The sequence below is a fragment of the Castanea sativa genome, chromosome 1 (assembly GCF_040712315.1).
Source record: "Castanea sativa cultivar Marrone di Chiusa Pesio chromosome 1, ASM4071231v1".
Lineage (NCBI taxonomy): Eukaryota > Viridiplantae > Streptophyta > Magnoliopsida > Fagales > Fagaceae > Castanea > Castanea sativa.
Genome location: NC_134013.1, coordinates 86,073,836 through 86,145,924, shown reverse-complemented (window position 1 = coordinate 86,145,924; position 72,089 = coordinate 86,073,836). Strand labels below are relative to the sequence as shown.

General features: G+C 34.4%; 4 protein-coding genes and 1 pseudogene across 4 annotated transcripts; 2 read left to right on the top strand and 3 right to left on the bottom strand.

Annotated features, from left to right (window-relative positions):
• Nucleotides 1–16,661: 16,661 nt before the first annotated feature.
• On the bottom strand, nt 16,662–17,141 carry LOC142636206 (uncharacterized). Its single transcript, XM_075810341.1, has 2 exons — nt 16,980–17,141; nt 16,662–16,874 (listed from the first exon to the last, which is right to left on the bottom strand). The coding sequence occupies exons 1-2, from the start codon at nt 17,139–17,141 to the stop codon at nt 16,662–16,664; spliced, it is 375 nt and encodes a 124-aa protein (XP_075666456.1).
• Nucleotides 17,142–19,156: 2,015 nt separating this feature from the next.
• LOC142636198 (vacuolar iron transporter homolog 1-like) lies at nt 19,157–20,685 on the top strand (annotated as a pseudogene).
• A 7,171-nt stretch (nt 20,686–27,856) lies between these two features.
• Nucleotides 27,857–31,589, top strand: LOC142622508 (uncharacterized). The gene is made up of 2 exons (XM_075795989.1): nt 27,857–28,557; nt 31,177–31,589. The coding sequence occupies exon 1, from the start codon at nt 27,914–27,916 to the stop codon at nt 28,538–28,540; it is 627 nt and encodes a 208-aa protein (XP_075652104.1). The 5' UTR covers nt 27,857–27,913; the 3' UTR covers nt 28,541–28,557; nt 31,177–31,589.
• Nucleotides 31,590–37,947: 6,358 nt separating this feature from the next.
• LOC142621018 (ribulose bisphosphate carboxylase small subunit, chloroplastic-like) lies at nt 37,948–39,419 on the bottom strand. The gene is made up of 3 exons (XM_075794342.1): nt 39,061–39,419; nt 38,829–38,960; nt 37,948–38,415 (listed from the first exon to the last, which is right to left on the bottom strand). The coding sequence occupies exons 1-3, from the start codon at nt 39,205–39,207 to the stop codon at nt 38,182–38,184; spliced, it is 513 nt and encodes a 170-aa protein (XP_075650457.1). The 5' UTR covers nt 39,208–39,419; the 3' UTR covers nt 37,948–38,181.
• A 4,792-nt stretch (nt 39,420–44,211) lies between these two features.
• On the bottom strand, nt 44,212–53,656 carry LOC142617353 (VIN3-like protein 2). Its single transcript, XM_075790175.1, has 5 exons — nt 53,335–53,656; nt 53,120–53,210; nt 51,294–51,969; nt 46,016–46,335; nt 44,212–45,707 (listed from the first exon to the last, which is right to left on the bottom strand). The coding sequence occupies exons 2-5, from the start codon at nt 53,136–53,138 to the stop codon at nt 44,470–44,472; spliced, it is 2,253 nt and encodes a 750-aa protein (XP_075646290.1). The 5' UTR covers nt 53,139–53,210; nt 53,335–53,656; the 3' UTR covers nt 44,212–44,469.
• Nucleotides 53,657–72,089: the final 18,433 nt, after the last annotated feature.

Genomic DNA, 72,089 nt, shown 5'->3' with positions numbered 1-72,089 from the left:
TAGTTAGATAATGGGGAGGCAAAGGTGATATTCGAACCTTAGCTATGGAGCACCACAAAAAATACTATTACCACGGGGTCATCACTAGAACTCCCTATAGAAGATACTTAATACTAAAAACCTTCCTAAATTATGCATTAAACAAGTGGATTATGCAAGGTAGTTGACTCCTCATTTAGTAATGTAAATAAATTGTGTAATTTTTCAAAAAAAAAAATATATATATTGTAGGGGTATTGGGCCCAGTAATTTATAATGGACGGCCCAACAAGGTCTTTTGGGCTAGAAACCCAAATCCGAAAACATCAAAATGATCGTGGAGTGTTTAAAGTGTCCCATACCGTCCGAGGAGTAGATTTGTCCTCGGAATGTTAAGCCGAGGATACACAGTATACGTGGAGGACAGCAGAAAGAGCGGTGGAATGTCTAAAGTAAAGCTGCTACCACCGCCTATATATTAAAGACCCTGTAATTGATACGCTGACAATAGAGATGGAAGGATGGGACCTGAGCATAGAGCTTGGAACTTGGTCCCAAACCCCAGCGGGCTTTAGGGAAGAATGGATGGGACAAGTATCCAAAACAGGAGGGTCGCGGCCATAAAGTGGAAGATGAGGAAGAGAAGAGGAGGAGTATAAATAGGAGGGAAGGCATACGAAGAAAGGAGAGGCCTTTTGAGAAAGAAAAAGTGTATGATAAACATTATTTGTATCCACACTTGAGAAAGACTATTAGAAACTGTCCTCGGAAACAGTCCGAGGAGGAATTCTCAATATTACTCTTTGTAAACGATTCTTTGTTTTGTTCCATTGGGCCCAAAGCCCGTTCTTTTTGTGATTGTCTAAAGCCATCCTTAAAATCTAAATTATAAACCCATCCTCTACAAATTCATTGTGAAGAAGAACCTTTCTAGCCCATTTTCCTCCTAGTCGTGGTTTGGGAATTTGAATTGTGTCCTTACATATATATATATATATATATATATATATATATATATATATATAAACAACTCATAAATGTAATAAGTTGAGATATTCTTATTAAAAATTTGAGCCTTTGCTTGTAACTTATTGTTCGAGACTTTTTATTAAAATAAAAAAAAATCCTGCTATAACATATGTTGTGCTTTAATATGTTAATTAATGGTTAGAATCAAGTTTGAAGGGGTAATTGAGCCCGAAATTCATACCAATAGATCACCCATTGACCACTACCGTTATGTTTCCCTTTTTATATATAAAAGCAGTTACATCATCCAGCAATTGGATAATTGGATAATTTTATAATTAATATTATTATACTTTGTTCAAAACTAATATCTCTATTATCATAATAAAAGAAGAAGAAACTAATAAAAATTTTAATGAGCAATAAACTATTAAAGTCTAAATTCACTTGCTTGAATATCATGATGTCATATAAAAAAATAGTTTGAAATTAAGAGAGAGAGAGAGAGCCTATGGAGAAGTTCATTTTTTAAAGGTTCAATTTAATAATTGAGGTGAGATTTGTTTTAACTGGTGCATAATAAAACAATGTCAATGATGGGCAGTGTGAAAATGATGTTTTACAATTACAACTTATCACCTTAATAAGTTATGAAACATATGTATCTTGCATTGCTCATACTGAGGAAACTTATTTATTTAAAAGGGAGCATGTAGTATTGAAAACAAATCTTATGTCCTAAATGCTTCACCAATCACAACTTGTTATAAGTTTGATTTTTTTTTCCATTTTAAAATTTGGTTATTTCATAAGAAAATTCAAATGAATATATGGCAAATTATGATTGGTGAAGCATAAAATAAAACATAAAAAATGGAAAAGAGGAAAGATGATTTGTATTTAGCAACATCATTGGAAAATTTTAATAGTTCAACACACTGCGTTGTTGGCTCAAGACTGCCCTAGCAGTCTAGCACTCTTTATAACGAAAATGAAGCCACCCTCTAATGAAGGATAACATGAATCAATCATTAATCTATATCTATATATATCTAAAAGGTGAAGTCTAGCATTTATTGTTGCTACCCTTTTGTTGAGCCACATCAGCAGCCACATCAGCAGCCATATCATCTATTTATTTCTCACTTCTCTCCACTACTTCCAACCATAACTTTTCTTTTACCTTTTCATCTCTCCACTACTCTCAACCTTAATGTCACTCTTCATCTATCTCTTCCTCTTCCTTTTATTTTGACTCTTCTTATCCACATTCTATTATTATAAATATGGCATTCTCTATCACATTCGATACATATTTTCTCACATGAAAAATGTTATTACTCTCTCTCTCTCTCTCTCTCTCTCTCTCTCATGTTTTATTCTTGTGTGAATTTTTTATTTTTTGTATCTCTACTTTAGATTTATATTTATGTGTTCTTTAGTATTTTACTTTGGGTTACAATTTGGTTCTATGTGTTTTAAGTTATTATCTTTTTTTTTTTTCTTTCCTATAATTGTTAAATGTTATTTTATTGCATATAAATATGGTTTACAAGAAAATAATGTTATTCTATTATATATCATGGCTTGAATAATTTGGTGTTTGACTTATGACTATATTTTTTATTTAATGCTTCTTTTTCTCATTTTATTTTCTATTTCTCTCCCGAAAAATGTGATCTCTCTCTCTCTCTCTCTCTCTCTCTCTCTCTCTCTCTCTCTCTCTCTCTCTCTCTGTATATATATATATATATATATATATATATATATATATATATATATATATATATATTCTCTTTTGCAACTTTACTTTAGGTTGATGGATCATTGTATTTATTTTATACAATACTATTTTGGGTTAATACGATTTGGTAGTGTATTTGATTTTTTAAGTTTTGCGTCACAACTCACAAGTCTTCTCTCTCCCTCTTTTAGCTTTTGTTTGATTTTTTTTTTTTTGACATAATACTTTATAAGTTATTTTGGAAGTGGGATTTTGAATTTATATCAAAATACAATGTTGAGTACATATTTGAATGTCTATCAACCATTAAAATTAAACCCCCTAAAAAAAACTATTAAAATTAAACTACCCAAGATGAATATGTATAGACAATATATTTTTTTAATTGATTTATTATTTAGTTATAACATCAAAATTAAAGTAAATGAATATGTAAAGTTAAAACTACCTAAGATGAATTTGTAAAGCCAATATATTTATATATTTAATATTTTCAACAAATTAAAAGTAAAAAAAAAAAAAAGAATAATGATGTTGCCAATGATGTGACAGATGAAAAGGCTTATCAGGAACATAATAACAAAAATGCGATATGAAAATCCAGTTAAAGGCAATTAAAACTTAATAAATAAAAATGTATGTAGTTAAAAAAAAAAATAGATCATGTTCTCTTTATGTTATACAAATTATTTTCTTTCATTTCGATAGGTGAAGTGTTCAATTTTAGACATAAAGTCTACTTGTTTTCTACATATTATTTTAAATATTAAATTTATAATATGGTAATATCTAAGAAATATGTAGTTCCAATTTCATGTATCTATATTAATATACGAAACTCAATCAATAGTTCGAAGCTACTTCTACGATAAGAAAAATTACAAATGTAATAAGAGAATGAAAATTTTGAATAATATATTTGAAACTCAAACAATTTAGTTGTACAGGAAAAACAAATTAGGAAAATATAACGCACGATAACATAATTTATCAAAATATGGATCGCCTAAAAAATGAATAATGTCAATCGAATAAATCCAAATAATAAAATGATGATATATTTTTCGAGATAAATAAATGAAAAATTAATTAAGGAATTATTTAAGTTTTTGGGAGAACAAATTATTTTCCACAAAATTCAAAGAACAAATTATATATTATACCATAATTAAAATATAATTATCTATTCTCACACATCGTGTGAGTCTGCAACTAGTATCGTATATAAAAACAAAGACCACGTGGGAGAAAGCACGAGGTTCTGCCACATGACACTTTATGAGAGTATATTTACATTTAGCCTTCTACATTAACTTCTTCCCATCGTATTCCAAACAATGGGCTCATGTTTTATATTAGCCAAACAACTAATATGTCTTTATTACTTTAAAATCTTTAGATAGATTCAATTGATAACTTTTCAATTTTATCTTTTCTACATACAAACTAAGTTCAATGTAGAATCGCAAGAGTCTAATTCAATGGATTGAATTATATGATTATTTGTTTTTACACATTTGTCCAGTCAAGCATAAATAGCAATCACCTCGAGAGTTTTCCTTCAAGAACTAAGTTCAGTGTAAATTTGCAAGAGTTAGATTCAATGGATTAGGTAATATGATTATTTGTATCTACACATTTGTCCAATCAAGCATAAATAGAAACCTCCTTAAGAGTTGTCATTCAAGATAAACTTTGATGGAGTGATTTTTAAAGAACAAAGCGAAAATAGGGGTTTTGATTCGAGATGATAATGAGTCGCTCGTTATAGCATTGAATTGCAAAGAGAGAGCAATTTGAATTCACAGGAGGCAAAACAAGCAGGGGTTGTCCAAGCTATTAATTTTGCAATTGAGACAAGTGTAAGAGATATCATCTCAGAGTGAGATTTGGCATATGTTATTGACAAGCTTCGATTTAAGGAAGAAGAGAATTCATGGCTAGGAACTATGGTAGAGTTAGCCTTATTAAGAATAAGCATTAATCATAATCATAAAGATAATTTCATATACTGCTTATTGTTGAAAATTAAAAACTGAAAACACTGTAGCAAAATAATTTTTAAATGTGTAAATAGTGTCATGGGACTAAATTTTAATAAAAATTTTACTGAAAAAAGAGACTTATAAATCCTGTAAATAATGCACAGAATCTTGATAGACGCAAACGTACAGCACAGTAGGTCAAAACGCTATCCAAACTAATTCATAGAATTTTTTTTATAAAATGTTTTAAAATAAATTTATATTGTAACCCGTGCATCACTCAGGACATAGTGCCATCAATTGGCTCCCCTAGACTCTAGTAGCCCCCCTAATCTGCTTCAATCGAATTGTGTGATTGGAATTTTCGCATGAAAAGAGGATCAATCTCCAAGAGACAACAATATCCATTACTCCCAGCATAATCTATACATGTTCAATCAAGATTTCAATTAAAAATGGAGCATGACTTATAAAGCCTGTTATGGTTAAGCTCTTGTCATGTAGTGCACAAAGATCAAAACACTGCATTAGGACACAATTTCTTTTCATTCCAAGATATAATACAATACCTATGGTTCTCCTCAACCCATTTTTTTGATGCCATATGGCAGTTTTCTAGCCAATAACATGTGAACATTTCTATTTCCTGTGCAAGTCAAGCACTTTAGAAGTTGAGTCATAGGGATGTTATTGTTTTCCCGGCTACCAAGAACAATAAAATGTTGTCACTTAATTTTTCCCACCAAATATCTTGTTCTTAAAAGCAAGACTATGATGTTTTACTGTTTTTCACGAGCTCCACAAACTATTTTCAGTTTTTTTTTATTATTTAATTTTCATCAGTTAAGTCTATAGATTTAGAGTATCGTAGTTGTAGACTCGATTAGTAAAGAAAGACATGGGAAGAAAAAACACATTAGACTTAGCACCATAAACAAGGCATTGTTTAGGGGGGAGTAATGGAATCTTTTATAAGGAATACTACACCTTTTCCATTAATAAACTACTCCATGACATAGGGGGAGAAAGAAGGCAATGGTCATGCTTGCTTTCGGAGCTTTACCAAATGAGCGAAAGCTAAAATAGGAAGCTGTGCTCTCAATTACTCCTCTATTCATTCACGAGCTAGTTCTTCTAAGTTTGGACTATATATATATTTCTTTTGCACATGTTTTGAGACACACGAGAGATCACAGGCCAAAGAATTTGACACCAATTATTATAGTACATGAAATTTAGTCTTAAAATATAATATATAGAATGAGACAAAGGCACATATTCTCCTATTTCTATTTGACCCCAGTATCTTAATCGATCACTTTCATCAATGTGTACCTGTCAATCTGTCATTACAATAAAAATAACAAAAATTCAAGCTCAAATTGCAACAAAGTGAGGCTCACATAATATGTAAAAAAATGCTACAAAATAACTTGTAAATTTGTAATTGTGTAAACCAACACGCATCCAAAATATATGAGAATTATATACTCAAATGTGTGAGAAAACTTGGGGGTGTTGAGTTTAGTAGCCGGTCCAAAAAGTTGTCGGCATTTGGAAATGGGAGGGTTGAACTGCTTTTCCGGTTACCGGTGTACGCATGCTAGAAATTCAATGAGTTAGGACAAAGTAGTTGGGAAGTTAATCGAAACTAAACGCTTTTGTATAAAAACATTAAACAGTTTATAGTATGTCTGATTCTTTTATTGCCATGATAGGATAAGAGTGAGAAAAAAGTACGATAAATATTGAGGAGTTGGGAGACATGTGACTGGTGATGCTTTATATGCCCTTTATAAAGATTGGTTGTGTGACTTCTCAATATAAGGTTTTGAATTTTTTAAGAAAATGTTTGATCGAAAGAGTTCCAATCCCATGACTATCTGAACAGCCCTTTAGTAGTTAGTACCTAGCCAAAAGCATATAAGAAAACCCAAAAATATCTTATCTAGGGGAAACATGTCTCTAATTTCAATGTAGGACAAAATTTAGGTCCAGTACTTTAAGTGCTGTTCCTTAAGTTTTCTCTCTTAAGATTCAGCCATGTAACTGCTTAACTAAAAAATATACTTTTATCCCATGAGAAAAAATCTATATAGCTGAATCTTAAGAAGGGAACCTAAGGAACAACACTTAAATACTGTACCTAAATCTTGCCCTTAGTTGTAGTGATATAAAAACTATGAATCACACATAATAGGAGTATAAAGTACTTATCATTTGGATAAATTCTGCTATGCGGCGCGTCTTGAGTTCGAGTCATCCCTCTCCAACTAGTTATGTATTGATGCTTCTTATACTTCATCAAAATGAGGTTTTAGCCCAAAAGCATTTAGTATGGTTATACAATTATACCCAAGTAGAGAAGCCACACTAATCACCTCTTTTTAACCATTTTTTGTTTATCAAAAAAGAAATGATGAAATAGATCATATTTGTCAAGAAGTGCAAAGTCAAATGGATACAATTTCCATGTGTATATACCATGAAACTATAAAGGTTGTACCTGTAAACCAACTCCTTAGAAAATTGAAAAAAAAAAAATTTGAAAAGAATAAGTAAAAAGAAAAAAAATAATATTGGGCTTTGGACCCAAAAACTAAACTCTACAAAGAAGACCTGCACATTAAGCCGAACTAAATGCCTTGCAAAATCAAACTGGGCTAAATTACCAATGACTCTTTGAGCTAAACAACCAGTGTGCATTCAGGCTAGCTAAAAGATCCACAACCCTTTTAGATCCTTAGGCTTGATAAGTCTTGACAGAATACCATGCGAGTTGGACCCTACAAGAGCCCTTTTTTACAAAATGAGTAACTCACAAGTGGAGAAATTTCAAACCCATGGTCCTTTCTAAGTCCAAACAAAGACACTCCTATGCTTTTGGCAAGTTCAATGGGCTAAGTAATGGGTGAACAACAAGACAAATCCCAGCCCTTTTTATTTGAAACAAAAATGTCTAGCTCAAGATCTTCTTTCTAAAGGAGAGTCAAGACTCACGACAAGTATGTAGCTCATGAACCAAGGCATTTAGAACTAGGAAGAGTGGGTTAAACTTAAAATCCTTTTGGATCCGAAGACGAGAGGATAGCTAGGGATGCCGGAAGTTTCCAGCTATATGCTTCAATTCTCTGTGACCATATTTGGATGGCCAAGAATAAAAGCCAAATTTGAAATTTTATAGAAGAAGGTTTGGTCATTCTGGATACCCCATAAAGCTACAATCTTTCAATGGAGAGAACTATTTAACTCTCTTCCAACCGTCCATTTTGTGCTCTTCCTTTAAATCCCATATGCTCATTTTGTATGCAAACTGTGCATGTGCTCTGGATTTACACTCGTCGCGGTGCCGAATAGTGTTTGGATTGCGTGGAGGAGCAATGTCCAGAAATGAGATAGAGAGAATTGGTGGATTTTTCAGTTATTTTAATTTACCTGGTAAATTTGATCGCCATGTTTTTTTAGGGTTTTTCTGTTATTGCTTATAGTATTTGGTATAGTGTAATGCAATTGGTGGCGGTGATTGTCTCCAACCTCCTTCAGATGTGGTGGTGTCTAGTTTGATTTGTTGGAGGATTTTTAATTGTAGAGAAGTAGGAAGATGAGAAAACGCTATAGGTTAACTTAATGACAAGTTTTTTGTAACTGAATTGACACTCCCATACACAAAGGGCTAGGGCTTGGGATTAACTATAGGGCTAATCATGGGTAGAACAGCAGACAAAGTTGATACTAAAGCTTTATAGAGAAAACCCTTAGTTCAGGCCGTTCATGTTCTCAGCTATCGTTGGTCCCTTTCAAATAGATTTTTTTAGCTTATATGATCCCAGTTCAGCTCCTCCTTCTGTTTTGGATTTAATTTTTTTTTTTTTTTTTTACTGTTTTGGATGTAATTAAGGAGTATGTTCATAATATTTTGTATTCTGTTTTTGTTAATAAAAGTTTTTTATTCTCAGCAAAAAAAAAACCTTGTTTCTCTTGTTTCTTTCTTAGAATCACATTTCTCTGACACCGACTAACTCTCATACTCTCCAACCTCTTCAACTCTCACAAACTAGGTGACCTAAGAAAAGGAAGCTAGTTCTCGTGCACATACAGAGGAAAAGGAAAAGGGAAAAAAAACTCAACCCACTCATTATTTTTATCTTTCTTTCTTCATCGTTCAATGGCGGTTTTAAGAATTTTTTTCAAGGTGGTTATTAAAAGTCGTAAATTAAACAAAATTTAATAAAATAAAACTTGAATATATTGACTTCACAACAAAAAAAAGGCAAATACATAAATGTTAGGATTAAATCTATGCAATACTCCACTAATTTCTTTTTAGGAAAATTATGGTTAAAAGGTTGAAAAAAGCCTCTTTGTAAATATATTATTTTTATTTCATCATCATTATGAAAATATGAGACATTTTCTTATAGCCTAAGATGTAAAAGAAAATTATTCAAGTAAATACGAATTTGCCTACAAGATGAATCTTGTAATATAAGTGATTTCTTTATAATAAATTTGTCCATAGTGTTAGCAAAAGAATAAAAGATAAACTATAAATTCAATCAACATATTCAACTTAGGCATTCAAACATTATATTGTTCAATATTGTATCAAAGCATTATTTTAGTGTATATGTATATGTACAAAATGTATCACATAAATCTAACAAACTCAACTAAATATTAAAGCAAGAATTAATAAACTAGCTATTTGAAAATGTGCGTTTGAAAAAAATAGTGATTTTAAAATATGTCTTTAGAAAACATAATTTAAAAAATCAAAATTAAACATTTAATTTGGGCTTTTAGGCTAATTTATTTCTTTGGACAATTTTTGTTGAGTACTATGTCTACAACATTTTAGCAATACTTTCACAACAAAATTTAAATGACAAGTTGTTGTTGATTCTAATTTAATCCTACTACTAAAATTACTTTTTTATCCACCTATAACAATAATGTGAAAAAGTTATGAAAATATTGTGAACATAGCATTTTTTACAATTTTTTTGATTTGACCTTCAATGGACCAAAATTTTGGAGAGGTTAAATTTTTATTTAGGGTGTTCAAGGTTTTTTAAGGGTAGTTAAGTTTGTTTTCTAGGGTAGTCATCAACCCATATTTGTTTAAAATTTAAATTTTTGAAAGGTATATATAAATAATACTAATAAATAAAAGATCAAGTTGGTGCCACCCCTGTCACCGTTAATAACCAATTTGACTGACTCTCATGCACGCACAAAGAAAAAAGAAAAAGTAAAATAAAATAAAATAAAATAAACACTCTAGGGATAAAGAGTTTGATTACAAAATTAACAGCATATTATAAGTTGTAACAATCTCTAGAAATAAAAAATAAAAAACTCAATGGCAGACTAAATGTTGTTTTTTCCTCTCTTTTTTTATTGCAAAGTTGACGTTTGTACTTATTTATCATCAAATACATAAAGTATCACTTAAGTTGGGATATCGATTATGAAGTTGACTCAGTTTGCAATTCATCAAAGATAATGTTGCAGCTCTTGACCAATTTTATTTTTATATTTCAAATAAATATTGTGGGGCTCAAAAACTCATAGTGACAAAAATTCTTGATCAACACAACTAATTTCTAAGAAAAGGTTAAAAATCCACAATGGAAAAATTAGACGAGTAATTGAAGGACAAAGATGGTTGAATAAGACACTTTGATTGAGAAAATCTACTTCTCAGGTACAATGTATGAAATAAAAGTTAATACAGATTCTTGCTCTCTCCTTCTCTCTCTCTCTCTTGCTCTTCTTTCTCAATTTTTCTAGACCCCCTCATTCGTGGGCTAACTTGTCCTTTTATCCCCCCCCCCCCCCTCTCTCCTTCCTCCTTTCCAGCTATGCATTTCTTGGCTAGATGATAGAAGATACTTCTCCCATTAGACACCTTTCCTACCATTCCTTGATCATGAAAGATGACTTTTAGGGTGTCTTTACTGTTTAGGTTAGTCAATCATCAATTAATGGGGCTAACATTGGGTAGGAACACCTAATTAGTGCGAAAGTAACTATTACTTTAGATTCTGTGCCATCTTCTTTGTGTTTCTCTTGAAAAAAGGGGTCAAGATTGCTCCCTCGATGAATCTATTAGATCTCTTCTCAGTTGGGTGTTCCTTGGATTACCTCGATAGCCGGTCCAGATCATCCTACAACTTCATGGGCTTGGGCTTTTCAACGTTGAGACTTGGGCCAATTTCTTATTTTAGGAGTGTCTCTATGGCATTCCTTCTTTGGTCTGAAATTCACGAGGAGGTTATATTCCTCCCCCCACAAATATATTTTTGTAATAGGTTGACAAAAAATTTTCAATGTATTGCTGAAGAAGTGGTAGAATTCTTTGTAAATTTAAAGAATGTGTTTATTCTCAATCTTTGTTGCATTAACATTTTTATTTGAGACTCCAAAGACAAACCCAAAAACGAGGAGTAAAAGAAGCAAACAAAGTACATCGCTCCTAATCTTCTTGAAGTGAAGAAGTCTATGGAGTAAGATCCATTGGCTTTGATTTTTTGTGTGTTTATTTTAGGCGAAAATGCACTTTTGGTCCCAACATTTTGGGTCAATTCCCATTTTGGTCCCAAAATTGATTTCTTTGCTAATGTCATCCCTAAAAAACGAAAATTGTTTTTAAAATGGTCATTTCCGTCAGGCTAGAAACGGAATAATCCTACGTGTTTAACGGACCTCCACCTGTCAAGTCCACTCATTAAAATAATAATATGATAATCCTACGTGGACACCTCAGTCAGCCAAAACTCACATGCCACTCACGTGCGTGACACCTCAGCTGTCCACCTCGTCTTCCCTCGTCCCAGACCCCTCATGTGACCCCACGTGACCCTACTCCTCAACTGCCTCAGTCATCTACACGAAGATCCCAAAAATCCCCAAATTGCAGAGAAAACCCTAAAATTCTTACGTTGTATTCCTCATCCCGATCCCTAAAATCTCTAAATCAAACCCAGTTTTGAGTTGAACGAAACCCCTAAACAACGAAATCCCTAAAAAAATCCCCAAATCGCACACTGAAAATTGAAGAAAACAAGGGAGTTAGTCGTGGGTTGAAGCTTCAATCCAAATCTGCAGCATTTTCAAGATTTTAGCAGCGGGTTGAAGCTCAAAAAGGTAACTTTAGCTCGAAAATGTCCACTTTATCTCTTTCTCTGTGTATGTATCTCTGTCACTCTCTCTCTCTCTCTCTCTCTCTCTCTCTCTCTCTCTCTCTTTTGCACACACCGTATATGTCTCTCTCTAACTTTTTTCACACACTGTCAATATGCGTAGGGACCACTATTTCAGTTTATGCCTTTATTTCGATAGTGTTGTCTGTTTGGTGGGTGTTGTCTGTTTGGTGGGTGATTTGTGTTTGGCCTTTAAGGGAGCAAGTTGGTCCATGTGTTCCCTGTTAGCATTTAGATATAGTTTTATATTGCTTTGTGTTTGAGAAATAGTGTTGTTTGTTTAGGATTGTTATTGTGTCAGTGTATGTTTGACTGTTTGGTTTGGTTTTCTAAGTAATGGATTAAATAATGTTGACTATATATCTCATGCATGCAGAATGAACGAGTTCTTTACTTTGCATGTGCACCATGGTGGCCATTTTGATGAAAATCCTCTGAAGTATGTGGGGGGTGAGGTAGGAGTAGTAGATAACTGTGATCCTGATAAGTGGTCTAAGGTAGAAATTGAGGCCATCTGTAGAGATTTTGGGTATACACATGTGAGTAGGCTGTGGTACACAAGGCCTGGGGATAATGGGGTGTTCGAGCTGATTAAGAATGATAATGATGCAATGTTAATGACTGATTTGGTGAGGGGTCATGGAGAGATTCATGTATATGTAGAGCATCCAGTACATGACCCTATACTTATTAATGGTGGTAATGGTTTGCCTCTGGATGTTGTTGTACAGGCTGATTATGATGACCCTTTGTTTGTTAGTGATTCTGAGAATTTCAGCTCTAGTGAACCTGATCATCCTTTTGATGGTTATTATGATGGTTCTAATTCTGAGGATGATGATGACTGGGATGATGGTGGCAGTGCTAGTGGTAGGGATGGTGGCAGTGCTGATGGTAGGGCTGGTGGCAGTGCTAGTGGTAGGGATGGTGGCAGTGATGGTGAAGTGAAAACACTTGGGTGCAAAAGACCAGGGAAGGAACCAATTGTTGAGGAACCACAACAGGATGGGGCTGTCACCACTGATAGCAATGACAGTTCTGGGGACAGTGATGTAGAAGGGGCAAGATCAATGGACCCCAACCAAAGATATGTGGGTGAAGATAGTGCAAGCAGTGATAGTGATACAATGATGCACATGTCTGATCAGATGGGGGATGGGGAGATGAACTCAGACTACACAACTGAGGAGTTGTTGAGCCTAAGTGAGTCATCATCTGATGGTGAGTTTCATGGTGATGGTGATGATGGCAGTGACAGTAAGGGTGGTGCTACTGTCAATGAAAGAGTTGTGAAGAATGTCAGAAGGAGGAAGAAGTTCCCTGTGTTTAGATCAGTTTCCAATCCTGAACACTTGGTATTTGAGAAGTACATGTTATTTACCTCATCTAAGCAGTTCAAGGATGCTATGACTGAGTATGCTGTAAAAGGTGGATGGGGGGTGAAGTTTGTGAAGAATGATGCTGTTAGGGTTAGAGTTAAATGCCAACCTCCCTGTAAGTTTTCAGCTTACCTTGCAAAGCTACCAAGGGAGATGAGCTGGCAGCTAAGGACTCTGAACTTGGAGCACACATGCACTAGGAGCTACAAAAACCCAAGGTGTTCTGCCAAGTTCCTTGCAAAGAAGTTGATGAAGAAGGTGAAGAGGCAACCTGATATTAAGCTAAGGGACATTCAAGAGGTTGTGCATGAGAAGTATGTTGTGAATATCAGTGCAGGAAAAGCTAGTAGGGCTAGGGAAAAGGCTTAGGAGTTTGTTGATGGGTCTTTTATAGAGCAGTACAATAAACTGTGGGATTATTGTGCAGAACTAAAGAGATCCAGCCCTGGCAGTACAGTTGTAATGAAGACACACACATTCAATGAAGGTGACTTGGCTGCTGAGATGGACTTACAGGCTGGTCTACCTTATTTTGAGAGACTGTACATCCGTCGTCCGGTGTAAAGCAAGGGTTCAGGGTAGGTTGTAGGCCAATAATTAGGTTGGATGCTTGTCACCTAAAAACCAAGATAGGGGGCCAGCTGATGGTTGCAATTGCCAGAGACCCTAATGAAGAATATTTCCCTCTAGCAGTTGCTAAGGTGGTGGAAGCCGAAACCAAGGACTCATGGATTTGGTTTATAAATTTGCCTTGTGAGACATTGGTGATGAGAAGAGGTGGACATTCATATCCGACCAAAGCAAAAGGTATCTCCAAAACATGCTCATTTTTTTAACTTAAGTACATTCAACAAGTAGTGAAATATGTATACATGCTAACCACTCGTTGATTTTCTTGGAGGGGTTGGTGCAGCATTTTGCGTATAATTGGCCACAATATGAGCATAGAATTTGTTGTAGACATTTGTACAACAATCGAGGAAGAAGCATCCCGGCACATGCGATTAGGGAGCCGTTTTGGAAAACGGCTAAAGCCACATATGCACATGAATTTGAAAGGGTAATGAATGAGATGAAGGAGGTTGATGAGGTGCATATAATTGGTTGAAGGGACATACCACAACAAGGTATGGGCTAGACACATGTTCGAAGCTGATGCATTGAGTCATCAACAACATGTGTGAGAGTTTCAATAGTAGGATACTCAAATTCAGGGGGAAACCCATCATTAGCATGGTATGCTTATTATTTGGATTATTATTTGGATTTTGGTTACCTGTATACACTGTTGCATGCACTAAATTGTGGGTTTTTCCTGTTTGCAACTTGAGGACATAAGGTTATACCTAATGAGTAGATTCCAGCAAAACAGGCACAGTATTCTGAGGGTGGAATCTGAGCTTTGCCCTAAAGTATGTAAAAGACTACATAGGGAGAAGGTGGGTAGTGGTAGGTGGTTAGCTTGTTGGGCTTCTGACACCAAATTTGAGGTGAAGAATGGACTGCAGAGCTTCATTGTGGACCTGGCTAAGGGGGTGTGCAGTTGTAGGAGATGGGATATCACTGGTATCCCATGTTGCCATGCAATTTCATGCATATTCTTCAACAGAGAGCAAGCTAGGAAGTACACTAATAACTGCTACCAAGTCAACACATACAAAGCATGTTATGAGCACTCCATTGATCCACTCAATGGTGCCAATATGTGGACCCCAACTGATCTCCCTCCTATGCAACCTCCCATAAAGAGAAGGCCACCAGGTAGGCCCAAGAAGAAGAGAGCCTTAGAACCCAATGAACCAAGGAGGGGTCACAACAAGTGCAAGGGTATTGCCAAGAGGTGCAAGTCCTGTGGAAAGATAGGTCACAACAAAAGAAGCTGCAAAGGTGAGGTTGGAGGAAATTCTTCACTGCCTGGTGCCCAAAACCAGAGGAGAAATATACCAAACCAGGTAAAAGTAATGTTTTGAAATTCTGCATGTTTTGAAATGTCACGTAATGTTCTAACTTAGTTGTATTTGCTGCTGCTGCTTGTAGACAAATTACAATGGCCAAGCTGGTGAACCAAATGCCACAAATATGCCATCAAACCAGCAACAAAGAAGCAACCAGCAGCCACCAATTAGCAACCAGGAAGCCAGTAGCCAGCATCCACCAAGCAGCAACCAGGAAGCCAGCAAGATCCACCAAGCAACTGGAAGCTAGCAAGATCCACCAAGCAGCAACCCTGCAAGTACCAATCCAAGGAAGAGAAGGAGGGGGTCTATCACAAGTGAAACTCTAACTGCATCAAGAAATGCATCAAGGTATAGGGAGGCACTGAGGTTTGCTGAGAGCCAGGCATCTGTGCATGGTCCAAGGGTAGGGGTGCAGGAACACTTTTTGGGTTTACATTTTTGAGCTTTTGTAATTGGCAAGACATGGCCTATTTTTTGGTTTAAATTAACTACCTGGATTATGGCAGACATTTGTAATTGGGTATAGGCAGTGTTAGTAGTTACTGTAACTAGTGTTGGTAGTTAGTCTTTGATGTGGCTGAACTTAGACCACTCATGTACTGCATTTTTGGATATTTATGAATGACCTTATTGATGCAGACCTGAACTTTGATGTATTGTTTTGGAGCTTCTTTTGTTTTGTGTTGGAATTGCAATTTGGTAGTGCAGATTTTGAATTGCACTTAATTGGGTTGTTTTGGAGTGCAGATTTTGAATTGCACTTAATTGGGTTGTTTTGTGTATCAATTAAGGCAATTTGGTATGGTAGTTAGTCTTTGTGTTGGTAGTGCAGCTTTAAAACTACAGATTTGGTATTGCAGATTTGGTAGTGCAGATTTTGAATTGCACTTAATTGGGTTGTTTTGGAGTGCAAATTTTGAATTGCACTTAATTGGGTTGTTATGTGTATCAATTAGGGCAATTTGGTATGGTAGTTAGTCTTTGTGTTGGTAGTGCAGATTTGGTACTGCAAATTTGGTAGTGCAGATTTGCTTCTTTTGTTTTGTGTTGGAATTGCAATTTGGTGACTTGTAATTAACCTGTTGATGACTTGTATTGCAATTTGGTGCTGCAAACTTGGTGACTTGTAATTAACCTGTTGATGACTTGTATTGCATATTTACTGCAGGTTAATGCAAATTTGGTAACCTGTTGTGTATTGCAAATTTGGTGAAATTGTTGTACATTGCAGCAAAACAAAATTTAGATTACCAATATTGCAGATTTGGGAAATTAACAATCTAATTGCAATCAATTAAGGTAATTAACAAAGGATAACACTGAACTATGTCATTGCATTGCATATTTCATTCTGACATCATTTGGATACAAAGGATAACACCACATTGTCCTAACCCTGCCAAAACATTGTCCAAAACATTCTACCCCCATACCCCACCCATCTAATTCACCAAAGCTAGAATCACACAAAGGCATATCCCACACAGTATCAGTGACAATATCAAACAGACTGTCAAAAACTTCTCCCTCTTCTTGCAGGTTGAAACCTCCACTTGGAGCCTGAGAATTTTCTGCCTCATTTCTGGGATTAGCACCTTCCCACGCTCACAAATCTCATCATCAATCCATTGGAAGAACTTGCATTTCTTACCAACCTGAAATTAAACCCAAATTCCAAACAAAATTCCAAACAACAAAACCAAATTAACAAACCCAAATTAACAAAATGAACAGACAACAAAATTAACAAACCAACTTACCCAGTAATTGGGACACCCATAGAACCTTCTCCCTGGATTGTTCTCTGTCCAAGACACCACTAGCACGGGCTTCTGAGGGGAGGGGCAATAGCACATGCGTGGTGCTCTCCTCCTCAAGCTTCCCTCCGATGATGCAGAGGCAGATGCACAGCTAGCTTCCATTCTCCTTCCTCGGACTGGAGTGTGAAAAAAGTTAGAGAGAGAGAGTGACAAAGATACATACACAGAGAAAGAGATAAAGTGGACATTTTCGAGCTAAAGTTACATTTTCGAGCTTCAACCCGCCGCTAAAATCTTGAAACTGCTGCAGATTTGGATTAAAGCTTCAACCCACGACTAACTCCCTTGTTTTTTTCAATTTTCAGTGTGCGATTTGGGGATTTTTTTAGGGATTTCATTGTTTAGGGGTTTCGTTCAACTCAAAACTGGGTTTGATTTAGAGATTTTAGGGATCGGGATGAGGAATACAACGTAAGAATTTTAGGGTTTTATCTGCAATTTGGGGATTTTTGGGATCTTCGTGTAGATGACTGAGGCAGTTGAGGAGTAGGGTCACGTGGGGTCACATGAGGGGTCTGGGACGAGGGAAGACGAGGTGGACAGCTGAGGTGGCACGCACGTGAGTGGCATGTGAGTTTTGGCTGACTGAGGTGTCCACGTAGGATTATCATATTATTATTTTAATGAGTGGGCTTGACAGGTGGAGGTCCGTTAAACACGTAGGATTATTCCGTTTCTAGCCTGACGGAAAGGACCATTTTAAAAACGATTTTCGTTTTTTAGGGATGACATTAGCAAAGAAATCAATTTTGGGACCAAAATGGGAATTGACCCAAAATGTTGGGACCAAAAGTGCATTTTCGCCTTTATTTTATTTTGGAATACATAGATCTGAATGGTAGTGAATTTATGTTTCTTTTATTTTCGTATAAATTTTTTTGATGAAGATCGATGAATTTGTGTTTCTTTTATTTTCGTATATCATAGATCTATATAGTAGCAGAAGATTGATTAAAATATATGATCTTTAGATAACCACAATACGCCGTGCAATCTTCATGACTAGCCTAGCTACTAGGATGCCCAAAATGCAATATAAGTTAAGTGTCATAGTTGTTATACAAATATTAACAACAACAACAACAACACTATTATTATTATTAATAATCAACACTATTTCAAGAATAAAATAATAACAATAATAATAATAATCTAACAAAAATATTGACACAATTATTTACTTTTTTTTATTATTATTCAATGTTTCTATGCGTAAGCACGGGTAATAAACTAGTTAAAAAAATAATAGTGAAGATAGAGACTATGAATGTGTTTGGATCCAGCGTCCAGCGTCCACGTCCACGTCCAGCCTTCAGTTTTTTTTTTTTTTTTTTTCTTCCTTCCCAGCCGCAGTTGTTGACCAAGTCTTCCGTGAACAGTGCATTCGTGCACTGTTCACGGACCCACAAATTTTACTTTTTAGCCACTTTTTCATTAAAAATGGGTCCTGCGGTACTATTCACACATTTTAAAATTATTTTGCTACAGTGTTTTCAGTTTTCAGTTTTCAGCAATAAGTTCTATCCAAACAGACCCTATATGTTGGAACCTAATGCATTCACAACTGCAGCTCAACGCAATGGCAGACTCAAATGCTATTTTTTCCTTTTTTATTACAAGGTTGACTTTTGTATTTATTTATTATTAAATACATATAGACATAAGTTATCGATTATTAATCTATGAGCTAGTACCCACAAAATGTCATCGTTAGTGTGTATATATATAATCGAACCTTAATAATTGTGAATGTTCAGTTTAGAAAATTGTTAGCATAAGTTGTTGTCACCATTACTTGGTCAATCTCTAGAAATGATCCTCTCTCTCTACTTAGGCTGATTATGTCATTTTTTTCTTTATTATAGTTAAGTACTTGCTTTACTTGGTCCCCTTACAATTAATCAAATTCTTTAATTCAATTGGGATTTAAAGATTAGGAAAAAACCATTTGCAATATATCCTCAAATCTCAAAGTTTGAATAATTCAAACTTAAATCTTGATGTTTGAATAATTCGTGTATTGACTATTTGCTTAACTAGCAAGCAAGTAAAAATCATTGAATATATAAAGCAATCCATGGTTAGAGATTTATTCATTCTCTATGACAACAAAGAAAATGGGTTACGAAGTTGTTCCAACTGAAGCACCCAGTGCTAACATGCCATCTGATAAATCATTGATATTCAACGAAAAGAAAAAGAAAAGATGTAGGTTTTTCTTCAAGAAGTCGCTCTGGGTTTGTTGCTCAAACGTGGAGCTCGTCAGAGGGGATGCTCATCAAGAGAAAGAGAGTGAGAAAGAGAAGAAAGTTGGTTTTAAGCATAAGAGTAAGATGAATGTATTCATGTGCTGCTCAAACATGGAGGTTGAGACCAAGAAGGAGAAAGAGCAAGTCAATAATCCAATGAAATCTTGTATGATGATGTGTTTTAGCAGTTTTGTGGTGGTGGGCTCAAAGAGCACTGATCTTGGCCATCAAACTCCCAAAAAATGATGGCAAGGATGGTGTTTTGACTTTTGAGAGTGTCACCGTTTTACTCAAACAAATATTCGATTGATTTTTGTATTTAGTGAAGCAGTGGTACTTTCAATTGCACACTTTGAGTAGTTGACATTAGAGGAGTATATGTGTTGCAGGTATTAGGTTTTGTAATAAAGTTATGAATAATCGGGGGTGTGATCTGCATGGATCATTGAAATTTCAAATCATGCTTTGGAACATGGGATTTTAGTATTCTTGTAGAGTAAGATTATATTTGGTGTATTAGTTTTTTACTTTTAGCAAAATTCTATGTTGGGAGATACATAGGTTTTTGTTGTAATGAATTGGATCGTGTGTGTGTGTGTGTGTGTATATATATTTTAATTCTAAAACCTATGTTAAGTCTGGTTGCTCAGGCTGTTGTTTGGTACTTGTGATTGTGGTATGGTACCATTAGATCTAAACATAAGAATACTTTATCTGTTTGCCATATCTACATGGTATCTATGGAATTATTTTAATAGGTTGGTCTAGTGATTTTAATTGGAGCTGTCATAAAAGAAAAGACTATGATCTTTAATGGAGTTGCAAGGTTAGTTGCAGGAGCTTGTAGTATGGCTGTAGGAGAGTTTGTTTCAGTTCACTCTCAATATTACATAGAAAAGGCACGAATGAAGAACGAGTGTAGCATTGAGAACATGGGAGTGAAGGAGCTAGACGCTGAGAAGGAGAAATTGCCAAACTCTTGGTATGGAGCGTCAGTAGACTTAGCACTTTCATGTTCAGTGGGAGCTTGGGTACCGCTAATAGGGTCAATATTTGTAAAGGATTATGCAGTGTGGGTAGGGTTGATAATAGCGGTTGTAAGCTTTGCCTGTTAATGTTTGGAGGGTTAGGTTTTTTTCTTGGGAAGGCACCAATTGTGAAGTTATTGATGGGGATCTGGATGGCTATAGGAGTAACTTATGGCTTAATCAAACTTGTTGGTTTTGCTGGATTCTAATCTTATGCTAGTTTTTCAAGTCTTATTATCTTAGTTTCTTTTTACTTTCCAGATATGTTTGATCTTGTAGCATCCATGTCTTGGAGAACTACATACACAAAAAAACAAATAAGCCTCATATTTCTATCGGTCAAAGGAAATTAAGCTTATATAATGCAAAATGGTGATGAAAGAACAATTGTAGTCTCATTCCTTGATTATCCTTTAACTTAAAAGGACAAAATTTCTCTAGTTTAAAAAGAAATTCTTTAAACTTTTCTTAGAGCATCCACATCAGTTGGTAGATAATCATGTAAAATGCAAAAAAATTTTAATTTTACACATTTTGAGCTACATCAGTGGAGCTAAAACTGGGTAAAATAGTGTAAAACCATCCCGAGCTACAGTACCATGTATATTTACACAGTTACTGTAGCTCGTTTATACAATATTTTATCATTTCTCCTTCGCTCCTTTTTTTCTCTCTTTGATCCGTTTTCAACAGACTCATTCTCTCATCTTTTTCTCAACACAGAATATACAGAGATATACTTTGCTCAAAAAAAAAAAAAAACACAGACATACACAAACAAACGCGGATCGGTGCTTGACTGGTCGGAGCTCGTGGGTCTTGCCATGGATCGGAGCTCGCGGACGCTGGATCGGAGCTGGTGGATCGGCGATCAGAGCTCGCGGACGCTGGATCGGAGCTGGCAGATTGGCGATCGGAGCTGGCGGATCAGTGATCGAAGCTCGCGGATCAGTGATCGAAGCTCGCGGATCAGTGATCGAAGCTCGCGGATCAGTGATCGAAGCTCGCGGATTGCGATCGGAGCTCGCGGATCGGCGATCGGAGCTCGCGGATCGGCGATCGGAGCTCGCAGATCGCGATCGGAGCTCGTAGATCGGCGATCGGAGCTCACCGATCGCGATCGGAGCTCACCGATCGCGATCGGAGCTCGCGGATGGTGATTTGAGCTCGTCGATCGGACTCGCGGATGGTGATCTGAGCTGGTGATCGGAGAGGGAGTTGATGGAGAGGAAGAGGGAGAGTCTGAGAGATGGGTTTAGAGAGAGAAAGCAAAAGTGAGAAATGAGCTGGGAGAGAGAGAGAGAGAGCGGTAATTTAAGAGGCAGTTGGGGGAAATAATAAAATATTAAAGAAAATTAATTATTTAATTAAAAAGGGTTGTAGGATAGATGAACTGATGTGGAGGTTTTATAAAATTAGATGTGTAAAATAGAAAAAGTGGGTTTTTAGTGTAAAGTGAATGTGTAAAATGAATGAGCTGGTGTGGATGCTCTTATATCTTTTTATTGAATGTGAATTTTGAAAAATTCACAGTTAAATTGCATTTTCTTATTATATTCTCAATACTTGCAAAATTTCAAGAAAATAAAAATCAATAGCTATGTCATTAATCAAATATTAAAATTTTAAGTTTTTGTAGTCTTATGCATAAAAAGTACATTTGTGAATCGAATAATAATTCACATCCAATTTGAACAATATTTAACATACATGTTAAGAACATAAAGAATATACAATCTAACAGCTAAATTTTCAAAATATATAATCATATATATCTATCATTACAATAAAAATAAATAAACAAAATTCAAGCTCAAATTGCAACAAAGAGATGCTCACATAATATGCGGGAAAAAATGCTATAAAATAACTTGTAATTGTGTACAACAACACGCATCCAAAGTACGACAATTCAATTATATACTTAGATGGGTATAATTAACTAATAATTTTTTATAATAAGTTGACTCAACAATTTTAAACAGATAAAATACTTTTAATAAAATAGTGATGAAGTAATATAGTCCACCATCAATTATAAGGGCCGTATAATTTCTCGTCCGAAATGTAGAATTTGGTAAACCAGCCAGAAAGATTAGGAATGGCAACGGGTCGGGTTCGGGTCGGGTTTTTGCATACCCGGACCCGACCCGCGGGCCAAGACCCGAAACCCGGACCCGGCCCGAATAATAATCGGGTTTTTTTCTCGGGGCCCAGACCCGCCCCGCCGGGCCCCGCGGGCCCCGTTTAACTTATTGGGCCCAAATTTAGCCCAACCAAAAAAAAAAATTGAAGCCCATTAAATTTTTTTTCCTAAATTCAAGCCCATTCAAGTCATTTAACATGGCCCAAATGCCAAAATTTGCCCTGTTATATGGTAGCCAAATCATTTACCTCCATTTATATCATTATATGGCACCCAAAATCATCTTATATGGCAATAAATTACTTAAAAAGCTACAAAATAAATCTCACAAATCTAAGAAATTACAAAATGTCTTATCCTCCACAAATCAACAAATTAAAAAGACTAAGAAATTGCAAATGGTTTAGAATAATTACAAACCAACAAATTAATCTAACAAGTCTAAGAAATTAAAACGGCTACTAAATTATTACAAAATGTTTAATCGTCCACAACTGTGACACAACTCCCTTCCTCTTCATTAGGCTCCTTATCATCAAGAATTGTTTGAAAATCACAATCACCAGACATAGTTGAAGAACCTACAACAACAAGGAATTAAAAAATGGAATAAACTTCATCAATTTGTAACAAGCAAATATAAAGCTCATACTCAAGGTGTACTTAAGGTGTACTTATAGACTCTAAACAATATAAAGCTCTTCACCCCTAGAGTATACCATTTTCTAGTGCAAACATGTTCCACCATAATTACCAGAGCCTTACAACTGTAGAAAGGAATACACAACAATTGGGATTTTTTTTCTTAAAGACATTTGAAACAAGGATTAATCATGGTACCAAAAATCAGAGCAATTACTGGGAAAAAAACTAGTTGAGTGGCAAAGGAAAAATGTAAGACCATGAAGATGCCCAAACGAACTGGATGTTTTTTCAACCATTGCAGGTTTAACCCATCTACACTGTAACATAATGATGTGTAACCAGAGTTTACGCAAACAAATTTGTAACCAAGATATATTTCTAGATGATTATTCAAAATAAATTATTAAAAAACCAAAAAAATTACGTATTAGCTAAAAGTACTCTTTCGAGCAATAAATAAGTACAAATTAATTTTTGCTACAAGCTTTTAGATCGGATTAGATATTTAAACTACAAGATTTATTTTTGGTTTTTTTTTTTCGAAACGAGTTACGAGATGATCACTTTCAAAACCATAAAAAAAAAAAAAAAAAAAAGCATCACGGAGAGAATCGATTAAAATTCTAATCCAACTCGAACTAATTATAAACTAAATAGAAAGCATATATAAAATCGAGTACCCGAAAGGGAATTGAAGTAATAGAATCGTCACCGGTCTCTCGAAGTTCAACAAATTGTAGTGGCTTTCCTCATCGTTGACGGAATCGAGTAGCCTTGACCTTGGCCTAGCACCGAAATGTCGGCACGAGAGACCAGAGAAAGAGAGTGGAAGCGTAGAAGCCAGCGAGGAAGAAGGAGGAGCATAAGAGAATGACAGACGGTAACCCTAGCTTGTTCGCCTTCAGGCTTAGGCTCGGAGCTCGGGGGCGTGTGCGAGGCGAGTGGTGTGTGCTGGCGAGGCGAGGCGAGGCGAGAGCTGCGGCTGGCTGTGAGTGTGAGAGAGGCGAGAGGGCAGGGGCTGGTGTGAGTGTGAGAGGCGGCTGGTGTTGTGAGTGTGAGAGAGTAGAGAGTAGAGAACTAGGGTTTCTTACCAAATCAGAAAATATATATATAAGGGGTATTTTAGTAATTTCATATACCGGGTATTTAACCGGGTATTTATCCGGGTCGGGTCTGGATTTTTTTGATAAAACCCGGACCCGACCCGGACCCGCTTCGGGTTTTTTTTTTAAAATCCATACCCGACCCTATTCTTTATCGGACCGGGTAAAACCCGGCCCATTAGGGTCGGGCTAGACCGGATATCCGCGGGTCGGATTTAAATTGCCATCCCTAAGAAAGATTTGTCTGCATTTGGAAATGGGAGGGTTGAAGTTGAACTGCTTTTCCGGTTACCGGTATACGCGTGCAAGAAATTCAATGAATCAGGACAAAGTCGTTGGGAAGTTAGTCAAAACGAAACACTTTTGTATATAACATTAAACAATTTGTAGTATCTGATTGATTCTTTAATGCCATGATAGGATAGGAGTGAAAAAAATGTATGATAAATGTTTTGAGGACATATGACTGGCGGTGCTTTATATGCCCTTTATAAAGATTGATTGTGTGACTTCTCAATTTAAGGTTTTGGATTTTTTTTCAGAAAATGTTTGATCAAAAGAGTTCAAATCCCATGACTATTTGAACAGCCCTTTAGTAGTTAGTACCTTGCCAAAACCATATAAGAAAACACAAAAATATCTTATCTGAGAAAAATATATCTAATTTAAGAATATAACAATTATGAATCACACATATTAGAAGTACCTATCATTTGAATAAGCTCTACTTCGTGGAGCATCTTGGGTTCGAGTCACCCTCTCCAATTAACCACGTGTCAGTGTTCCTTATACTTCATCAAAATGAGGTTTTAACTTAGGAGCGTTTATGAGCTATTCTATAGTTCAGATAGAAAAGTCACTCTAGTTATCCCTTCTAACTATTTTTTATTTACCATAAAAAAAAAATTTAAAATCATTTGAATAAGTAAAAAGAAAAAATCATATTGGGGTTTGGAGTTTGGATCCAAAAACTCCAGAGATGACTTGCTCAATAAGCCGAATTAAAGCCTCGTTTGGGAGGAGAGAATAGAATGGAATGGAAAGGAATGAAAAGAATAATTTTATAATATTCTTCCCTTTCCTTGTTTGGGAGTTTTAATGGAGGGAATGGAAAGTCCATTCCCTTGTTTAGGAGTTTAAGTGGGAGGGAATAGAATAGGTAAGAGGGAACACTCATTCCTCTATATTCTCTTAAAACCTCAAATTTTCATTCCCCCGAAATTGGAAGGATTAGGAGAGAATGGAATTAGATTTAATAATTTTTTTACTAAAACTCCCAAAATACTCCTAATATTCAACTCTTTATTTTAAAATAAGGGTCTAATAGTAATATTGTCATAAAATGATTCCATTCCATTCTCTCCATATTACTCCGAAACAAGATTACTTACATTTCATTCATTTTCATTCATTTCCATTCCTTTATTTTAAAACATCCGATCAAGGTTACTTAATTCCATTCAATTCCATTATTTTTCATTCATTTCCCTTACTTAAATCCACTTCATTTCATTCTATTCCCTTATGATCATTCAATTCCATTCCATTCCATTCCCTTATGAACTCCCAAATGAAGCCTAAATGTCTTGCAAAATCAATTGGGCGAAATGACCAATAATTCTTTGAGCTTAAACAACCTGGTGCATTCAGGCTAAAAGGCCCACAACCCTTTTAGATCCTTGGGCTTGATAACTCTTGATGTAATATCATGTGGGTTTAGACTCACAAGTAGAGAAAGTTCAAACGCATGGTCCTTTCTAAGTCCAAACAAAACCCAACCCTTTTTATTTAAAGCAAAAATGTCTAGCTCAAGATCTTCTTTCTAAAGAAGAGTCAAGACTCAAGACAACAATGCACTTTGGTCAAGTATGGAGCTCATGAATCAAGGCACCTAGACAAGCCCAAGTACTAGGCAGAGTATCAAACTCCTAACCAGGAGGCTTTCATTCCAAAATTTGTGAGAAGAATTAATGGTATGTTTCATTTAACTGTGCAAAATTTCTTTTGTAAATATATAAACTTGTTTTTTGATATTTGGAAGAATGGTTAACTCTTTGTATAGTTTATTGTCACTGTTATATAAATCTAATGCTCTTGGATCTAACATTTTATGGTTCTGCATACTTATCTTTGGGACTGAATGATATTTAAAAAAAAAAAAAAAGCTAAAACACCATTGTGGGGTAAAATAAATAAAATGCGTATTTAGGCCTTGGACCTGGTTTGTTGGTGTAAGTCTGTCCAAGCAGAATCTTTGAGGCCCACAGGCCAGTTCACACTATGAAAGATGAAGGAGTTGTCCAAGGAAGCGTACCTCCTCGGACGAGCACCTTCTCGGACGGGCCCAGTAAAGTCATGGGATGTACCAAGGGATTTAGAGACAAGATTTCGAAAGATCTATTGGGTAGAGACGTGATCCACGTAGTGGTTAGAATGAAGAACATGTGAGAAATATCAGAAGAGAAAAAAGCTGCTACCACCGCATTAAAGGCCCTGCACCTACCTCCCTGGCCGCATTAATGGAGGAATGACCTCTGAACAGTAATATTCAGTCTTCCAGCTATTATTTGAAGACTTCAAAAATGTGGTTGATGGGACAAGTATCTATTTGGAAAATCTGTGTTACACGTGGAAGAAGATGGATATAAGAAGACGAGAGAGGTATGAAGAGGGGTGACCTTTTTTTGAAACGAAAATTGTAATTTTTTGCTTAAAGAAAGAAAGGCAATACAAGTGGTCATCGGCTTACGTTCGAGAAGAGTTTTTTGTCATATTTATCTATTATTTGCATAGATCGCAACATTCTAGCCTATTTATTAACTCTCCAATATCCCTAACCTAGGTTTCAAACCCATACTCTACAAATTTCATTGTATAAGACTCTTTGAGCCTGAGTCCATCTAGGGATTGGACCGGGTACAAATTGTGCACTTACAACCATATAGAAAATGCTCAAAAGATAATGGAGCTTTTATTTTTGTAGTAAATAAATATTAAGAATATTTTGATCATACATATTTATTTATTTTTTACTTTATACACAAGTTTACGACTAGTTTAAATTAGTATAATATTATTTAAAATTAAGGTAAACTAAATTGTGCACAACAAAACCAAATGAGTATAATTGTTTTGCTTATAGGGTTTAAATTGAAGCAAGCAAAAGATATTTTGTTTGTGTCAATGAAAAACATTTTTTAAAAATATTTTTTTCTCGAGTTTTTTAATATTTGGTAGTACCATAAAATATGAGTTAAAGGAAAACTAAAATTTAGTAAACCAGAAAACCCAAATAAAAATTTAGTATTTCTTTTTTTTAAGAGTTTTCTGAATTTATTTTTTGAGAAACAATCTCATTTTCTTGTTGCCCTCTCATGTTTTGAATCATACAAGAAATATTACTAATTTTTTGCACATACCAAACACCAAAATATTTTTCAGCTCATTTTAAAAGTCGTTATCAAATACAGAAAAAAAAAAAAAAATTATTATCCAAAACCTTGTCCAAAACAAATGGAGTAGTAATTAAATTAGAGTATCAAGTCTTTTTAAGTAAACTTAAGGGAGCGACGTCGTTTTGGTACTCTTTGCCTTACTATGACGCTTCTTAAACAAAGCGCAACTTTGAAATCCATAAAGCCCCAAAACAACACAAAACCCATGGACTCAATCACTCTCACAACTCCACCACACACAGACCACCATGGGCGACCGCGACAGAGCTCGCGATCGCGATCGCGATCGAGAACGCGACCGAGACCGAGACCGAGATCGAGACCGAGACCGAGACCGAGACCGAGAACGAGACAGAGACAGAGAGCGAGACAGAGAGAGGCGGAGAGACAAGGAGGACCGCGACCGTGACCGCGACAGAGACCGAGACCGAGACCGAGTTAGCCGCAGCAAGAGGTCCCGTACACCGGACCGCACGCGAACCTCGCGCCACACGCGGTCCCACACTCGCTCGCCGGACCGAAAGCGCCGCCGTCAGCGCAGCGAGTCCACCGACGAGAGGGACCGTCAAAAGGCCGCCGTGTCGGAATTCGTCGACGGAATCGCGAAAGAGCACCAAAAGCTCAAGGACAAAGACAAGGACAACGGCAATGGCAAGAAAGACGAAGATCAGGTTATGGCGGAAGGTGTGGACGAAGACGAGCTTGAGATGATGAAGAAATTAGGGATTCCTGTTGGCTTCGACTCCACGAAGGGAAAACCTGTCCCCGGAGCTGACGTCAGCGCCGTTAGAGCTGTGACGAAGCGAATGCCAAGGCAGTATATGAACCGCCGCGGTGGCTTCAATCGCCCCTTGCCCGCCGAACGCAACCGCTGATTCCGATTCCAGATTAGGTTAGCATTGTGCTTTCGATACTCTTTGAATTATGTTTGAATTTGATTGATTGATTTAGTGCTCTATGAATTTGCTTCAATTGTCGAATTAAACAGTGATTTATGGTTTCAAATACACTGTGAATACTGAACTAAACATTAACCTATGCGCGATTTTAGTCCCTGAAGTCTAATTAGTCACTTATGGCCGAACTAAGAGCTGTCACGGGCGCGAATTTAGTCCTTGAAGTTTAATTAGTCACTTGTGATTGAACTAAAAGCTGACTTTTGCGCGATTTTAGTCTTTGAAGTTAATTTGTGCTTATGGCTGAACTAAAAGCAGACGCGTCATCACTCTGTTAGTCTTTTAAGTTTGATTGTTAGGGACTAAAAGCGATCGTCTTAAGTTTAGGGTTAAAGCCAGTCACTTTAAACTTTAGGGAATAGTTAAGGATGAAAATCAGTAACTTGTATGTTAGAGACCAAAAGCAATCACTTTAAACTTCAGGGATTAGTCAAGAACTAAAAATAAGTAACTTCAAGGACTGAAATCGCATGTAGGATAAAGATTAGGAATCGATAGTTTATTTTGCTGTTTTTAAACTAAATGCATATTGTAAGTATGGACATTATATGTAAATGATATTGCTCCTTACTTTTGTTACTGATGATGTGTAGCATTTCAATTGTTTACATAATGCTATATTGTGCTTCATTAATTTTAATCTGTCTTTTCTTGTACTTGTTCTAGTTGGTGTTGGTGTCATGAGAGATACCTTAAGGTTGTGTTTGGAGACTTAGATTTAGATTTGGATTTAGATTTTGAATTAATAGATTTGAAATGCCTTGATTTCAAATTCAAGCATTTTAAAGGTTTAAAATCCTTGGTGGATTTGTCAAAATCCAAATCCTTGACCTTTTCTAAACTGTCTAAACAATATATTTGGATTTTAATCATCCAAATCCAAATGCCCAAATCATGTCATCCAAATGCATCATAGATGATTTTCTTGTGAACTTCATTTAGTAACATTGTTACATAATTTGATTCTTTACTGTAGCCATGATGGGGTAGACAATGGAGGCATGTTCAGCTGCAGATTTAAGTATGGGGTGCTATTTCTGAATGTCTGTTTGATGTGTGTGATTGGACTTTTGAAACTCTGCATTGTTTGTTTTTGCTTTATTCTTACATTTTTCAGCAATAAAGCTTTTTTATTTTTTTAAGATTGGAATAATTATGGTACCCTGAGCCTGAGGGTATAGGCTCTTTCAATGCTATTTTTTGGGTTTAGGGCTAGGGATGCTTGGGTTGTGTTTTCATAAGCTTTTATCTACAATGAAAGGAATAACCATGTTTTTGTGCTTGAGGAGCACAGGTATAACTGTATAAGTTTCCTTATGGGGTATTAAAGCTCTTTTGTGTTTGGGTCATCCGAGGTTAATAGAGCAAACGTGTTATTGAACTTAGGGTCAAAGAGATAAATAAGTCATTGTAGTTATTGAACACATTCAATATTCATCTAATGCATTTTTGGCAAATGTTTTGGCTCATTATATGTTGTTGTTTTTGGGTGTTTCAGAATTCAAACCAATACCAAGCTACCAGTTGTTTGACATTGCAAATCCATGTCCCCCAATTATTTTGGTTTATACATGTGGGTGATTTTTTTTTTTTTCTTCTTACCTATCAAAAGAAAGCATGTGGCTGATTTCCGGTGTTTTGAGATAAATAGTAGCCTACAAGCTGCCATTGCCTTGGCAATTGATGTAGGACAAATTGGGGAATTTGTTTACCTATGCTTGTGTTGGGTTTAAGGTTAGGAGAATTTGTGGATCTAGGGTTTAGAATTATGGGATTGTGAAAGGAATTAAAAGATGGTTTGATGAGTTATTTGATGGCTATTTAGTAGAAGAACTCAAGAAAGTATTTGGGGTTTTGAGGGTTTTATAGGTAAAAGAAAGGGCTTGATTTGAGATTGCAAGAAAGAGGGGAAATAGAGGATTGTAGGTTGTTTTGGGTAGTATGAATAGTACCATAAAAATTAATTTTAAATGAGTTATGAAGTAGTTTTAAATTGGAGAGATATTCGACACAAAATTAAAATAATTTTGAAATCTAATTTAGGATGCTTGGTAGTTTGCACAAAATTAGAGTGGATTAGCTTAATCCTTTATTGAGCTTCAGATGTTACTGGATAAGATTAAAGACTAATGGCTAAATTGATTTTCTTCACAAATCAATGAAATATAATCGTTAATGATAGCTGTAGGATGAAAGGAATTTAGCTCTTTGTTTAAATGTTGAATTGAACGAAGTGGGAAAGGAATTTGTGTAGGTAAAATTGGATTGTAATATTAAATGAAATGATGGTAACAAAGTAATTTCAGCTTATGAGATTTTGGATGATAACTGATGCATGAGTTTTATTTGTTGTCCTTGTGATTTGGCAACAAAGCAATGTTGCCATCTGTTTTAAAATTGGTGTGGGTATGTATGTCGGTATGTGTTTCTCAAAGTTTTTAGGTTGATTTTTGTTGTTCAGTGAAGTTATTAATTCTAGAATTGTGAAAAGCTGAGAATTATTTATGCAATATATTGGTCTTAAATTGCAATGATCAATTTTGTTCTCTTTCCAGATGGGTGGTCTTCTTCCGGCAAGAATTGATCAGATGCAGACTTGGATGCTTGAAACCCTTTAGTAGGTCGCAAATGAATGAGGCCATGTAAGACTTTCATTATTGTATTGAGCATCTGATGACTGCTATCTTGAGACTCAGATTTTTTTATTAGTGTATTGTATCTGATTTTTCTAGATATTTTTATCAGTTTTCGAATTTTGGGATTTATATTTAGTATCTGGTATTACTTGTATGGTCCGTCTGAGATGTGATGTGTTGTATCCAAGGAGATCACTCAAGCATGTAATAATTTGTATGCTTCAATCCTTTTAACTCCTTGGCCACTTGTCATAGCTTCTGAGAGTACATTGTACATTGTTTGAAGGACCATGTGTGTTATCTTGACAGGACATGCATTTAACGCTTTCTTTTAATCTTCTATTATTACAGCAAAGGCAACACTGCCACAAAGGGATAACACTGCACATCTATAGAATATCATGGGTATATGTCTCTGTTTTGCTCCACTTGGTATTTCTATAACTTCGGTTTAGTATGTATTTTATGTATATTTCTTTTTCTTCTCTCTCTCTCTCTCTCTCTCTCTCTCTCTCTCAATGCTTGATAGAAGAGGAGGTTTCTTGGATGGTTGTCTCTTTTAGTTAATCTTATTTTATGCTGTATCCCTTCCTCCTCCTCTTCCTTTGGCTAATTCATTTTACACATTTTTAAGAAGAGAGGTTGGGTAGATGTGTCTGCAATGAATACTAGAGATTGTTATTCTCTAAGATGCAACCCATCTAGTGGCACCAAGTTCAGATAATAGTCGTATTTTTTTTAAACAGTTATTTAGCACACTATTTATCCACATCCATTTAGATTATGCCGCTTGGACAAGGTATAGTGCAAGCTTTGAAGTGGTCCAATTGTATTGGGAGAAAGAAGCTATAGGTTCCCCGAGCTTTAAACTCAACAAGAAGCTTCAATTGAATAGGGAGAAGGTTTAAAGAAGTGTAACCAAAATCACTTTGGATTATGCAGGGTCGTGATTAAATAAATAGAAGAAAGATTAGCAAAATTGAAGAAGCATGATCCTACAAAGGATAATCTGCAGTTAGGCTTGTTTGAATACTGAATTGGAATAATGGTTATTACGGGATGAGATGGTTTGGAGACAAAATCTAGAGAAATGTGGTTGCATGAAGGAGATTGAAACTCTAGTTTTTTTTTTTTCACCTATCCGCCATCTTTTGTATTAGAGAATAGTATTAGAGACCATTTTATAGATAAATTTGAAAAGCTTTTCTCCTCAACTTTTCCATCCTTCCCGAGGGGGTTAGATAATAGATTACATTATCCAGCAATGTATTACGGAGCATGAAAATGACGCCTTTCAAGGATACCCCATATATGTGGAAGTTAAGCTGGTGGTATGGAGTATAAACCCATGGAATGCCTCTGGGCCTGATGGCATGTCAGGTCTATATTATGCACATTATCAGGAAGCTGTTGGCAACCAATTAGTTGATGCTGTCCAATCCTTTCTTTAGAACTGGCTATCTCAAGAGATAAAATTCATCATTTTATCTTTTTGGGTAAAACTTAGATACAGTACTTTAGATGCAGTTATTTAGGTATTCCTTTTAAAATTTAGCCACGTGTCTATTTAAATAATTCAACTAATGGCGTTAACATCTCTTTGCTTTTCTATTTTTACTCTTTTTTCCCCTTGGTTACATTAGAAAACCCACGAGAAAAACCCCAGAACCCAACCTCTCTAGCTCAGCAAAACTGAACCGCCACAAGGCAGCCCTCCACGGATTTGCTTCATGTGGTTGAGGAACCACTGGACACTGATACAAAATGAACCCACTGCCTCACATCAACACATGAGCACCATTAGTGTTTCTCTCTCCGAACTGGGTCTGATAAAGCACTGAGATTTGGAATTCCAAGTGAGCTTTTGTAGAAAAGAATGACGTATATTTTAGGGCGACCACTGTAGCACCAAAGAAACTCAATTTTTTGAGGAGTTTTTATTTATTTATTTTATTTACATATATATATATTAACACACAAAAATAAAATAAAAACTAGTAGCAGGGAGTAAAAATCTTGAAGAAGACAACAATACCAGTGCCTGATCTGTTTGGCTATTTTGTTTTATCTAATATGTATAGCGTTGGTTGGTTTTCAAACAATCCGAATTTGAATTGATGGCCATGGGAAACATTATTTACTAAATATTCCCTTGGGTTGGGAGTGGCGAGTCTGGAACTGTGGATTATGGTGGCCGTTTATTTTGTTAAGGTTTGTGTTCAAGAAGTTCCTCCACCGGATGCCAATGTCAACAACAACGCTAGGTTAGGTGGCTAGTTTTTTCTTGGGTAATCTTGTCAACGAATCTAGTGGATTTTATTCTGTTGTCAACGTTAAACAGGGGTGTAACGTTTTGTTTGCTAAGTTGGATAAGTTGGACACATGGCTAAATTTTAAAAGGGGTACCTAAAGAACTGCATATAAGGTACTGTACCTAAGTTTTGCCCTATCTTTTTAATCCCCAAAGCTTCCAATTTATGAAGCACAAGTGCGTTTTTGGATTCGGGTGCGGGTGCGAGTGCGGAATTCGGCAATTTTTGAAAAATAGGGTGTTGGTATGGCGGAGTGCGGTGATTAAAAATTATTAAAAATATCTTTATATAGTGAATTTAATATTTTTTATATATAAAAATTCAAATAAAGGGTAGAGTTTATTATTAAAAAACAATTATTTATGATTAGTTTTTAATAAAATGAATATTTTTTGTAATTGTAAACAAAAAACCACCTTTCAAGAAGGTTCCTTTACTCCTTTTCCAATTCCAAAGCCCACCCACGTGAAACAATTAACTTTTCCACCTACTTAATTTATATTCTTTTGTTATATACCTTTATTCTTCTTCCTCACATGTTCTAACCATTTATTTGTATCTTCTCATCTTCTTCTTCCATCTTTTTTTTTTCTCTCTCTCTCACAAGGCCATATGAAGCAGAAGAATGGCGGCTAGCGGCCCATTTCGGCCTATTTTGGCTAGATTCAGACCGATTCGGCCATTTTGGCTCCTATTTTTGCCAGAATTGGACTAAATCGGCCAGTTCAAGCCGAATCAGGAAAAAAAAAGGCAAATCGGTGTGTCGGACGTCAAATGCCGGATGCCGCATCGGGATGGGTCCAGTGCGGGTGCGATGACCCTAGAGCCGCACCCGTGCTTTCTTGCTTCCAATGCTCATTTTTCCTCTAAATTTAGACCTATTAATTTACGTAATGTTAAGTAATAAGCTTATTGCAAAAAAATAAAAAATAAAAATTGACTACAAGAATTGGACCCTTACTTGCCAAATTGATTTCCCCCATCTATTGGCTTTTGTCTCTAATTGATGGATTGCTGAAAAGGATTATTATTTTTCAAGAGCTATAACATGGTTTAGTTTATTTATTTATTAGAGACATTCAGCTATTTACATAGTTTTAGGCACAAAAAAAAGAAAAGATAAATGTATGGCCGAATTGGAATTAAGCTAGACATGTCCTGTCCATAACCAAATTAACAGAATGTTTTAGGTTTAGAGATGTGTTCATCCAAGTAAAAGATTAAGGCAAAGAATCTCTCTTTACCTTTTCATAATAATATGTTCTAAGGTTTTATACAGAATACTTGCTCAAGAGCAGAGTAGAGGTGCTGTGTAGGGGAGAAAAGCAGTCAGGTGTGTTCCCTTAATAGCCCATCTTGTGTATGTAGATGAGCTTGTGTTGTTCTATCAAACCAACAGACCAAAAGTTGAAGCTATGAGTTGTGTAGACAAGCATTGTAGGTTGTCTGGAGTCGGGACAGCAAGTTAATATTGTTCATTGATCCAGGAGAAAGCAGCTTAGGAGTTTGCTTGATATGAGAGAAATAAGTAAACATTCAAGGTACCTACGCTCACCCATGATTTTATCCAATAGGAAAGTTGAGGATTTTAGGTACTTGAAAGATGAGTGGAGAAAAAAATTGTGTGGATATTGGAGTAAATGATTGTTTTGGGCAGGTAGAGTGCTATGATTAAGTTGTTGGTCCAAGATATTGCAACCTATGTAATCTCCACATTCAAGCTCCCGGATCAGTTGTGATAAACTTGACTGTATGGCTAGTCGTTTACGGTGGAAACATAAGCTGGGGGAAGGTAAATACTTGTCATTGAGGGCATGTGATTTGTTGCGTTAACCAACAATTCAGGGGTTCTCAATTTTAGGAGTTTGGATATCAACAAGGCAATGTTACAAAATTGGGGTGAATGATTGCTACAAACAGAGAGATCCTATGTGTTAGTGTTAAGGAGAAAATATGGTGAAAATAACATTTGGTTACATGGTACTAAGGTTGAGGTCCTTGTGGAGGGGTTTGTCGATGGAGAAAGGTAGATTTTGGGTATGGGTATCGAAATGGGTGCCATACTAACTTGGTGGGCATGATATTTTGGGTTTTTGTCAGTTGGTCTTGCTGGTGAGGCGAGGAGCCTTGAGAATAGCTCGCTTAGCCTTTCATGGGCTTCTAAACCTCACACATATGACCACTCTAGTGGCTTTATGTCACAATTAACAGAATCATTAAGGCAAATATACACTGTTAATGCTTAAGATTTAGTACACGAGATGATGTGTCAATTTTTTTATATCTTAATATATCTAATAGAGTGATGATGTGTCAATTTTTAGTTTGATCACATTATCTAAGGGACTAAAAGCAATCACTTTAACCTTTCAGATCTACAATTGCACATAGAGTTTAACTTTTTTTTTTTTTTTTTAAACACTCATGGACTTAAGTTTAGGGGTCAATAGTGTTTTTTTTTTTTTTTTTTGCCTAAATGTTAACAAAAATACTTTAATATGTATGTATGAAACAAGAGCTTTAGGCATAGCACAATTTTTTTTTTTTTTGTAATTATCTAAAACATTTTTGTTTTAAGGTGGCCAATTTAGTAAAAAAATAATTGGTTATTGAGGTGGAATTATATGATTTTTTTTAGTCTTAATTCAATATTATACAGTAATACATATCACTTTTTGTACTGAATGGGATAGGATGGTTGGTGAAGTTGCATACATATTTAATTCATATAAATTGCCGTATCTTATAATAAAAGTATATTACTAAAAAAACAACTACTTAACAATTAAAAGTCCACTAAAAACAATTAAATTATATGCTATTAGCTCACAAAAGAACAGGAAATAGTTGTAAAAATGTATTTGGGGTAATATTTCGTCAAGAAACTCGATGTTCATTGGTAAAAAAAAATAAAAATAAAAAAGTATTCACAATATGAATAATGCTTACACTGGATCAAGGCTTTCATGTTAACTTATCTATGCATCCTCATTTTGTGTCGGCATTGCATTTGGCCAGCTTATTTTCTAAAGTGACTTTAGCGTATAATAAAGTTCACATACTCTAAATATGTCAGACTTAAGAGCATCAACAATGGATAGGCCAAATCCCAAATGTAGGCCTATTTTACAATTTAGGCCCAAAATGCCCACTCTATTAGATGTTGTAAAAAAAAAAAAAAACAATTGTGCTACAATACCATCTTAAATGTAAGATGGTACTATATCTGAAGGGGATTAAAAAAAAATTCAATACTCTCTCTCCTCTTTTTAACTCGAAAATTTCTCTCTCCTCTTATTTTTTCTCTTCTTTTCTCTCTCTTCCTTCTCTTTTTCTCATCTGCTCTCTTCAAACCCAAGACCTCGTGGGTTTTGACAACGGTGGAATCAGATGACTCCGATGGGTTTGAATCGGAGCTCCGATGGCTCCGATAGTGATTTCGATGAGGCATTGGTGATAGGTTTCTTTGAAGGTATGGGTTTTGACAACGGTGGAAATCGTGGGTTTTGACGACGATGGGTTGGGTTTGGATCGGTGTGAGGGTTCCGATGGGTTTGAAACTCTTGGATTGTGATATGTTTTTGTTTGGTGTGAAGATGAAAGAAAATAAGAGAAAATTATAGGTTTTGTTGTTGTTCTAGTTTGCCTTTTTGATGGATGAGAGCGTAGTTCAACTTAGCTTTGTGTGTTTTCTGTATGAATTTTTTTTTAGGTAATGTTTGTCTGATTAGAAAATTGGGATGAAAAAGAAAGTTTTGACGAACTGTGTATTCTGTTTTGTGTGGTCAATCATGGGTTTATGTGTGTGTGGCTCTGTGTTGAAACCAGTGCTAGAGGTTGAGGGAGAAAGAGAGGAAAAGGAATAGAAAAAGAGAAATAGTAAAAAATAAAATGAATAAAATAAAATATTTAAATAAAATGAGAAAAAAATAAAATTTTGAAATGTTGAATATATTTTAAAATGATATAATATAATTAATAAAGTAACTTTTTAAGATAATAAAATAGGATAGAATTGAAAAAATCATGATAGATGCTCTAAACTTTCAGTTTATTTGTTAAACCCACTTTTTGTCTCACATTACCGACGGAAAATAAGCAATAAATCCTTTAGCAATATTGGTTGTGTATGAGCAAAAGTCATGGTAATTCTTGATACCCACCACATGTTGAGAAACAAGGGGCGTGCCAGTGCCAGTGCCAGTGCCAGTGCCAAGTCAAATCTGATGGAATTTCAAAACCCCTAGCCCCCACCAAAAAGAAGCCTAAAAACCATGGGCTAGTGATGTCCCACATTACTAGCCCCACATTACAATATATAGAAGTAGATTATTAAAAATAAGCTAGAATCTATGAGCTAATTACATCACACAGATCATATAAAAGATATTATTTTTTAACAAAAAAAAGTGAAAAAATAACTCATGAGTATCTTCTCCAAAGATGCTTTGCTAGTACATATTAGAAGGTACCTACCATCTTAGATACAGAGGAATCCTCTTCAAAAACACCCAAATTTCTTATTGGTACCGCATAAAGGGATTTTAAAAAACAAACATTGGGTTTGAAAATCTTTGAAGAGGAAGGTTAAAAAAAACCCAAAGCAAGCACCTTAAGCACCGGTGGTGGGTTTCTGAATGACAAAGGCCATGCACTGAACTTGTTTCTTGTTGTCAAAAGCCAAGCAGCGAATATAAGCATTTGGGTAAGTCTTTTTGCACTCCTGCATTTCATTGAGGACTTGAGAGGCATCACTGCACCCAAACATGGGTAGCTTCCACAGTGTCCAATACCTCCCATCATAGTATCCTGGCATTCGGCTATTTTCTCTACGAACACTCCCCACCTTACATAGAAATTAAACAAAAACATTAAATTATACAGACTGACATGATAATGAATGTGATTGGCGTAACTTTAACTCATCAACAACATAACAAATAATAAATAAGAGTTTGAATTAGTCTCTTGTTTTGTGATCATTGACACATTAGTTTGTAAAGACTAAACAATAAAATTTGTAGTGTCTTGATATCACTTGGGAGTAATGAATTCTCTGAAAAGATGAGCATAGATTCATGTGTGCCGGTTATTTTGGCTTATTGATTTGGAATATGAGTGGTGTACATAAACAAATGATTTACATGCCTTTTTTTTTTTAATTTAATACAAACAAATTGATGAATAAAGATTCCATTTGTTGAAACATGGTATAATGGAAACATAATTAACTATAAATGTTAATTAATCTCATCTAACCTCATCAAACTCAAGGCAAGGAATCCATCCCATTTTTATCATGTAATCAACCTCCTTTGCAATTGAATCCTCAGTGAGGGGAGGGAGGTAGGAGAGTGTCTCAAACTTTTTGTTGTTAATGGGATTCCATGTCTGTTAAAAATTATCAATTAAACAGAACAAGTTAGAAGGAGAAAAACTAGTAATAATATCAATGATCAGTGAGTTTTTAGTTTTATATCAACAATATTACCTTCATGCAGTAAGTTTTAGAACCATTGGAGATAGTTTTCTGGCTCCATCCAATAGATTCTCTCACTGCAGGCAGCTTTGTGGAGTTTGATTTCAAGCCAACAAAGCCTGATACAGCAACCGGATATGTAAAGATCCCAGCAGACATCTTCAGACGGTGGTGGTAGTACTAACAAAGAAGACTGAATAAAAAGAAAGCAGAACAGGTAGCACAGAGTGTGGTATTAGTATTACAAGTGTTTGTGTTTGAAGGTGGTATAATTGGTTGTGATGAAGTAAAGGACAAAGAGTCGGCATGGCTGTTTATGAATTGTGATGTATGGTTTTGTTAGGGGGAGAGTGGTATTAACAAAAAAGGCTACAATGTGGTGTAATGTTTTATTTTGGTGCTTTAACCTGTAGTGTATCACCAACTACACCTTTTTTTTTATGTATTAAGGTAATTAATTACTGCTTATCTACGTATGGCACGCGAATCAAGGTATGTTACTTAGACCCACCATGAGCTGCTGGTCCGGATCAAGTCTGGGGTAAAATTGCCACTATCCCCGATCAACTCAAATCTAGAATCGCACCACGGTGAGTCGTTGGGTCTTCGACCCACCATGTCTTAATGGGTCTAGTGGTTAAATCAGTCGAAGCACTTGGGCTAAATAGAGTTATTACTTCTAGTATTTTTTTGATGGATCTTGCCAAATTTGGTTGAGATCTCCTTAGAATTTCAATTTATGGGTGACACGCGTGAAGAACGGTAGAGATCAGCAATCTCGTCAGATTTTGTAGGAAGAGATCTATTATCGACCGCCAAGTTAAGCAGATTCACCGTGAAGAGAAGAAAAATCATCCTCGTCTATCATATAGCAAAAGAGGAAAAATTTAGCATTGTCTATCAAGCGAGTATTGTCCATATGATGAACAACTACAACATACATTAAATAAGTTCTCCATAAATGACATAAATAACAATTAACACGCTAGACGGGCAAAAGCGTAACCGACGGATCAATAAGCAAAAGACCATTGAAATTTATAACAACTCCAAAGTCATTACTGATGAGTGTTAATTTATCGAGTTTGTCTATCTCTCAACAGACGAATTAAATGTTATTCAATGCAAGGTGTAACGTACTAACATCAATGACCGACAAAACTATACAAGACATTTAATGCTCAAAGTAGCTAAGGAGTAACGTATGGGCCCTAATGAACGAATAGCTGTTGGTAGACAATAAAAGACAAACATTAATATCAACGACTCCATATCTCATGAATGCAGATATTCATTCAGATAATGAAGACAAGGGCTATAAAAACCCACACAAACCAAAGGCAAGGAGGTACACAATTCTCATCCCAAAAACTATTACTTAGTTGAATTCTTTTGCAATATACTTCAATTGAATTTCATTTTAACTTAATCATCGGAGGGTGTTTGGCAAACACCACACCGATGTATTTCTTTTTTTTCTATTTCATATCTTATTACAAGTTCTTATTACGTATGGGCCCTAATGAACGAATAGCTGTTGGTAGACAATAAAAGACAAACATTAATATCAACGACTCCATATCTCATGAATGCAGATATTCATTCAGATAATGAAGACAAGGGCTATAAAAACCCACACAAACCAAAGGCAAGGAGGTACACAATTCTCATCCCAAAAACTATTACTTAGTTGAATTCTTTTGCAATATACTTCAATTGAATTTCATTCTAACTTAATCATCGGAGGGTGTTTGGCAAACACCACACCGATGTATTTTTTTTTTCTATTTCATATCTTATTACAGGTTCTTCTTTGGAAGAATCCAATGCCTCCGTCCATCTATAGCGATGAGGAATTCAATTGAGGATATTTTGGCATTATCATACCGAATCTAGGATTGGGCCTGATCAAATAATTTAGTTTTTTCGGGTACTGAATCAAGTTGAACAACTCTAATCTCATGTATTAGATATATGCATTCTTCTTCTAATAATATATAAGTCTCATAATAGTATAAAATTCACAAATTATAACAATAATTATGCATATATCTTATACATTAGATATATTTTCCCAATGCATAATACCAAACAATTCTGTACACCAGTTGTTGACGTAAGCATTACACTTTCAACTAAATAGCAGAGAAGAATCATTTTTCTACTAATTTGGCTTTTTTTGGTGCTTGAAAATTTAATATGGGTGGGATGTGGACATGCGTGTCTCAACACCCTTTCACAGACCAACTTGAACATGCGTGTCCTTTTTATTTTTAATATTCAAAAGCCAAGTGGAGTAAATAATTCACACATAAACTATACAGATACAGACGTAGTGATGGGAATCAGCAAGCAAACCTCATTGAAGCACACAACATTACAAACTCTTTGGCAGGCCCAAACTTAGAGACGGCCCATAAACGTAGTTTCTGTAGGCGAAAAACAATAGGAACTCAAAAGCTAGCAGCTGGCTCATCTCAACAACAATCGATGTGGGTGTTTATGTTTTACAAACAAATAAACATATATAGCTTTATCTTCTTGCATTTCAAGCCTTAAATCGCCAAATAAGAAGTCATAATCTATTAATTAATTTTTTTTTGAGAATCAATCTATGAATTAATTAAAACAATGATATTTTACAATGGGAAATTTATCCTGTTAGAACTATGCATGTCACATTTAGCACATATTAATACTCTTGATTGAGTAAAATTAAGAAATAAGTATTATTTGTCCTTACTTTTAGTCTAATCAAGAGATTCTTCTAAGTCAACTTTAGTTCCTTTACATACCCTGCTTAAGATTAAGTAATTAATAAAGGTAAAAATATAGCCACAACAATCTTTCCATTGTGAACATAGAGCCATCAAGTCAAACCAAATAAACTCCTATTTTCACTCTCTATAATTTTTCTTCTTCATTTTATTTAACATTGTATTAGAGCCACTTTACTGTGGACTTCACTCAATTTCAAGCAGCCCACTACCAACTAATGCTCAACTCAGATGTTGATTGCCTTTTTATATCTCTCGATTGCCATTGTCAAGCCATTTCCAGATTTATTTTTTTCTCCAAATGGGCACTTTCCCACTTCATTTTTTCATAGATTCTAATTTTGGGGTGTGTTTTCCTATTTGGTGGTCTTAAGTCACACAACTTGGGCCATAACTCATTCTTCTTGGGTTCAATCTATGCGAAATTTGTTAACTCACTCAAATGCTTCAACACGCCCTTTTCTTTGTCAATATTCTTTTGGCCACCAATGTAGTTGTCCTACCAAAGTAGCCACTCTTTTCTCACTAGTCTTCAGGTATTCATCTATCATTATTTGTTCATTGCCATCGCTAGCATTTTGCAGATTCCATTGTGCTTGGCCGATTCTACATCTAATTTGGTCACTCATTGCCATTTTCAATACATCATTACGGGCTTTTATTCCAAACTCAAGGCATCATCAAGCTTGTATCTTGAGTTTGAAGAGGAACGTTAGTGTATCATTCATATCGCATTTAGCACATATTGATATTCTTAATTGACTAAAATCAAATAATTGTTCTTGATTTTAGTCCAATCGAAAGATTCTCTCAAGTCAACTTAAATTTATATATATACCCCAATCATGTTTCACTGTAAAATACAATTGAGAATAGTAAAAATATAGTTACTAAAGACTTTTCATTGTGGATGTGTCATCAAACCAAACTAGGTAAATCCTTGCTCCACTCATGTTCTTTGACTATGTACAAAATGTAGTGTGTGTGTGTATATATACTGCTTAGTGCTTACTCCCCACAAATAATATTGCTTTTGATAAAATGGATTCCTTATGATGTCACTTGGTTACTTTCAACATAAAATGCCAAAGGATGATGACTGAAGTGAAGTTCCACTTTACTCTTGCTCGTGCTGAAGTGAAGTTTCGCACTGCTCTTGCTCGTGCTGATTTAAGTCAAAAAGGTGAAAAGTTATTGTTCACTGCTACTGTTCACTGTTACTGTTCATTACACTTTTTCTGCCTATTTAAGGGGGGATGTCCCGTATATTAAACATAAAATTCTCTAGAGCCAGAACTTTCTTTAGGCTTACTTCTCTCTTTTAGAATCTTCTCTCTAGAATTTCCACTACTACATTATTTCCCTACAAATCTTGTAACTAGAACTAGATTCAAGCTTTGTTCTGTTGAACTATTGAAATCCTGTAACTACTACTACTGTAAGTATTGTTATCTATTTTCAATAATAACTACTTTCAGCTTTATGTTTAATGTATTTTAAACTGTTTTGATATATATATATATGAGACACTGAGAAGTATTGTCAACACGCAACTTATGGAAAATTCCATCAATAATCAAGATCCAAGCAAAACTTGTAGCCATATCCTCTGTTTCAAAAAATTTCTTGAAGTCATTAAGTACTCCCCTGCCACAATTTTCCTAGGACAAATTAAACAGTCCAGATCGGCCCAGGAGATCTACCAATTCACTCATGGTGCTCAAATTGCTGGAGAAATGCCATAAACTTTGCTTATACATGCAAATAACCAATAACCATTTTGATAAATTCAAGAGATATTGTGATTAAATCTAACCAAAAATATATATAGATTTCTACTCCATTTCTTTTCCATCTTTGCAAAGAGTTCAGGTCCATTTTATCCTTGTCAGTTGCCATGATTAGCCAAACCCCAAGTTCTTAGGCCATAGCACACCAAGTTGTTATGTCTTTACTTTTGTGGGTCCTTTTCTGGCATTGCCCATTGAACCCCAAAAATGGAACACTAGCAGTATCTCTGTTACCATAAAACAGTGGAGTAAAAGACAATAGACCAATTAGTCAACTTTCACACATATACCAGTCCATGATTATTCTTCTCTTAATAGGATTTCCCACTTTAAGATTTTATGCAAGCAGGCATCAGACTGTCGAGATTTTCAACTGTCATAGTTTTTAGTTTACTCAACACATCCAACTGAAGAAAACCAGATTGCAGGAATATTTATGTTCCACTATTTCAGGGTCTGATTCTGCGGTTTGACTATGCCAAGTCATCAAAAAGAAATTATATCCTCTCCTTGCCAATCCAATCCAGACTTTATTTATTCTGGCACTCCTCATTGTTGTTCAAGTCATTCAATCAATAAGTACAAAGAGCACCACATTCAAAAGCAATTAGGAAATTAAATATCTAAATGGAATATACCAATGTATGAGACAGAATCTGTATCGAAAAATGAAATGAGCTCTAAGATTCTTACATCATCATAAGAATGGCATGATGGTGATGATAAATATAAATAATGAAGGTCTAAATTATGAATGTTAGAGGGTATAAAGAATACTGCTACACAAACCCTGAGGGGGCTTGTATTCAAAAGGTGTTGCATCTTCATAGCAGGCAGGACCCATTACAATATGGTCAATGCCAAAGCTTCATGCAAAATCCAGCAGGCACTACAGTTGATCTCTTGCTTGAAATGGTTTCTGAAAAGGTATCCACAAGCTGCTCTGCAAGAGACGCAGGATCTTCGAAAAAAGTATCCACAAAAACCTTCACAATCCTTACTTCTTGTGGGGTTGCCCTCAAGCTATACCAAGTAAGGAATTTCTGCCTGAAATTCTTCTCTATATGTCCCTCACACTCTAAATATCTGATTGTTTTCACATAATACTCAAAATCCCTATCTGAAGTACCATTTGCTGCACATTCCTCATCCTGCCTTTCTGTAGTTCTCTGTTTTGATGTGCTGCCATCTTGGGGATCCTCTCCTTTCCCAATCCCATTTTCCAGATCCTTACTACAGGATTTCGATCTCACATTCACATTATCCAGATCCATGCTGCAAGATTTGGATCTCGCATTCCTTCCTGATCCATCCTTAAGTACTTCCAACTTGCATGGAGTTATAGGCAAGCTAGCTTCTGAATTGCTGACATATGGCACACATTCCATCCCTGTCCGAACCGGGGAAGTTGACACATCATCATTGCTAATGTCCTCAGTAATTTGGCCATCCTGAGAGTTCTTGTTCTCATGCTTCAAGATGTCAGACTTGGGAGCAGAGCCAACTGTTCTCATGACACATTCCTCATCTAACAATGATACCACATCTACCGGGTTTCCTTCTTTACCAGTACCAGTGCAGTTCATAGCATCATCACATAATTTAGCAGAATTAAATTTATCAGATTCCTTGCTATAAGCAAGATAATTGTCTGCTCGATTATCAGCCTGGTCACTGTATGGAGTAATGTTATTAGTTTCATCTTCCACGGAGGAAGGATTGGAAAGGCTACTACAGTTGGTAGCTGGACTTTGACTTCTTTCTTTTACAAAGCTGTTTAGGACATCATCATCAGCACTGCCTGTTGAGAAATGAACTTCACACATACCCAACTCTCTTGAACCATTAAGTGAAACAACTTTGAAACTATACTCTGTAGCTGGACTTAGTCCTGTGACGACAAACCTTGTTTTTGGAGCAAGTAGTTTACAAGTAGGTTCTCCTGGATAATCCATATCATGAACCTTACGATGCCATAAGGAATAACCAACAATATTTTCTGGTGAAGGATTTTCTGAACCCAAAACCACAGTGAGAGATGTTGCATGGACATCTACAAATCTGACAATATTCGGAGCAATCAAAATTGAATCTGTAAATTTTGAAGGGCATAAAACAGAAGAATCGTTACTACTTTACTCAATTCTCAACAATTCAAGGCACCAAAACTATATCATGAAACATAATATTTCCTGCAGTTAAGTCAAAATCAGTACAAAGAAAGAAACTAAATAACCTTAACTCATATTTTTAGATAATTAAAGAAACTAGATAAAACTCCAATGTTACTGGGAGTATGTAATTATCTGCTTGTTACACAGGATCACAACCACATTACTAAAATCATAAAAACCAATTTGCATCAATTTTGGTGATACAGCTCACATAGCAAAAGATTACCTTTAATCACAGGAATGGGCAATGGATGCAAAAATGTATTGGAAAGCATTGAGTCCAGTGACTCCACAGCCAAGGCACACAGTTTCTGAACCTCTGGTCCTGTAGAAAGCCTGTTGACTATACCCCTACCCATTTTTACAGGTAAACCAGTTAAAGGACCAACTTCAGCTTCAAGCTTCTCAATAGCTTCACGCACGAATTCATAGAGCTTTCGATATTTTTCGGTCCCGTTTAAAAGCTTTTGGCTCAAGGACACACGATAGCACAGTATGTCTACTCGTCTGGTATCCTTTGCTGTCATCAGTTGTTTTCTCCAGCATCTAAATAATTTACACAATCAATCCCAATCAGATCATAATTTAACTCCTATATTTATGAAAAAAGTATCAGTTAACACAATCAGTATTACAGAGTAGTGTAGTTTCAAATAATGTGCATGCTGTCATTTGTTTAATCTTAAACACATGGTGAGCACTGCATTTAAAAAACCCAACTTTTAAAGGAAATATCATTTATTGTCTTGTCTCTTAATTAAAAAGATAGAAGTTTCCAAAATTACCCCTAAACAAAGTTCTCAAAAAAATTTATTGTTTAAAGTGCTCTTGTTAGGTAGGGGCATAATAGGAAACTTGGTAAATTAATAGTTTTGAATTTTAGAAATAGGACAAAATTTCAGGACATCCTAAAATGGAATACAGGCCCAAGAATTTGGGATAGAGTGAGTATGAAATACAGTTCAGAAATCATTGAATGGCTCAATTCATGTTCTGCATGAACTCAAATAACAGATATTACAAATTGGCATAATGTAGATAAGGGGTAGAAGCACATTGATACTTCCCAAGAGGGTAAGAAAGTCCCAAAATATAAAACCAAAAAAAGATTATCTACCAATCGTCAACATCACACGATTGGTAATTCAACAAAGAAGGTGGTGATTGTGATGGGAGCGTGTGTGTGTGTGTGTGTATAATTGCCTTAACTACTCATCACTATATACTGCTCAATTGAATTGTTATTACACATTATTTTTATTATTAAATAGAGAGCTATACAAATTGTGCTTTGTGCAATCAACATAGAAAGCCACATTAAGCATATACTGAACAATGTTGTTTCCAAATTTACTTTATTAAGTATATAACCATCTGAATTTCATCCTTATGAGGGTATTTTACAGAAGCATTACTTCCTAAGAGAAATATTACATTAAAGTGAAGACCACAACCCAATTTGGAGTTGCAATGTATTTATCAATATAATTTTCTGTCTAGAACCTTCAAAAACTAGCACGCAAATGCCACTCAATCACATGCAAGATATAAGATGTTAAGAAGAAAAATGAGATGACTACATCCGTGTGTCATGACCTTGAACATATAAACCCACAGCCAAAGAGCTCAACAAAATACTGAAATCAATTAGTCAGATGAACACATAATGGACAGTTCAATGACTTAACATTCTGCCTGAAGATATTCCATTGGTGAAAAGTCACTTAAGAACAGTGAGTTGCATACAAGATTGTCGGCCATAACCTGTAGATACTCAGAAATATTCTACGAAAATTGTGAAAAGCAAGGAGATATTCAAATAAATCCAACCTCATTTATTGAAAGATAAATGAGCAACAATTCATCAAGTATGTCCTGACTCAGAAATTTAAAATCCAAGGGAAGATAAGGTTCCCCACTCCTCGGACATTTCAAGTCTCTTATTATCTAAGTAGGCATATGATTTGTCTGCCATGCAATTATCCATTTCCTTAGTACTACTTCTGCTTTTACATGCACTTGTTAATATTTATTTTAACCTCAAAAAAGTTATCCATACAGTAGAGCTGGTTTTATTAACAATTCAAGAAGATTCATATTTTATGTTAGGGATGCACTATTCATAGTTAGATAATGACATCAAACATCATCACCTAAAATCTCCTGTCATAATTCATAATCCTACTGGAGAAATGAACCTCAATCTCCAACCCAAAGGATAGATATTATTATCCCTTGTAAGTATATCTAGTGCATCCTGACTCAGCAAATAAAATCAAAAGTAAGGAGACGCCAAAAAACAGGTTTCCAGTCCTCAGGCATTTCTGATCTCTTAATTATTTAAGTAGCATTCAAGAAGTCCAAGATGACTTGTCAACCATGCAATTATCCATTTCCTTAGTACTTCCACTTTTACATGCACGTATTTATTCCTCCAAAAAGAAAACCATAGTCTAGAGCTGGTCTGATTGACCATTCAAGAAATTTCCTGTTCTATGTTAAGGATGCACCATTCACATTTAGCTGATGATATCAAACATTTCCATCTAAAATCTCCAACCATAATTCTTTTGGAGAAATTAGCCTTGATCCTCCAAGGCTCCAACCCAAAGGAGAGTCAGAACAAGTAAGAAGGTCCTGCCTTCTAAACTAAGTTAAATTTTAAGAGTAAAAAGGAGTTGGTACATGTTGATTCATTTTTTTTTATAGGTAATAAGACTTTTATTGAGAAAAAATTGAACATCATGTTCACGATGGTGAACACTTTGAACAAGAAAACAAATAAAAAAAGATCAAGAGCTAAAGGAGATAGAAACTAAAAAATCAGATACAACAGTACAGATTGTATTTTGTACAATCAGATACAACTGTTGTATTTTGTACAACAGTACAGATTGTATTTTGTACAATGATTCAAGTTGGTTCAATGAATCAACATGTAGGTACACGTTGATTCATTGAATCAGGGTAAACAAAACTGATTGTATTTTGTCCCTTATGTATACTTCCTGTATACTCAGGTCACGCTTCTTTTCTTTATGTTAATATGTTTCGTAGTACTTACTAAAAAAAAAAGGTAAACAAAACAAGATCACATATGCATAAAAAGTACTCATGCCTACAAAAGAACAAAAGACCATAGTTCATCAAAGTCTAAAATGACCTATATATGCATGAATGCCTGAGCCACTAGATTGAAAATTAACAGTGCCCATTTCACTCTCTACTTCCAAAAGCCTCAAACTGCTTCTATTCCTATCGTTTCAAATGGAAAATTATATGCAAAGAGAGAACCTAAACAATGTGGCTTCCCATCATTTAAAATTTTGAAACTTCAGATGACATAGGACCAAATCTCAGCCAAGAAAGGACAATACACAAAAAAAAAAAAAATGCTTAGTGGATTAGGAGAGTGCCTTGAGGAGAACTCAGCATTGAGGCTCATCCACTGCCTCGAGAAGAGAACTATAAACCCCTTCAAAACCAAATCTGAGCCATGTGGATACAATGTATTAATATATACTTGTTTAAAATTATTAAAGCATAAGAAGATTCCAAAGCATCACACATATCAAACCACGATCACAAACTGGTCATCAGAAAAACCCAATGACCTATAGCAAGCATGAAGGAACTCATCACTTTGAAAATTAATAATCAAGATCCTCCTACTAAAAACTATATATTAAAAAAAATTAAATTAATTTTCGACTCTACGTGCATTCCTAGAATTGCATTGAAATTCTTGCAGTTGTTCTTTTATAATTGTAGCTCCGCATATGACACTCGATGGAGTATATTTCAGACACCTCCCCTCTCCTCTCCCTCTACCTCCTTCTATCCAAACATAGGGGAAAGAGATGCCCAAAATGGGGTGTCACCCAAGAACATAGGAAGATCACGAGAGTGGACATGAAAAATAAAGGAAGCAACTCTATATTGGATAGGTAATAGAAGTTTTTTTTTTTTTTTTTTTTTTGAAAAAAAAAGAAAAAAGAAAAAAAAAACTACATCATGTCCAGGATGATGAAACTCTGTACTTGAAAGATGTTTCCCCAACCAATTCCTCTGTGCAAAAAGAAGAGAAGCAACCATCTTTGGCATCACCCGCTAGATCCCAAACATCAAGAAAAAAAAAATTCACCCCACGAAGCATGAGCAAACTTACAATGGAGCATAAGATGATCCACATTCCACAGATTCCCCATCACAATGACACAAGCAACACGAATTAACCAGGGGCAAACCTTTCTTAACAAGATTATCAATGGTAAGAATCTTACCCCTTGCTGTTGTCCATAAAAAGGACACCCTTTTAGGTGACTTTACACACCAAATACTCTTCCAAGGGAAAGGATAAATATATATATATATATATATATATATATATAAATCAAATAAGTCCATAAAGGAAGACAAGCAAGCTTAAGGAGATGTAAATCCAATAAAATGGCATAGAAAAACCAATCATGGTAGGACTCAACCTACAGGCAATCCAACACAATTTATCATCACCCACTCTACACCTTGATTTGCAATAAAGTATTTGGAACTAAGTATTAATAACTCCGATTTATAACATTAACTAACCTTCTAAATCTTTGACTCCAATGCAACAACCCCCTGATCATCCATATAATCTGCCACAGTAGTTCTCTTATTCACAGAAATGGAAAATAGATCAGGAAAGAGATTCTACAGAGGCACCTTGCTACACAAAATCCCTCCAGAAGAGTTTCTTTCACCCAGCATCCTAAGACTACCCACAACCATCTCTAATAACTTTCCACAGTCCCACTCAAAAAGTACCACTTAGTAATCTCTCCCCATAATTCACTCTCCAAAGACCATATCTCTCAACTGAAAACCCCACCATTTATCCCTCAACACATGATTAAAAGTTCCAAACTTAACAATGTCACTGAACTACAAGGCTCTTGGTATCATCCCACTTAACTAAATGATATTTAAACCTAGAATCCATTACATAATTCAAAATAATTTGGACAGAGCACATGAAATCCTCTAATTAACAACAGATCAAAGTCAATGTCATAGCCAAAAAGGTTACTAAAAGATCATTCTTTTGCAATGGAGAATACAAAGAGCAAAAGAGGACTAAACCACAACGTTATGCACAACTAATATTCCAAGTGTAAATTATAACAAAAACAATGCTTCTACCTCAAACAAGAGAGATCATAACAAATTGATTTCATAAAAACACAATGTACCTGTACATTTACAGCCCCCAAATGCTCATAAGACCACAACAGCCCAGACAACAACCATTTACTCAAAATAAAATTTTAAATTTAAAATATATCACGTGTGAAATAACAAATGCTTTAAAAAAAATAGCGTCGTATCCATGGTCAATATTGTTAAAGATGTATAGGAAAACTTCAACAAATGAAAGTGGAATTTTTTTTAAACCGAAGCACAACTTTATTAAACTCAAAAACATGAATATAAAAATAGAAACAGCAAGTGGAAGTATTTACCCAAGCAAATCATTCACTTTCCCACATGATACACAATAAAAGCTCCCATCGAGTCCAGCACATCGACCATCTTTTACAATGCCAGATCTTTCATGTTTTAGAGCACACTCCAGATGGCAGGACATGCCACATGAATTACCTTGAAATGGAGGCTCTGAGCTGCAAATCAACCATAGGCTCGGATCCTTGTTGTCATCATACTTATAACAGATGCAACAGGAACATCTCTTGCAGAATGTATCTCCTCGGCCTAAGGTAGCTCTGCAAGCTGAGTTTTCACAGTATCTAGTATTAGCCAAATCACTGCCACCATTATTGTTTGAAAGATTGTTTGCTGGAGAAGTTAGTCGAGATGGGTAGTCGGTTTTCCTCTGCCTTTTGGTAGTTCTTTGGCCAAGAGGGGAAGACGGTTGTTCAAGGTCAATTACAGCCTCATGCCCTCCAGATTTCTTTTCAGATACGATTTTCAGAAGGTTCTCTATAATTTTCAACTTCGTCAGGCCAGTATATTTCCTTTCTTTTCCCATCTCTGCACACAAGACTTGTAGAATTTCCTGTCGGCTCCATGACTGCAGCATTTCAGAGGCACCGTGTGACCACTTTGATATTTCATAGACTAGTTCTCTCTTTTCCTCCATACTCAACTTGCTGCATTTTGCTGGATCAAGTGTAACTCCTTACATCAAGTAATAGGAAAACAAATATCAGTACATAGAAACTTGAACAGAAGAGTCAAACAAATCAAGAAAGACAATAATTTAAATTAGTCCCTAATTAAAGACATACACACATCTGAATCAGGAGGGGGGGGGAAGCATTACACCCATTACAAATCTGAAAGTAACGGCCTTCCGACCACCCCTTTTCTATTTGACCCAACCACTTCACATGTCACAAGAGGAAACCAAATAGGCGTACAAAAATACATAATCAACTATCTCACATGCACCTGAATTGAAGTCTACTTATTTTGAGAAGTGTAAATTATCCTTTTTGTTCTCCAGAAAACTCTTAACTAAATTATATTTTAAAAAATCAAGCAGCAGGTTGTATCACAATAATAAACAAACAAATGGTTGACTCACGTTAACAATTAACAGAGACACCCCAACTACACCACCACATGGACTATGAATTTCAAGGGTCACCGCCGTATAATTGGGTTTGAGCCCATCAAAGCGGCATCACACCAGTGATGTGATTAAGAAAAACTTCATTTGACTTTGGAATGCATCTGGCTCTAGACTTTCCTAAGCGCTGCCACATGAATTATTCGATGTGATAGCATGCTAGTATTATAACAACCATATAATATAAAAGCTAGACTTTTTGATATAAATACATGCCTCCCACATAATGCAGAGACCAAATAACATGCAGAGAAAAGACACCACTGGCATTATATTAGTAGAAAATATCAAAAATTCATCCACAAACAAAACAGTTTCCAAAGAAATATCAAAATGCTAGATAACATCATAGAGAAAAGTGATCTACTTACATACACCAAATTCGCACACAAATAGAACCATGACCGAATTTATTGAAAACCCAGAAACACTAACAAACCAGAACATCAAAAATCACAGAAAACAACAATGTTCCTGAAATCTGACAATCATGCAGGTTTCAAATCCTGCAAAAGATAAAATTTCTACCACCTTCATAACCGTTAAAAAAAATTAAAAATAACCCAGAAATTCAGATGTTAAAAACTTCCAAAATTCCAAACTTTTTAAGAATCAGAACCCAAAATTTGTTGAAACAAAACAAAAAAAAAAAAATACAAATATAAAACAGAGAAATATAAGAGAAAAGATGGGTACCCTCAAAAGAAGAATCCATGGCCGTAAGTGTTGAGAATGAAGAAACCAATCAGCCAAACACATTACCACCAAAAACCCAACTTTTGTGAACCTGAAAAAGAGAGATGGAAATCCATAGAAGAACCAAAAATGGTAAAATATATATATTTATATATATTGAAATTTGACCCAGAAAAAGTAGGAAAGAGATTGAAAGGGAATGGAATAACAAATACCAAGAAAGGACGCCTGGAATTCTGCCACAACAATCGAATCCATGACTTCTTATTACAACAACAACATAAAACAACTCTCTCTCTTCTGGGTCCTCTTCCTCTTCGTGGGCTTTGGTTAAAGCTTTTGTTTTTTCAGCACCCGAAGCAGTAGTGAAAGGCAGAGATTCGAGGAGGACAACTTCTTCTTAATTTACGAGATAAAATTAAAATAAAATTAAATAGAGAATTTTAGAGAGAGAAGAGAGAGAGAGAGAGAGAGAGAGCTGCCAACAACATAAATATGCTACCACAACAACTTACTACCCCTATCTTATATGAATTTAATCTATAAGGCTACTACACACAACACAAGCCCAAAGTACCTGCATGTCTTTTTCTTTTCTTTTTTTTTTTCTTTTCTTTTTAAACCATTCGTCGAGGTACTCGGATGATGGGTTCATTGGCCTGTGACGGAACGTAAATTTGAATGTCTCAAGTTAAATTTGTTAAACTATCTCGTTCATGAAGTTTTCAACATGTCTCATGGATTATAAGTGTAAAATTATGATGGGATACCACCTTCTTATAATTTTTTTTTTTTTAAATGTAGCTGAAAATTGCATCCTATAATATGATTATCAAAATTAATAATCACATGCAACTTATTTGACCATCAAAAATTATAATTTTCATTTTTCTTGTAATTAAAAAATGTATTCAATTTTTTATAGTCGCATGTTTTGCACGTAATTAATAATCTTTTAACAGTCAATTGGGTATATATGTAATTTACAAATTTTGTTATATTTCGGGTGACGATTCCAAGTTTTTATAGTTTATGATACAAAATATAGTATTGTATATTTTTTTTAAGAAGAAGTATCCTATAGTTAAGATCGGTTTTTACCATTAGCATTTTTTAAATATATATATATATATATATATATATATATATATATATATAATTTCACCTATATCCATTATGAAGTGAGGGTCCCACATGTCAAATGACTAAGCAACCCTCATGGGCTTCATTTTTCATGAAGAAGTTAGTGAAAATTTGTAAATCGTGAATGGGTTAATTGGTCCTCCAATGTGTGCATGTACTTTTTTTTAGAAGTATTCTCTTTTTAACATCCATTTGTTTCTTGGTTCTATTCTATTCTATGAGTGTAATGCACGATTCTTATCACACTTTTACGATTCCATACATGTTTAACTTTTAACGTTAGATCCATAATGAATGTTAAAAATGTCTTGTAATAACTTTATAGAAGCTCTCATATTATCATGTCAATTGTTAATGTCATCACATGAAAAAATAGTAACCCCTTACCTTAATAATATTAATAATAATAATAATAATAATAATAATAATAATAATAAGGAAGGGTGGCCCCAGGATGGGTGGCCCAGATGTGTGAGATCCCGCGTGCATGGATGAGGTCTCTCGTTCGAGTCGTGGCGGATACCATGTAGGGGTGAGCTCTTAACATGCATTGCGCCTCATCTGCTGGCTCTCTTAAGGTGCTAGGGTGAAGTCTGTGACATCCTAGTCACAGTAGTTATGTCTCAATCCAACATTCTCTAGCGGAGGTGTCTCTATTAGGTCACGCCTTTGAGAGTAAGCCACATATAATTGCCTCTACCCCTTTCGATTATCAAAAATAATAATAAAGAAGGGTGGTGAATAAAATCCACAATAATTGAAAGAATAACTATTACATTCCTCTCCCTTTCATATATTTTCTATATAATTTCGAAGAAGATAATACTATTAAAATTGGCCAAGCAAAAAAGCAAAGTTCTTTTCCTATTTTTATATTATTAGATGGGCACTTTATGGTGTTAGATGGGGAAAGCTTTTCATAATTCAAAGGGTATATATCTATTTTATATTTTATTTTTCTCTGCACCAATGGGAGCAAAGGGATATGAATGTCTATTCACAAGTAGCACTTGCAAATAATTCAGGGTTATTTTGTTGGTTGCACCAATGAGAACAAAAAGTTAGAAGGGAGGGGTAAAATGGTCAATCCACACGTAGCGCCCACAAATAACTGTCAAAGGGCAAAAAGGTATCGTTAATATGCATGATTTCTTTGAAGCTCTCTGTTCACTTCTTATTTGTACAATCATAGTGCTCCCCATGCCAACCATTGCCTTAGAAGTGTGTTATCTTACTGTACCTTATAATTATTTATTGCTTTGCTTGCTGCGGTTGGTGGTTTACTTGCCTTGTTACTGAAATATAATAAGCTTTTTCTTCTTTCCATTTCCAAAAAGGTCTTATTTTAATCAATATGATAGTGTTGATACAAAATAATTGAACGGCTGGCTTAAGTCACAAACACCTACCAAAAAAAAAAAAAAAAAAAAGATAGAAGAGCATTCGAGAAGTTGTCGGCCAGAGGTAGTTAGCGGTGGGTCTCCATAATCAAGTGTTCTCTTAAGGTGGATTCCAGTTAACTCAACTGAAAATGCTTATTGTCATCAAATAAAATATCTCAGATTCAAACCTCACCTATACTAAATATCAATTAGTGTTTTGGTTTGATGATAAAAAATGATCATCAGAGAGTTTACGGTTGAAATTTTATTCTATCTTGAAAAGAAAAAAAAAAAAAAAAGTGTTCCCTTAGAAATCCTTCTCCAATTAAGGTTATTGATTGCCAATTAAAATGGTTTCCTTCTTTAGAGTAACCTTTTTTTTTTTTTTGAGAATCTTATTTAGAGTAACCTAAATATGTTGAAGTTTAAATTTCTTCTTTTCTCGTTAGTTGACCAAACTTTATATGTGTGTGTTTTTCAAAAAATATATTCAGTGTTGTTGAATCGTCCCACATTGGTAAGGTGTGATATTGAGAAGGAGTTTATCCAAGGGCGGAGCTAGGAATTTTTGTTTGGGGGGGGCCAAGTTGCGACGCTAATATATTTATCAAGACAACTTCCACATACCCATATATACACACACGCGCGCTTTTTTATTATATATACACACACTTTTTTATTTGATAAGTTATATATATACATACACCCAACAAAAAAAAAAAGCTCAGTATTTTCAATCAAAATTTTTTTTATGCCAATCTTTCATAAAATAAAATTCATTTTTTTCCATTTTCATAGTCAAATTCTTTAAAAGTTTCATTTTAAATACAAATTATCAAATTTTATGCTAAAGTAAGTAAAAAATATTTCAATTGAACTAATGAAAATTTTAAAAATATAAATGATCCAAAACTTGGAGGAATAAGTTAGGCTCCAAAAATATTTAAAGCTACCTTACTTTAACCCATTATATGGCAACTAAAGACACATTTCATGTGTAGTTTTAGTGACAAATTATTTTTAATGAGTCAATGACTTGTTAATTGTCACATAACAGGTTGAAAGAGATAGATTCAAACATGTTTGATACCAAATTTTATCAAATATTTAACAGATATAAAAGCACATTTTACAATAAAAAAATAGAATTGCGAAAAATAAAGTTATATCTCTATAACTATTAGACCAATTATTTTGTTTAAGAGCATTATTGGACTAATTCAAATATTTGGGGGGGGGGGGAGGAACTCTTATTTTTGTAGACTAAATTTTGAAAACATAAAAATAATTGTATATATAATTTAAAAAATTTTAAAACTTTGAGGGGGCCATGGCCCCTCCACCCTTATACATGCTTCCGCCCCTGGGTTTATCACTTGCTCCGCGACACTAACTGCCTTGGTATTGGCGTGTGAGTGTATTCCCTTATCTCATCCCCTTCCTTTATATATACGTGTGTGTGTGTTTCTCAAAAAAATTAATCCAGATTAAGATCCTTTAGAGTTGTTAAGATAAGTCCCACGTAGAGTTCCTAAAAATGAAAACTCTAGATAATATCCCGACTCTATTGGCAATCTTGATTAATTATAGGTATGTCGTTGATGCAAAACAACATTATTCCTTAATTCAAAAAAAAAAAAAATCATTCTGAAAAAGTCATGGAAAAAAAAATTCTGAAAAAGAAAAGGGAGAAAAATTGTTTGAGCAAAGTATAAGATAAAATAAAAACTTCCTTTGTTTACTTTTTTTAATAAAAAATAATAATTTTAACAATGGCATTTTTTTATATCCAATACTTATCCCGAATATCCTGTTAAAAACATCAGGAAATAACTGTTGAAGTTTTGGATCTTGTCACAATTTCCGGATCTTTCAAAAAATGCAAAAAAAGATACAAAAACATAAAATAAAAAGTCTAGTAGCACAATTAGTCTCGCAGTTTTTCTATGTAGCAACTTGTGAGTGGTGAAATCATTATGAACCTATATGAACTCATAATTTTATTTTCACTACTTACAACTCGTCACGTAAGCAAGTTGTAGTAAAAACTATAAAAATTGTTGTTGTGGTAGACTTACTCTAAAATAAATTTAAAAAATAAAAATAAAAACATGACCTACAAACCTATATGTAGTTGACAAGGTTTTCGGTGCCCTAATTGTCTCATGTGCTCAAAGCTTATAAGAATTAAGAAGACAATGAATAGATGAATGTGCAATGTGCATATATGACACGGGATTTTCGCTCGGTGAATATTTTTAATTTTATATTAGACAAACTCCAATTACATACTATAGTTTAATTACAGCGTAGTACTAGTTCTACAGTTTCCTATATATATATATATATATATATATATATATATATGTATATATATATATATATTTTTTTTGGAAGGTGTTTCAACTGCTATCTATGCCTATGGATAAGATTGGCTCGTCGTTTTCTTCTGCCAAATACATGCTTACCACGTATATTTTCTACTTTTGCGAATAACGACGCTACTGCTATGACTTTTTCTATGTTTCAGTGATTCCCCGCCCACAATATTTAACAACATGATATTAGTGCTTAATTAGCCACTCCTATAAAATTAGGGCTGACCAATTCGAAGAATTAAACAGTTCCCATACAACATTAAGATAGAATTAAGTGATTCTATTTTGCAGAATTCTCCTCTAGGATCATGATTTACAATCTACTCATCCATGATTTCTACCTTCGGATTTAACATCACCATCCTACTAGTCAATTAATGAGGGATGGTAATGTAGACCCATTTTGTTTTATTCCATCCTGTATGGGTTTTTTTGGGTTTCGAAAAAGCGACAAAGCGTGCCTCATTTCTCCTTACCTTGAGGGTGTGTGACTCATTTTATCTCATCTCGAGTGCATGTAATTTTGCTCTAATCTTGTAAAAGATGACAAAGTGTGCAATATTTCGCCTCACCACAAGTGAGTATGTTCCATTTTACTTTATCTTGAGTATGTGTGTGGTTTTTCTAATCTCGAAAAGGGGATAAAATATACCCCATTTCACCTCATCTCGAGTATGTGTTCCATTTCACCTCATTTCTAGTGTGTGTGGTTTTTCTAATCTCGAAAATGGGACAAAGTGTGCCCTATTTCGCCTCACTTTGAGTATGTATCCCATTTCACCTCATCTCGAGTGTGTATGTGGTTTTTCTAATCTCGAAAATGTGACAAAGCGTACCCATTTAAACCTATCTTGAGTGTGTATATATAATTATATATATTATTTCAGTTTTATAAAACACTAATTTCTTTGTTTCTAAGTCCTTTCTTCGTCCCTATCTCCTTCCTTTTCCCTAATATTAGTGTCAAAACCATCTCATTAGCAATAGTGAAAAACCTCCACCCCCACCTTACTCCAACCTATACCATTCGGATTAGATTTTCTCTATTCCGGATAGAGGATCGGTGGGGTTACATTACATGCCAAATAGTTTTAAATGGATGAGACTTGTTAAAAAGAAGGTCAAATTTTCTTGAAGTTTGCCAACTTTATCAAAATCTGTATCCAACTTTGAAGCTGCATGTTGTTGCTGATCCAGATGTCTCTAGAAAAGATCAAGTGGGTCATAGTTCAACCAGTCGGCATTGAAAAGGTCACTTTGCTTCCTTTCCCACACTAGTTAGCACCGATTTTATGACATTATTATTATTATTTTTCCATTATTTAATCAAAGACTTAAGACCTCAGTATCAAACTCCGTTTCGTGCATGTAATACTATAAAATTTCTAATATTATAATAAATCTTCTTGAAAATCACTTAAAAACTAATTAATTAAGGTATCCCTGTCACGTCTTGCAAAGATTTCAATCACTTAATCTGCTTAAATATGGCCAAGGAAATTCAGTAATCCAAATCAAATTACTTACTATATGAACCGAAGAATTAAAAAAAGAGATATGGCCTGTGATCATTAAACTTTTCAAGAAGCTAATCAGTAATCATTCTACATAAACAAAAGTATATATATATATATACACACATATATATAAATAGAAAATGTAAAAGAATTAAAAAAAAAAAAAACTCTTAAAGCTTTCGTAGTCACATAGCTCATCTAAGATAACATATACGACCTCTCTGCAAAGTTAATTTGATCCCAAAAAAACTACGTGGAGAAGGTTAATTGGAGTGTTAGAAAAATTAATGTGAATGGTTTGTTGAACCAAAATATGTATATGATAGAGAGAAAGTGACATATGCCTAACAGGCCGAAAAGTGATTAGCCAGAGCTAGAGATAAGGAGGTACCATAATTGGGCGCCGACAAAATAAAAATTTTTGACAAATTTTCACATCATGAATGAATGGATAGGAGAAGAAGTAGAAGCATGTTGTTCGCTTGTGGGTGATACGAATGAGTGACACACTGTTTTCAGTGTTTTGCTACCTGCCTTACCTACAATATATGCATAATTTGATCTCTGCTAGCTTCTATGGTGTATATATGATCGGACAGTTTGGCATAGTTGTGGTCCATGCGTGGATTTTAAACCTATTTGATGTCTTTTCATGTATAAGATACTGATATTGATCGAAGGTTATGATTTTCCCATCCGCCATCATGCCCAAGAGGAATTAATGTTTAGGTCTTCCATTTTCTTTTCTTTTTTTATGATTTGATAGCAAGGGGGATTTCAACTCTGAACATTTTTATTGAAAATACTAAAAAATATCAACTAAGTCAATGGTGGCTGTATGATTTTTTTTTTTCTAAGGTAGTCAATAATAAAATAAAATTATACAAAATCTTATAAAACCTATAAAAAAAAAAAACTTAAATATATCGACATTATAAAAAAATGTAAATATATGGAATTTTACAGTTTCTTTCACTAACAAAATTCAAAAGCAAAAAGAGACTAATGAAAGATAAAGTGAGAACTAAGAATAATGAGATATATGTAATAATGTGAGCAAGAGTTTGAATTGATGAGAGAGAGAGAGAGAGATAAAGAAAGAGAGAAATGATACATGCTACAACTGAGAACCAAGCCATAGAGGAGAGCTGAGTTGTTGCATTTGCAAATTTGAGGAGAGCAGAGCTAACAGCGCTGCCAAGAAGAACTTACACCCATAATATCTCTTTTGGTACCATTTTTTCAAGAAAAATGAAATTATGAATTATTTTTATAGAATGAGTTGAATGAGTTCCAAATCTAAATTTTTAGGTTTTTTTTTTATTTTTTATTTAAATTTTTGTTAAATATTTTGTTCATTTGTTGTTGTTTCGTGGCCTAGTGTTGTTGTTGTTTGGGTTATGATACATAACTATGTTATATGATATAGAACATGTAATTTTACTAATGGTGCATCACAGATAATTCATAGTAGGTAAAAAACTTTGTTCAGAGCTTGAATCGAGTACTTCCCTAGTTCCTAAAGTGGAACTCAATAATTGCTATGATCAAATTCATGCGGGCGGCACATACTTCCAAGTTCCAATATATCCACCTCCCCAAAATTTTAATAATAATAAAAAATAAAATAAAATAAAAAACCAAAGATTTCAGAAAGAAAAAAAAGTTGAAATGAAAATATGTTAACAGCAAATAATGTTAATAATTGGTCCAAAATGGTTCAACTCAATCTGTACTCAGCAATGCATGTGAGGCAATAAAGGTCAACGGTAATTAAGTTGTAGTATATAGGATAAGGAAAGCAACTGACATAGTCTTTATTAATTTATTAGTAATAAATATTTTAAAGATCTTGATTTAATTGGACTAATTATCATTAAATGCTTGGGTTTTGGAGCCCCCACTCAAACCTAATCCATCATATATAGCTGGCTTCAACATGTCAAAAGAAAAAGAAAAATAGTTACTGTGGCTTCAAAGGCTTTAACATGTTTATAGTAAATACGTAGGTCAACTTGACACATAAATATGGCAGGTTAATTGTCTCACTCTCACAAAAAATTTTATACTGTATTTGAGCTTGACATTTTTTATTTATTTATTTATAATTCAATAGTAAAGAAAGATGAAATTTAAACCTTAAACGTATTTTATTTAAATTATTACAAGGTAAAAGGTGCTAGTTGAACTTTTGATTATTTGAGTTTTAAATTAAAAGGAATAGTTTATTTTACAATTTTGATTTTATTTTTAAAATTCAATAGTGCAAATAATAAGAATCATAAAATCATTTGAAATGTATTCATTTCAAATGGAGAGAACTTTTTCTGTGAGAGCAAGCCATTGCCAAAATACTTCAACCTGCTGTTTCAGTACATATTAAAGATGCAAACCTAGAACTAAGCTAGGAGATCGAGGTTGGTTACAACTTAAAAAGCTCTTCCTCAACCACCTTCAAAGTTAAATTCATCATTCATGGCTTACATATCTTTCTAGCTAGCTACAGGGCCTCCAGTTGTGAAAGTTTACGTTTCAGATGAACTATGCAAAAATACTTACTTCTTGAGCTACATTATTGGTCTTTTGCAGCAACCGTGCAATAAAAGCAGGTAAAAGCAAATAAATTGGCTGCAGAAGTAGATATATAAATGAGAAGTAAGAACCCACTTTAACATGTGGAGAGGACAATAGTGAGGCATGGCAATATTTATGGATGTGCACACATCTATATATGATCGTATACAATTATATTATTTAAGTTTACTAGTGGTTCCTCTCAAATAACCCAACAAAAAAAGGAAAAAAAAAGGGTTACTAGTGGTTGCCCAACCGAAAGATAAAAATATTATCATCTTTGTGGTCCTTCTTGTTGTCAATCATGACGTTAAGATCATTACATGCTTGGATTCCTCCAGGCCTTTCAAATGCTAGGGCAAGTTTGTCCAAAAAGCCATGTTTAATGGTTGGTAATTTGCAAAAGCTGCAAGAGAGAGAGAGAGAGAGAGAGAGAGAGAGAGAGAGAGAGAGGTTTTATATAGATGTTCAGCCTGTCCAACTAACTTTCAGCTGGGAATGCAATGCATGAGCTACGTTCACTAAACAAGAGCTTTTTCTCTTTGGTCATGTGAGAGTACCAAAAGAAATTGTTCCAGCAATATTTTCCTCAAATTAATTACTATTATAATTACCAATTGGTAGTGTCCCTAATCACCACCTACCCTCTTATCTTCAAAATTATTTTATATTTATGTATATAGATTAGAGAGAGACAAAACGAAAAAAAAATAATAATAATTATCACTAGAATTCCGGTCAGTGCCCTGTGGCATCATTGAGTATAGTCAATTTCATACCTTCTTCCCATATCTTTAAATAAAAAAAAATAAAAAACAAAAAACATTTCATAAATAATAAGGTAAATTGTAAATTACACCTTGAAGTTTGGAGTTGGCTGAATTTTATTCCTCAAATTTCAAAAACTTGATTTTACCTCCTAAAGTTTGGTTTCATTGGCAATTCAACCCCTACGGTTAATTTCTGCCGTTAAATAAAACATCATCATGTAGATGTGTTTTATTTTTGCCAAATCAGCCCCAAAACTACGCCGTCTTAAGCTTAATTTAAACAAAATTCCCTAGCCTAAACGACATAGTTTATGCCAAATTCCTAATATCTAAAAACAAAAACCACGCACAAGGTTGAGACCCACAAACTGCCAAACCTCACGAACCCAAAAAGATCATCTTGTGTGTCCTAGGTGGTGGCGGTGGCAGCCTCACCCAAATTCATCTGTCCGCTCTATACGAATCTCCTTTTTAAATTCAACCACAGCGGATGAACGAGGCTCCTTTGGTTCATCATCATCTACAATACCCGAGTTTGCTCTTCTTCTTGTCCATGTTTCTGCCACCCCACTCGATGCTTTCTTTAAGTGTTCCTCGCTCTTTAAGCAGCTTTAGCACACCTAATAACCCTTTCCCAACTGCAACTTCATAGATAGTTTCATTTGGCACATTCTTTTCCTTGTCCTCATCAGCAATGTGCTCATCTTTACTAACATCTATAACTTCGGTCCATCCACCAGCCTCATCTTTTACTTCTTCATCAGAAACTCTTGGCCCTTCACCTTCTTGCATAAAAACATCTTCATTTTCAGGCCTACGGGCTTCTGAAAGAGAACAAAAGTACAAGTTATTTATATATTCATAAAACCATTGGAGGAATTGAAAACCTGTAGCAAACTAAGACATATTTTAATGGGGTACAAATGGAAGCTCAAGGAAAGCAATAGGCACAAGATCAGGACAACTTCCAAAGAAAAATAGTCATAATTAAACTTGAATTTGACCAAATAAAAGGATGAATATCAACTGACCACAAGATATTGAATGGCCAGAAATAGTAAAGCAGTAAAAAATATTAAATATGAAGAAATCTCAAATCAACTAGCGGAGCCAACTCAAATTTCAATTCTATGCAATCACATGAACAAATGTAAAAATAAAAAAAAAAAAAAAATAAAATAAAAAAACCTTCATCAAGCTAGAGACCCCAGACAAACTCCTCCATCTCTGTAAAGACAACCTTGTTTTCTTGCGACTCTCTAGTTATGGGGTTTGGGTTCATGGGGCTTGGGTTCGGACTGGTGTAAAATAACACGAGCAGTCGGAACTGGGGAGGTCTTCGCCGAGGCCGCTTGGGATCACGTGAGATGATCGTTTTAGGTTCGTGAGGTTTGACCGTTTGTGGGTCTCAACCTTGTTGGCGGTTTTTGTTTTTCTACTTTAGGAATTTGGCTTAAACTGTGTCATTTAGGTTAGAGAATTTTGTTCTATGTTTAGGCCTAAAACGACATAGTTTTGGGACTGATTTGGTAAAAATAAAACATATCAATATGATGATGTGTCACTTAATAACAGAAATTAACCATAGGATGAATTGCTAACAGAATCAAATTTCAGGATGTAAAATTAAGTTTTTGAAATTTTGGGGTGTAAATTCCAGTCAACTCCAAACTTCAAGGGTGTAATTTAGAATTTACCCTAATTAATAATAATAACCATCATAAATTTTCATTTTCATTTAAACCCTCCTCCCCCCTCAGGAAGGAAAACTATATTATGCATCCGATGCATGAGCTCTCCCACTCATATGGGGGTGGACTCATGCATTAAATGCATGATAAACCTCCTCACGAACGAACGAAGTCATAGTATATATTTTAGAGTAAAATTTTATGTTAAGAAAACAACTATGATAGTGAGTTCTAATTAGTTCAACTAATAATATTTTTTTTATCGTCGAAATAAAAAAATTTAGGTGTTATCCCCATCTATAATAAAAATCAGTTAATTTCTCAATTGATGTCCTAGCCTGATTTAAATTATTGTTGGTTGCTTTTAATGAAATTAAGCTAAGTTGATTCTTTAATCAATTATGCTTTGGGTAGATATTTAAATAACAACAATAGTATATTCAATATTACATGTAACTAAAGTTCAGAAAATAAATGGATACGTCAATATAGTTACCAAGGGGAATCCCTAATGGAAAACCCTCTTGTGCTTTATCTCCAACGAAAGAATTCACTAGTAAGATAAAAGTTTATAAAATAGAATATCAAATCTTAATTATATAACTTACTACTGTGAGCACATGTGCAAAGCTTCAACCTAGTTGGACTCTCTCAAAGTTGATCTCTTCAATACGAATACCCTATCTCCTGTCCATAACTTCAAGTACTGACTTGAAGGTTTTCACCACAACAAGAAGTTAATGGTACGTAGTAGCTTCCGTAGCAACACCAATCTTGGATCATCAATCGTTAGTGTCGAAGTTCTTGCTTGGCACAAAACCCTAGGCACGCATCTAGGCATTAAATACTCATTTTTCTTATATTCACGCCTTATATACTCTATGGGTAAGTAGTGCATAAATCCCTAGGCTTTTGGTCAAACTAGGCTAGAATCTATTATTCCAGAGTGTTTTGATCGTCAAGTGGTATCGAAGTTGGTATTTAGATTAAGTGAATCTTGATCCGTCGACTTTCAATTAAGTTTGCAAATTCAATGTAGTTTTTGATCAATTCTTGAATAGTCTTTTGCAGTCTTCTACTTGATCCTCAATTACAACTCTAAACTTTAAAACTCGAGTTACTTTAGGGGACATTTTGGATACGATTTTCCAACATTTAACCCTAACACTTTGCATTTAAGATTTAATGCATGTCAAATTTATAATATTTTATGACATAAAGAGAATGAGGATATTTCTAAAATTAAAAGGTGAAAAAAAGAAAAAGAAACATGCAGATCTCATCATTGAGATGTGCCGCAAATTACAAGTCCACAATGAGTAATGAAAGTGATGAATGACAATCACGTAGTGGCTTCAGGAAGCAGCTTCTCATTTTAAATGGGTAAATTGAGATAATACTATATAAGCTTTTAAAAAACAATCATATACTTATCTGCTAGAGTGTGTAAAGAAGCACAAAGAATGGATGAAATTTGATTTTTGGCAAAAAGTGCACCTAAGAGAGCTATAGCTCGAAGCAAGCAAACAAATTTATGAGTGCAAAACACGGCATCTTTTTCAAAAAGAATATAAAGTTTATAAATGTGTGAGCTTTGAAGTTTTGTAGGCTTCTTTAGGAAGGTGCTGAATAAAATCATTCTTTTCCATATGCCAAAAAATAATAATAATAATTGAAGTAACTTATCAAAGTTGTACTTTTTATCTTTACGGGTGAAGGCAGTAAAGGTACCTAGCTAAGGGTTTTTTTTTTTTTGGGGGGGGGGGGGGGGGGGGGGGTGGTTGAGAATCTGGTACCTAAGATTTTTAAAAGCAAATGAGCATTTTTGTGGAAATAATAATAAGGAAGGAGTTTGGAGTCCTTTTATCGTCAAATTAATTAGCACTCTCTGAATTTTTTAACGAAGATATCCAGGTTTTGAATTTCCCTCTACTTAAGATAAATATATGATATAACTCTATTTGTAAGTCTACGGAGTGCATTGTGTGTAGTGTTTTAGGGTCTTAGTAGTTAGTATTTGTTTCTAGCTTTTTTATAATTTTTGAGAAGAAAATTTATGTTGTAATTAGTACTTGGTGCCCCCAAAGAACCAACAGCGACCAAAAGTAAGTCAACGTACCAAAGAAAAATGGCATTGGGCATGTTCAAAGAAAGATGGCTGTGGAAATTTCAATTGTGGTTGATTTTTTTTTTTAATGTATTTGAGTTTGAACAAGCTAATGTTCATAATTAAAAAGTAGCCAAAGAAAAGGGGAATGTGATAGAACAAATGATTGGTGGAGCGGGTGTACTTTCTTCGAATTAAAGCGTAATTTCTTAGTAGAATGGCAAATCAAAATTTTTTTTGAAAACAATGGCAAATCAAATTCAAATTATGGCAAATAGTAAGATAACAAGAGTCAAGACAACCTCACCTTCTTTTTTGACTTGATAGATAGATTAGGAGTATTTTAACATACAACATCCATTCTATGATAAATGATGTTTACTTTTTATTATTATATCAAAATATTAATTAGTTGATTATTATTTTCAATTGATTAGAAGATTCTTTGTCAACGAGTATTATGTAACATGAAGGAAGGACCATATATATTTGACTTCTCTAGTAAATAATATTCAAAAGTTAAATAAACTAGTGTGTAGTCTTGTGTATATGAACAGGTACAATTTCAAAAAATCACAATTATATGATTCAAATTATACTTTTTAGAAGATGTTTGAATTATACATGGTATTAGGCTATTAGCTTACGCTTTTTTTAAATCATATATTTCTAAAATACATAATGGTTGCCGCAAAAATTAAAAACTTAATGAACACGTGACGAAAAATTGGACTCGTCTAATTGAATTTGGACTTTTTGATTTTTACATTCAATAATTCACTTTGCACAAAATTAAAAATTAAATTGGAGACGTGGCGCAAAATTAAGAATCTATTTAAATTATAATAGGATTTTCTCTTAACTTTGGCTATATATATATATATATATATATATATATAGAATCATAGATAACCTAATAGTTAAATCGGATTTACAACAAGTAATGGTTCAGTACTTTCGGTGCAATCCTTCCCCTTCACACATAATAGTGGATCTATGGTAGATTTTACAATTTATGTGAATAAGCATTATTCATGGAATATTGATTTTTTTATATATATAAAAGTATATGAGGCTTATAATTTGGTTGGTAGAATCTCTCAATCGAAATATTCTTTCTTTTTTATCAATGGCGATAATTATGATTCGCTATATAAAGAAGTCATTGGCTATGAATTCGGAGTATGGTTGGCCACTATGGTCTCTCGAATTCGCTCAGAGAAATGATATGTCCACAACATTTTTACAACATTTTCACAACAAATCCTAACTGGCAAATTGTTACTGATTGTTATTGTTGGAGCAAAAAATTAATTTTCGTGTTAGGTTCAAATTTGAACCAATAACAACTAACCATCTGTGATTTGTTGTGAAAATGTTGTAAAAATGTTGTGAACGTAGCATCTCTCATTTGCTGGAAGATTCTCTCTTTTGACCTCATGTCATCCTAATAAGAAGGCAACTGTTTTTTTTTTGGCTTTCTTTACGTTGATTACTGAGTACACAAATTACCTGTCTTTGTTTTGAGAAGAAATTACTTGTCATTTAACCCTAAAGACAAACACACCCCCATCAAAAAAGAAAAAGAAAGACATACACACACATAAAAAGAGAGAGAGAGAGATTTGTCAAACGAGAAGACATTGGCCAAAATTACAGTAACTAGTTGTAATTAATGATTGATATTTGCCAAAATGTACATTACACTGGGAATAATAATTATTAGGGTAAATTGAAAACTATACCCTTAAAGTTTGGAAAAGTTTGGATTTTTATACCCTAAAATTTTAGAATTTGAAATTTACTTCTTGAAGTTTATGGTGTTTGGATTTTACATCCTGATATTTTAGATTTTGAATTTTTCCTCATAAATTTTAGAAGTGTTTGGATTTTACACCCCAAAATTCTGAAACTTTAGGGTGTAAAATCCAAATACACTTAAATTTTAGGAAGTAAAATGCAAACTCTTAAAATTTAGGGGGTATAATTCAAATTTTGAAACATTAAAGTGTAAAGTCTCTAAACACCTACAAATTTTAATAAGTAAAATTCAAATTTTGAAACTTCAGGGTATAAAATCCTAATACTCCAAACTTTAGGGGTGTAATTTGCAATTTTTCCTAATTATTATTGATTACATTGGGAATAATTATTATTGATTGTATATGTATATTAAACTATTTGTTACACTATTTTTTTAAAAAAAAATGACCAGTTTAGATTTTAATAGAAGGTTTAAATATAGGCTATAATTTAAAATCAATTAAAAAAATATAACGATGCATAAAATTATTAAGTTATAAAAACTTATATGTCACAATATTAGAAAATTTCATCTAAAAGTCAAACACTTTGATTTTATATTTATTGTAGATTAAAAAAAATTTCTCTTCTGGATTATAGATTTTCTATTAAAACAAACTCAACAAATGAAAATAAGCAAGCAAACAACATATATCAGTTTAGTTTGTGGGGATGATGCATTACTACTTTCTGTGTAACACTACAAAGCTATCTTATCGTGTTGAACCTATATTAGATGGCATGAGATGGTGACTGCAAGACCCCTTTAAATGCACCCAAAAGCCAAGTCTCTAATGCCCTATATCCAATCTCTAACCAATATTGCTCACTCTGTTCTTATTTCGGACTACAATAATCTACTAGGGCAAAAACTTAGGGTGAAGGTTAGCCATTGTTTCAGGGAAGCTAATCAATGTGTAGACAAATTCGCGAAGAAAGGAACTCTACAGCAGCAAGATTTTTTGCACCAAGAGTTTGCATTATGACTCTCTTGGCATGTCCTTGAGAGACTATGTTCAAACTCATAAATATATATATATATATATATATATATATATATATATATATATATATATATATATCTAATTCTTTGATTCAATGGTTACAATGATTCACACAGTCCACTATACAAAGGGCCTACGTTAGTGATTATAGTAGGCTATATATATCCTTCCATGAAAACCATTGGCGATGACCTAACCTAACCAAGCCCAAGTGCTAGACAAGTTCATTGTCAAGTTGTCAACAACACCATGGCACTAATTAGAAAGTAGAAAGTGTTCTTTTAATTTCCAACTTCCAACTGCGAAACCACGAATTTTGGAGCCTTGGATACGGTTTTGGTTAATCAATCTGTCAATTTCATTATTTCATAATCGAGTCAACCTCATGCCTCATCTGCCTTTTCCTTTCAAGTCGATGGAATTCGTAAATCTAACTTTTGCTTTATATAGATACTTGTCACATTTTCTCATCCTTTTCCCACTCCAAATAATGCACTTGATGATTGATCTAGGATGAGATAGGAGGCTCAATCTCTAGTTTCTATAGTGTGCTAAAAAAAATGAATGGAAATGAAAGATAAATATATAATTTTACTATTAAATACTTCACCTTTTATTTGTCTATTCTTAAAATATGGATTAAATCATTGTTTTACCTCAATTTCACTTAAAATTATGATTGTTAACCTCGTTTCTTATGAGGAAAATGAATTGACCGAGTATTCCCTCCTATTTATTTCATTCATTTTAATCCATCCTCTTCTATTTCATCCATTTCTCATCTCCTTAAAAAGTTGTTATGATATGCTTTAATATCATTTATGTTGTGTTGTTGAGGGATCATAAATCACAATCGAACTCTCTAAAACCGCTTTAAAAACATGCCCACGAGGTGTGATGTCAAATACCATAAAATATTTGAGTTTGTCTTTCTTATTACCAATTGGTTTTGAGGTAAAGTGGCACAGCTCATTATTCAACATGTGTTACTACTTTGGTACGAAAACAAAAATCATATTAATTTCTAATAAACATTAAAAAAAAAAAAAAAAAGTTGTTCTCAAGCCCATAAGAACTTGTCAAATAATGTAGGTTTTACGTTTCAAATTATGTAGGCTAATTATGGCTTGGAAGAAGGAAAAACAACTTCTAGAATGTGATTCAAATCTATTCTATGGAAAACTAGTATTGAATCTCTTAGATTGTAATTATCAAACGCGTGGGTAACACATTGACCGGGACAAATATGCGCTATAGTCCAAAGGAATGAAGCATGGTTCAATGCACAGAAAGAGTATAACACGTTTCTCATGAAATTGGAATCAAATTTCCGATAAGAACTTACTCCATTTTCTTAACCCTTCTTTCACTCTAAAGATGTGTTTATATTCTTTGTTCAATGTTCAACCAAATTCAAAGTTTGAAACCCAAAAAAAAGTCATGCCGAGTTAGGCATAAATCCTCGTAAACTATTTCTCTCACGCCATAATTAGCTGACCATTTCTTACCAAATGATGTGCTCAATCATTTCAAATTATCAACATTAGTTGTTTAATATAACATCAATCAATGAGTCAGTCAACGAGGTCTTATAGTTTATAAATCATCAAAATTTTCGGCTATCATTTATCACTTAAAAAGTGCATAGCCCATTCACATTATAAATGCCATCGCTAAACACATGGCCTCAATTCATTAATAGGCCCAACCTATTTTCTCAATTTTGGAATCATTGACCCTAAGCTATGGGCTTGGAACTAGGAAGAAACTACATATGAAATGGTTGATTTTGTTTTTGGGCCCAAAACTGGTTGGCTTAAATTATCTGGGTTTTGCTTATTTTGCAGTTTTCTTAGGTATTTGTAGTACCAAGTGTTACAAGTGTCTTGAGAAGAGATCTTCCATTTGAGAAAGATTTTTTTTTTCTTCCATTTAAAAAAAATATATATTATATTTTAAACTTTGTTACACCGTTTAACTTCGAAAGTTTCAAATTAATCCATGTAGTTTCGTTAGGTTTCAATGAAACCCAAAACTTTTAAAATCATATCAAGTCAAAGCTCCAATGAAAGCAAAAAATAAATTCAAAATCAAACCAAAACGTCCAGTGTTTAAATTGGTGTGGTTTAAAAAATCTAAGGTTAAAACTCGTTAAACTATAAGGGTTAATTTATTATTATAGCCTTTAACCTTTAGCTTTAGTTTGAAACTTTTAGAACTATGGGGTTTAATTTGAAACAATCCCAAGGATACAAGATTTAAAAGTAATTTACCTCTAAAAGAATAACTTTCCTATACAATAACGTGAAAGAATAACTTGGAAGTAAAAAACAAAAAGAGAATAACTTGGAAAAGCAAAAAGAAGACATAAGGTGACATGGATAATAATTAATTAACAATATGGATATAAACTTAACGATGTGTTTGTTTATAAGTTCTTGAGTATCCTTTCTTTGTAAGCCCATTTTCAAAAGTAAGTTCTACTCATGGGATTGTAACATTTGGGATCTAAGCAGGGGCAGCTTAATTCATTTGGGAGTCTAATTCAAAAATTGACATTAAGGATTTTTATATTTACATGTGACTTAAAAAATTAAATAT

Excerpts from the sequence above, each read along its gene's own strand:
- LOC142621018 (XM_075794342.1), bottom strand. The coding sequence starts at position 39,207 with ATGTCTGCTGGGATCTTTACATATCCGGTTGCTGTATCAGGCTTTGTT. Across the intron at positions 38,961-39,060 it reads CTAAAACTTACTGCATGAAG|ACATGGAATCCCATTAACAA; the intron begins GTAATATTGTTG and ends AATTTTTAACAG. Across the intron at positions 38,416-38,828 it reads CTTGCCTTGAGTTTGATGAG|GTGGGGAGTGTTCGTAGAGA; the intron begins GTTAGATGAGAT and ends TTTCTATGTAAG.
- LOC142636206 (XM_075810341.1), bottom strand. The coding sequence starts at position 17,141 with ATGGAAGCTAGCTGTGCATCTGCCTCTGCATCATCGGAGGGAAGCTTG. Across the intron at positions 16,875-16,979 it reads ATGGGTGTCCCAATTACTGG|GTTGGTAAGAAATGCAAGTT; the intron begins GTAAGTTGGTTT and ends GTTTAATTTCAG.
- LOC142617353 (XM_075790175.1), bottom strand. Across the intron at positions 46,336-51,293 it reads AAAGTGAATGATTTGCTTGG|ATGCTGGAGAAAACAACTGA; the intron begins GTAAATACTTCC and ends TAAATTATTTAG. Across the intron at positions 45,708-46,015 it reads GCCCATTCCTGTGATTAAAG|ATTCAATTTTGATTGCTCCG; the intron begins GTAATCTTTTGC and ends CAAAATTTACAG.
- LOC142622508 (XM_075795989.1), top strand. The coding sequence starts at position 27,914 with ATGGGCGACCGCGACAGAGCTCGCGATCGCGATCGCGATCGAGAACGC.